This window comes from Silene latifolia, chromosome 10, assembly GCF_048544455.1.
Source record: "Silene latifolia isolate original U9 population chromosome 10, ASM4854445v1, whole genome shotgun sequence".
In the NCBI taxonomy this organism is placed as follows: domain Eukaryota; kingdom Viridiplantae; phylum Streptophyta; class Magnoliopsida; order Caryophyllales; family Caryophyllaceae; genus Silene; species Silene latifolia.
In genome coordinates, this window is record NC_133535.1 from 63,272,835 (window position 1) to 63,344,923 (window position 72,089).

A 72,089-nucleotide genomic window follows, 5' to 3' on the forward strand; every position below is an offset into this window, starting at 1 on the left:
CTGTTGTTTAGAGTTTTATTATTTATACAAACTTAATTCCTTGTAAAATACATATGGCACACCATATCTTTTATTTTTCCAATTCACAAAAATCTTTCCTAAATTGCTACTCATTGTATACGCCTAAAATATACTCCACATACAATTCTATTTCCTAATTCTTATCTTTTACCTTATTAAATCTATCACTTAAATACCTATACCTACCATAACTCCTATTCCTAATTAACACTTACCATAATTGCTTTCCACTTGTTAAACCTAGACCTAGACTACACCTATATCTACCCCTCCCTTGCGTGTAACCCGTCCAAACACCCCCACTTGCATACTTTTTATCCTCTCAAAATTTTACCATCATCACAAATCTCCTTCTTTACACAACCATCACCATCACCTCCTTTTTCAACTATCACCATCATCATGAATCCAACCCATGCAAAAACCACCCGATCATCAACCCGTCACCACCAAAACCGCCACTCTCAAAATCAAACATCACCTTTACCACCACATGATCCCAATTCTACTAACTTTCCTTCATCTCAACAAAACCCAACTACGCCCCTGTTTCATGGTCGGGACGAGTCGATGTCCGAAGGTAAAAGACGCCGTCTTTTCAAAGGAAAAAATAAGGTAGTTGTCGATGCATGTGAAGATGTGGAGGAACCCGAGGTTATAGTTCGGAATGGTGTTGCTCGTACCTTGCTTCGGGATGTTTCGAAAGCCGCGACCAAGGAAGGTTTAAATTGTGTTCGGCTTACTCATGACGAAAGCATCCTAGTTAATCGAGTTTTACGGTATTCGATTCATGGTGGAAGGTACTATCCGAAATCTTGGTTGGTTAATGTTCCCGCTCTTAAATTCTTTGTTGATTTTCTTGATTTTCAAGGGTGGAGTCACATTAGTCAGTTTTCGGGTCCTATTTATCCAGTTGAGGTGGTTCAATTCTTTGCTAGTGTATCAATTAAGAAAGGAGTCTTGCATGCGATTGTTAATGGGGTTGATGTGACGGTCTCTGTTTCGGATTTTTGCTCTGCTTTTTTGGTTCCCGATGACGGAATTGAAGTAAATCCGAGTCTTGAATGGTCTAATGTGGTGAGCGAAAAAGAGTTGTTAATTAAAAGGTATTTTGAGGAGGTTGGGACGGATAGAGGTAATATTGTGGTTCGTCCTCTCTCGGCAAAAATCAAGTTCCTCTTGAACTTTTTGTGGAACACAGTTGTGCCGAGGAGAGGAGGTCGTGATAAGGTGTCGAGTTATGAAGCTATCTTGGTCTATTCTTGGTTGGAGGGACAGAAAGTGAATTTGGGTAGTGTCGTGTTGCACCGTATAATCCAAACAAGTCTCACGGTAACAAAAGAGAAGTTGAACACCACAATCGACTTACCATATGGGATGTGGGTGTCTCGGTTGTTGGAGATAAAACGAGTGGTGGGACAAGATAGTTACGGTGTTAGTGCACGAGATTGTATGTGTGATAGGTTGATCAAGCTTATGGGTCTTGTTGTTGATGGACCCGAGTTACTTCTTGTTAAGGATGTTGAGAAAACCCCGGGTGATTCGGGTTTGGGAGCTATGGAGGCGAAATTGGAAGGTTTTATGAATGGCTTAATGGAGAAGTTTGAGGAGCATTCAACAAATTTGGCTACGGTATTGTCTCGGGTTGGACCGTCTCGGTCTTTAGATTCGGGTTTGGATGCTTCTCGGGTTTATTCTTGGATGGAGGCAGTGGATAAGAGATTAGTGGGTTTTGAAAGGGAATTGAAGGCAATTCGTGGGGAAGTGTTCCCACACGGTGATCGTCTTACTTTTCTTACAAGTCAAGGTGGAGCGTTGGTCATGCACGGGAAAGTTATGGCAAGTGATCAATCGCTTACATTGGAGGCCACGAAAGCTCTCTCCCTAAAAGTGCTTAACTTTGAAAGTAGTATTCAGACTCTTTCTCAGCTTGTGCGGAGTTCTTTCGATCGTCTTGATGCTTTAGAGCATCGTACTCGGTCCGACTATGTGAACCCGTACCGTACCTGCAACATTTGATCTCTCTCTGCCTTACCATATCTAGCCCTTACCTTATTTAGCTTTCTTTTTATTTTCTATTGGTGTGTTCAAACTTCTCATTCGGCCCATTTTGGCAATGCACTTGTGGTTATGGCCCAAGTGTTTCTTTAAACATGCATGTTGTTCGGCCCATCGGATTTATGCGTGTTTTCTTAAGTTTGTTTAATAATTAAACTTCTCGATGCTTTTAGTTATGTTTAATAATATTAATTTCTATGACGTTTTATCTCTTGTTTCGTCTTATATTATTCTAGTCATTTTTGATTTGTTCTTAGCTTTTCGATGATGTCAAGAGGGGGAAAGAACGTCTATAGTAAGCATCTACCTAAGCTTGCTCCTTGTCAAGACCAATTGTCTCTTAAAGTCCTTAAAGTTTCGGTTTTTGAAAAATCGTTTTGCTCTTGCGTTGATCTTTATTATTAAGATGACGGTATTATATTGAGGGGGAACTACATACTTAGTCACAATTTTAGGAGACTTGCCATCATCAAAAAGGGGGAATTTGTTGAATCATATAGCTTATATGTTTATGTTTTGATGATGTCAAGGTGTTTTATATTTTATATACTTGTTGCGTGTAATCGTTTGTCAAAGTATTTTAGAATCAACTTATTACAAACGAGCAACAAAGAAGATTGTGACAATTGCATGAAAAGTTCAAGCCTTCATTCAAAGATCAAGCGGTTTAAAGATTCATTCAAGAATTATGTGAAGACGAAGTCCGTCTAAAGATTAATCAAGCTTGGATGATGATGTAGCCTATACTCGAAGATCTCCTTGAATATTAGAATAGTATAGGTGATTATCTTGTATCGGTAATCAAGAACGAGTTTCTTGATTTGGTAAAGTTATAGCTTTGCAGCTATAACATTACTAGTAAAAGAGCTCAATGTTATAGCTCTCCTACTATAACATTGAGATGCTGAGTTTTATACACGACTTTTATTGTTTCGAAAATTGTTTTGAAAATTGTTTAAAGTTTATTTTAAATGTTTTAATAAAAGTATTTATATAATAAAGCCCGGTTTAGTGCGGAGTTTGGTTTTATGTTGGACGTTGACTAGTAGCTATTTTGGACAAACTTATGAGTTGGACCATGCTACTAATTAGGGTTTCAACATAACCTCTCTTAAAACGTAAATTCTAACCCATATGTTAAGACTAGGGTTTGCACGAGTCACGAGGCATATGAGCCGTGACATGTCGTGTTACCTAGGGTATGTTTGGTAAAGATTTTATTCTATATTAAAATCTTTACATATCTTATATATCCTACTTAATATATTTGTTTATGATAAAAGATATTCTTGTTTTAGGAAATCTTATCATAATCTTGGAATTTATAGTAAAGATAATATTTGAATAGATTATATTCTATCTCTTGGAATATTCTTTATTATCTTTTAAGGCTTTTAGGAAAGAGATAATAAGAAGATATGATTTGTTTACATATCTTATTATTTCGGCTATTAGGGTTTGTGCAAAAACTGTGTGGCCTACTCTTTTATTTCCTATAAATACTTTGCTATTTACAACATCTAAAATAGAGACCTTAAGCATAAAAATTGATTTTTATTTTACAAAGCAAACCGTGTGTTTTCAAACAGAAAAACCGATTTGTTATTTTGAAAGGTCGTGTGTTTTAAAAGTTCGCATACTTGTTCTTATTTTATCGTTATAAGATAATAGTGCTTAGTTGATTTCTTACTTGTTCATTAACGTGAACCATTGTTAGAATCATTAGTGTTTTCTTATTAGCGTAAGTTAGTCACTCGAGTATTTAACGGTACTCATTGAGTTACAGCTAGAGTTAGTTGTACGAGTTGGGTTAGTAAATTTGTAATCCGTAGAAAGGTACTAAATTTATTAATCGAGAATAGTGGACGTAGGTTTCGACTTGTGAAACTGAACCACTTCAAAAACCGTGTGTCTCTTCGTTCTTTCGTTTGTTTCGTTTATTCTGTTTACTTTCATTAGTTGATTAGTTAAAGTTTAATCAATAAGCTTTAAATAATCAATTACATACGCATAATCGAAAAAGCTTTAAAATGTTTTAAATCCTCAATTCACCCCCCCCCCCCCCTCTTGAGTATTTTGGATCAATAGACTCTTCAGATTTGAATGGACATACCTTGGGATGTCGATGACCATAATGGTTTAGTGTTGTAATTTGATATTAGTTGGCTCTTGAGAGTTCTTGAGTTGAAAGAAGACTTTGAGTTGGCGTGTTACTACCTTGTTTTGAAATGAGAACCTTGTGGAATATTTGAGGAACCTTTTCTGGGAATTTAGATCTTAGTATTCGGATCTTTGATTGAGATTTTGATTGAGAGTTTTACCATTTTGAGAACCCCATGGTTGACACTAGTTGGATACGAGTACAGCTTTGTTGGAACTTTGACCTTGATCTTGTGGAAGTTGTTTGTAGATGTTTGAGGAGTTGGAGTGATGAAATCACACTCGTAGTGGAGTGTCTTGTTTCATGGAATTGCTTAGGGTGAAGTAACATAAGTGATTTTAGGAAATCCTTGGGAGTGTCGTGGTTATGAGATTTGTCGTTAGGAAGTTTTCGGAACCGTTTAGGCTGATGTTGTTATTTGGGATTCGAGTACTTGGCGTTTCCTTCTTGTCTGATTCCCTACTTCTTTGTCCATATGTATTACCGTCCGTACCTCTCTTCCTCGCTTTATCGTGCTCCTCCTTTAAGTTTGACACTCGTAACTTGTGACTCTATCTTTGACCTCCTTGTTGGTTTGACTTCGAATCTTACCCCTAGGAAGTTCATCATAGCTCTTTTGATTAGTTAAGTTTGAACTCTCTTAACGTACTTTGTTTTTATACTATCTAAGTTACTTTACATTTGTTCAATTTCTAAATATTTCAAGCTACCAGTTTTGATTCGTTGTTAAAAGTTGATGTTACTTTTAAAAAACCTTACTTATTTTAAAGATTAGGAAATGAAAATTTGATTTAGTTCCCTATTCATTCCTTGAGTATAAACTCATTTATCATGATTTTAATTGCTAAACTCGAGATTTCTTTAAATTTTTACCCAATTTCTGTTAACTTTGATCTATTTATGACTTCTTTGCCAAAGTTTAATACTGTATTTACAGAAATTGACTCCTTTTTGAAAGTCAACAATGAATCTTTCGATTTCCATTTGACTTTTGCAAAAGAAAATTTCAGTGAATTACCATTTTCTTTCGATTTTGACGTTGACCGGATGTTAGAACTCGTTATTGGAAACGTTTGATAACTTGTTCTACGCTTGTTGGCGAATTGATTTTGTTTTAAATCTGTCTTTGACTTGGAAAGTTAGCGTTCTTAAGTGCACGACAAGAGCAATTTCGTTCCATGAATGAGACTTACACTTTTGAAAACTCTCCGTTAGTGTTTTCAAAAGTGTTTTGATTTTGATTTATACAAATGATTTGCCTTTCGACTTGGTTATGTCGGAAAATTTTAGTTAAACTTTTAAAGGTTTTAAAAATCTCGTATTTTTCCGCTTTGAATTAATAGTTCCTTTGATGCCCTATTTGAAAGAATTTTAATTCTTACGATAAGTAACCTTTTAAATGTTTTAGTTACCGATTCTAAAGTTCAGTTTTATTTTATAAAACCTTTCATTTCTACTTTCAAGTTTCGAGGACGAAACTTTTTAAAAGATGGGGTGATTGTAACACCCGCGAATTTCCCATTTTGACATTTAAAATTTATTAAACCGTTTAATCACTTTATTATATATTTTTGAATTATTCAATTTAATTAATTTTATGTCAAACACGATTTTTATGAACGTAATATATATAAAAGCTCATTTTTATAAAAATACGTATTATTAAATTATATTTTTGAGTCATAATTTATATAAGAATTTCTGTATACATATATTTGGTCGGACAGTAATAATAGTGACAGTAATAATAATAATCTCCGTCTTAATTTCCGTCTAAACCTTAGACCGTCGCATTTTATTTTGTACCTACTTTAGTCCGGACCAACCAAAAACCAACAACACATTCACCTACCCTCTTACGCTCTACTTTTAAAATATCTCTTCTATCATTATTATTATTATTATTATATATATATTATATTATGTACTATTATTATTACTTATATTATTGTTGTTGTTGTAAACCGTGACCCACCCCACCCTTATTCGTCTTCTTCTTCATTCACGCAGCAACAAAACAACAGCAGCAACCCAAAACATCTACCCCATTCCGTCATCCTCATCCCCCATTTCCTCCCTTATTTCTCAACCAAATCCCCTAATTCTTACACCATTAGCTTTCCCTTTCCATTCTTCATCTTTTGAGGTAAGAAAGGTTCCTGCTTTCTTCCAAAATTGCGACTGTCATCCTTCTTAAGGCTCTAATCTCGTACTAATTCCTTTCGTCTTCGTGTTTAAGGCAAGCTTTGACAACTCGAGATGATTTTGAATCGAAATCGTGCCCATTAAAGAAGTTAAAGGTAACGGTGATAGGTTACTCGACAAAGTGTCGATATTTCCCCCTTTAACTCGGTTTTTCACTCTTATTTACCATAAAGTTTTGTTCTTTATGCCTTTATCATGTATGTGGTTGAATGTGTGGATTGAGTGGTTATTTTACATGTTTATTTGGATATGTTCGTAGCTTGTTCCTTCTTAAGTGAACTCAGGTATGGAGGGTTGTTTCGAGTGCAGTTCCCGTCTCAAAAGATGGGTGATTTTGGTTGCTCTTCACGTTTTTTCTTGAGCATTATTATGGTAAATTTTGTGGTGGATATTCCTGTTTTAGTTGTGCTTATTTCCGTCTCAACTTTGCTTTAAATTCTGTCTTAATTTCGAGTTGTTTTGGACTGTTGGAACTCCGCTGCATAGCTGGGACAGGAGCTGCCCTGACCTCTGTTTTGGGGACGGGCCGGGCAGTACTCAGACCGGTCTTCATGCCATTCTCCCCCTCCCATGTCCTCTTATGTATGCTCTAGTTCTCCCGCTCTGAAAACTCGGTTTTGGACCAAGTATGCCTCTGTTTTGGTGACCCGTTATGGCATGTATCTTGGTCTGTTTTGGCGGGTCGGGTGGTTTCTTTGAAATCTGTTTTGGCTCTGTTTTGGTGGCCGTTTTGAGGAAAAAGCGTGGCTGGGAATGGTGGTTTAGGTGGCAGATGGTTGGGTTGTATTTTTTTTTTTTGGGCTGCCCAAACGGTCCATGAGCCGTGATTATGGGTGCTCATAGCGTAGGTTCGAGGTATATTCGAAATAATTGATTTCCGTCTCATTTTTTTTATAACGTAATTCGTTAATATTGTTCTTTCGCATAATTATTTGGTTGGGCTCATTTGATTTAGTTTATTGGGCTCATTTGATTTTAGTAAATGGGCTAGCTAAATTTGGTAATTTGGGCTAGTCATGTTTATAAACTGTTTTGGCGCTAAATTGGTTTATTTAAAATATGATTAAATAACCGTCTCGTATTTTATATAACGTAATTCGTTAAATATCGTTCATTTATATATTTTCTCACATTAATCATGAATGTGGAATTTATTACTTATTCAAGTCAAAATTTGATGAAACGCCTCACTTATCTATAATATGAATTTTTAATCCGTTCATTCTCATTTATGTATCGTATCTCAAATACGAGTGAATTATTCTACTTATTTAATTAAATTGAGTCATTTATAATCGGATGCTTGTTTTGCTTATTATCAATGATTCATCTCCGTTTGTTTACATTTTTATTCAAGTGACAAATATTGAAGAAATGGGTTACTTATTCATATTCATGATTATGATTTGGAATGAAATGTTTCACTCGGATTATCATCGGTTCATTACACGTAGTAGTCTCTTTCCAAGTTGATTCGTATCGCTTGGTTGAGTCGTATTCTGTGATAATGCCCTTATGCTATATTGGAGCTAGTGTCCTCCACAGTTAGTGTGATAACGTATATAAATCTCTTATAGGTTCACAGGGTATACTTAGTATTTTATCAGTTGATTAACGTTTATTAATAACGGTTGGCTTGTTAGAAGTTTGACGTTATTATCATACTGATGGCGGTGATCAACTGGTCCCTAAAAGTCACACCTAAAAGATGTGCTTGAGAGATGTGATTATATGAAAATATAATCACATTGTTGCCTTATATGACTAAAAGGTTAGTCCATGTATTTGACTAAAAGGTTAGTCAATGTGATGATTAGTCGATTATTTAATACAATTAAATAATATTAGCTGAGACAAATTAATTATTAATTCGTAAATTGAATATAAGCTGTTATATTTAATTAATGTATATAATGTTAGCTTAAACGAATTAAGATGTTAATTCGTAATTAAACATAAACGGTTATATTTAATTAGCAAATTATAAATATGCGATATTTATAGTTAAAGTATATATTATACGACATTGTCATAATAAATGATTGACAGACCGGTATTAATAAATCGACTACAAACTGTTGTGTGTGGACTTATTAAATACGTGTCGACATAAATGACAATTGATAAATATACACATATTATACATTAACAATAACCGAAAATAAGAAGATTTTCTTCTTATTTTTGGTTGTTGGTCACTTGATTTTAAGAAAATAAAAGAAGAAAAATATCTTCCTCCTTTTGCTCCCTTTGGACGGTTTTAAGAGGAGAGAGGAAGGATCATTTCTTTACTTGATTTTTGACCTAAAAAACCTCTCATCACAAAATCCTAAAATCATTAGAAATTAGGGTTCTTATTCTAGCAAAAGAAAGGCATTTCTCGGAGCATTTTGGGTGCAACGATTAGGAGAATATCGATCTCGATATTTGTTCTTAGGCCAAATTGCTATGACTGAAGGTTAATTCTAATCTCTATTTTTTTGTTTATACAATTCGTTTATGACTAGCAATTTCATATTTCATATTCTCGTTATGATCCGAATTTTCTTGATGAAATATACCGATATTTCCCACAAGTGGTATCAGAGCATAGGCCACGAAATTGTTTTCTATGATTTTCATAAATGGATTAAAACAAAAACAAAAAATTTGAAAAAAATTTCGGCCGAATGATTTTTTTTTTGCCGAGAGGATTTTTTTTGCTTTTGATGTTTTGTTTCCATTTTGATTTATTGATATTGTTGTTTTAATATGTTAAGATGATAATATGATAAATTTGTAGATGTTTTGATTTAATAAGAATTAAATTGAAATGTAAATGGAAATTGTTTTGACATGATGATGTTCATTTGTTTTGCTATATAGTTTTGGCATACATGATGTTAAATTATTGTTTAGAATCATGATTCATTAAGTTTAATAATGTTCAAATCAATTGTGATGAATCAAATATTCAGATAATCGATTTAATCATAATTTAGATATTCATTTTAAGAGGTTAAATTGAATCATCTAGTTTGGATCTATGTTTAAATTAAACATTGATGATTATGCCAATCTTATTATAGTAGCAACATTAAACAAATTTGTTCACATAAAAGTTTTTTTTTCGAGTATAGAAAAAAAAAACTGTTTTTTTTTTTCGGATTTTTGGGCTAAATGCCGAGAGCAGAAGAAAAAAAAACGGCTGGATGCCGAGTGCAAATAAAAAAAAATTGTTTTCGTTTTTTTTTTTTTTGTGTGTTTTTGGCCAATTATTATTATACATTATATCTATAATGTATGATTGTTTGTTGTGAAAAAATTCACAAATTGTAGATACCCAATTATTTTAAAGTGGTTTAAAATAATGTTAGATTAATTCATATTACAAGTTAATATGTATTAAAGATTGGAATTATTGTGAGAATTGAGAAATTGTCACATAATTTTGATCATTTTAAAATAGGTGGTTTGGATAAATTACTCTACATAATTAAGGAATTATGTCTTGAATGATTAATTTATTGTTGATGCATTTTATTTAGTTGTATGAATTGTTGAATGGTTTATTTACGTATTTTTGCAATCGGTTGTAATTTTGTATTACCTAGTGTGGCCTTAGTTGATTATGTTTTCGTAATGATGGAAACATAGTCTTGATGTAATTTTGAGATCTCGAATCTCCTTTGGTTTTCTTTAGTATTATGTTTTTGGAAATTAGAATGTAAATAGGTTTATTTTGTAATTTTTATTGTAATTTTGAGAAGACTAAAGATGGAGATTGGATTGCTCACTCCCGCTACATGGACCAAGATGGAACATCAAGACAAGCTTCTCGGGTCCTAGGAAGGATTCCAAAATTGTATTTATGTTCATTTTGGTAGATAGGCCACACTAGGACTTTATTTTTGTTTTACGTTTTTCCATTCTTATTGCTTTTCTTCGCATGATAGTTAGTGCATCATATTCCCGCCTAAACCAAACCACCTACTTATATGCATGAAAATTGACTCATATAGTTTGAATGTTAGTTATCATGGACATATAGATGTCACACTTTTTTAAGCCATCATCTTAGTTTATTCATTCTCGCATGCTAGATATTAGTTCACTTAAAATGAATTCAAATAAAGTTGATGGGATCTTCCTCTAAAACTAAAATTGAGACTAGTCTTTATAGGCCAAACAACTATGAATCCCTTCTTCGTCGGTAGGCATATAGGACCTTACTCTCCATGTGACCCCTTCTACGTTGGGTAAGTAGTTTGTGTTGATTTATTTTACCTCAACATTATAATCCGAAGAGTTTCTCGTGATTATGATGGACTATAGATAGAATTTACAGAAATTTATCAACCAAGAATTCTAAAAGTAGAATTAGCCAAGAGGTTGGCTTATCAATTTATAGATAATTGAGTCTTGGGATCATTTATATAATTCTTGAGGGAGGTCAATTGTATAAATGCTTGAGTCTTCGCATTATAACAATTTTTGCATTAGACTTAAATCATAACGATGAGTATGCTTATTATGTTTTTCTTCTTCTTTTCGCAGTGTAGAATTCGTTTTATATTGATAATACTGCTTACAACAAATGGCTGGAAACAATGATATCCCTATGCCAAGTGCCACACTTGCACGCGAGTCCTGGCTTAAAACTTTCATGGACCACATGAATCAGTCCACACGACTGAAGAATGACGGGTCCAACTTTGCGGACTGGGAGGCATCATTAAGGAATGCTGCCATTGCTGACGGTAAGCTCAAGTACTTAACTGAGCCAATACCGCCAAACCCAGGCCCCAATGCAAGAGCTAACGAGTCACTTGCTTATAGTGACTTCGTCATGGAAGCGGGTGCGATAAAGAACGTACTCATTTTTGCAATGAAAACCAATTTGCAAAGACGCTTCATTGCCCAACGTGCAAACAAGATTTTCACCACGCTCACTAATGAGTTCTCAAAAGCACCGAGAATCGTTACTTATAAGCATAACTGTCGCTTCTTTCATGCGAAACTCCAGAAGGGCCAACCGGTTAGCCCACACATTCTTAACATGATTGAGAATGTCGAGAAACTGGAGGCACTTGATTGCAAAATCAGTGAGAGCATAGTCATTGACCGTATGCTTCATTCACTTCATGATGGTTTTGCCCTCTTCAGGGCAAATTACTACATGAATGACATGAAGAAAAGTCCTCATTAGCTACACTCACTTCTCGTACAGACCGAGATGGATATGAAATTGAGTGGGAGCATAAAGCAAGATGTTCTCATGATTTCCAACAAGAATAAGGGTAAGGGCAAAGCTCACGGCGACCTAACTGTAGGAAAGCCAAAGTTTAAGAAGTCATGAAACGGTAAGAGTGGGCCTGGTGAGACTAGTGGCTCACAAGGCAAGGAAAAGAGCAAGGGCGGTAACGTTGAGTGCCACCATTGTCACAAGACTGGGCATTGGAGGAGGAACTGTCCCGTGTACCGTGAGGACATAAAAGCAGGCCGCGTCACTCCTGTTGGTATGTCATCTTATATTCATATGATTGAGATTAACCATGCAAGTTTCGAACTTGGGTACTTGATACTTGGTTGTGGTTCTCATCTCATGTAATCATTTGCGGGGCCTAAAAAACATCACACCACTCGCAAAGGGTGATGTGGACCTACGAGTGGGGAATGGAGCAAGAGTTGCTACGGTTTCAATGGGAACATACGTAATCCAAATTCCCCGAGTGGTTTTGAGTTATATTTATATAATCACACTATGTACCCAGTTTATCTAAGAATATTATTTCTGTTTCCGTACTTGATAAAGACGGTTTTTCATTTTCAATAAAGGACAATAGCTGTATTTTCTCTTTTAATGAAATGGTTTATGGCAAAGCAGTTTCCATGAATGGAATTTATATCTTAGATCAAACCACATAAATATTACATGTGAATAATAAGAAATTAAAGGTTGGTGACAAAGATCAAACTTATCTATGGCATTGTCGAATGGGACACATAAATTAAAAACGTGTAAAGAAACTCATTGATAATGGGACTATCTCCACATTTGATTTCTCATCATTTGGCACGTGTGAATCATGTCTTATCGGCAAAATGACTCGAATTTCCTTCAAAGGTGTTGGAATGCGCGCTAATGACCTATTAGGACTCATACATACTAATGTATGTGGACCTATGTCAATCACCGCAAGAGACGGCTATAGATATTTTATCACTTTCATGGATGATTTAAGTAGATACGGATATGTCTACTTAATGAAACATAAAAGTGAGTCTTTTGAAAAATTCAAGGAATACCAGAATAAGGTTGAGAACCAACTGGGAAGAAAGGTTAAAGCACTCCGTTCAGATCGTGGTGGCGAATATCTTTCAAATGAGTTTGATCAACACCTTAAAGACTGTGGAATAGTTTTGCAGTTAACTCCACCTGGAACACCTCAATTAAATGGTGTGTCCGAACGGAGAAATCGAACACTACTTGATATGGTTCGATCCATGATGAGTCACACGGTTGTACCTGATTCATTATGGGGTTTTGCTCTTTTGTCACCGCTCTTATACTTAACCAAGTCCGTCTAAAGTCACGACAAGACTCCGTATGAAATATGGAAGGGAACGGTCCCTAACTTGTCCTTTATTCGGGTTTGGGGATGCGAGGCTTATGTCAAGTGGAGACACGAGGATAAGCTCGGCCCGCGATCGGTCAAGACATACTTTATTGGTTATCTAAAAGGAATGTTTGGTCATTACTTCTATTCGCCTACCGAACATCGAGTTTTTGTTGCGGCTAGTGCAAAGTTCTTAGAGAAAGAATTTCTCGAGAACAAGTCAAGTAATAGAACCTTCGAGCTGTCGGAGATTCAAGAACCAACAACCGAGGAACAGATGGAGGAAGATGTTCCTTCAACTAATGATACGGTTAATATTCCTCAGGAACCTAGGAGGTCGGGTAGAGTCTCTAATCCTCCAGACAGATACATTGGTATGGTCGAGGAAAATGACGTTTTGCTCCTAGAGAGTAATGAACCCGCTACCTATAAAGGTGCCATGACCTGTTCCGACTCTAAGCTATGGCTTGAAGCCATGCAATCCGAGATGGACTCCATGTATGAGAATGACGTATGGGATCTTGTTGATTTACCTAACAAGGTACGACCTCTTCAGTGCAAATGGCTTTACAAAATAAAAGCATTATGTAGACGGGCAACCAGATGCCTATAAAGCACGACTAGTGGCAAAAGGTTTCACTCAAGTGCACGGATTTCATTATGATGAAATTTTTGCACCCGTAGTTATGCTGCGTTCCATTCGGATAATCTTAGCGATTGCCGCTTTTCATGACTATGAAATTTGGCAGATGAATGTGAAAACCGCCTTCTTAAACGGTTATTTGGAGGAGGAATTATACATGGTACAACCCGAAGGTTTCATAGATCCTGAAAATCCTAAGAAAGTATGCAAGCTTAAACGTTCCATTTATGGACTTAAGCAAGCTTCTCGGAGTTGAAATCATCGTTTCGACCAGGTGATAAAAGAGTATGGTTTCACTCGATCGGTCGAGGAACCATGCTTATATGTCAAGTCGAGTGGGAGCAAGATTGTTTTCTTGATATTGTATGTCGATGACATACTCTTGATTGGGAATGACATTCCTCTCTTATCTTCGGTAAAAGGATGGTTGAAGAACCATTTCCAGATGAAAGATCTGGGTGAGGCACAACGCATATTGGGAATCCGTATCTATCGAGATAGATCACGACGGATGTTATCACTGAGTCAGGAGTCTTATTTAGATAAGATTCTTGAAAGGTTCAGCATGACCAACTCCAAGAAGGGGAACCTTCCAATGACTTCTGGGATGCATTTGAGCAAGTCTTAGTCACCCAAGACACCGGAAGGGATTGAACACATCAGTCGTGTTCCTTATGCATCAGCCATAGGATCAATCATGTATACCATGATATGCACACGTCCAGACGTGGCATATGCATTGAGTATGACGAGTTGGTACCAAAACAATCCAGGTGAAACACACTGGATAGCTGTTAAAAACATCCTTAAGTATCTACGGAGAAGTAAGGATTGGGCATTGACTTATGGAGGAGATACTAAGCTATGTGCAATCGGTTACGCAGATGCTAGCTTCCAAACGGATCGAGATGATTCAAAATCTCATTCTGGATTCGTTTTTACTCTTAATGGTGCTGCGGTCAGCTAGAAAAGTTCCAAACAGGAAGTTGTAGCATTCTACTATCAATCCGAGTACTATGCCGCTTCGTAAGCGAAAAAGGAAGCTATATGGATGCGTCAATTCTTATAAGGACTAACCATAGTTCCTAGTTCGAATGACCCAATCACCATCTATTGTGACAATAGAGGTGCCATCTTCCAGGCCAAAGAGCCTAAGTCTAGCAACAAGTCTAGACATGTACATCGGAAGGCTCACCTGATCCGTGATTACGTGGAGCAAGAGGAGATAGTGATTGACAAGATTGCTTCGGATGACAACATCGCGGATTCTCTCACTAAACCATTGAAATATGATAAGCATGAAGGGCACGTTATTTTCATGGGAATTAAACGTGTTCCTGAGTTGTACTAGTTGCTAATGGATTCGATACATTATCTTTTTTCATATGCTATTTATAACTTCATCGTATTATTTCATATTTTGTTTTTCATGTGGATTGTACGACAACATTGAACGCCACAAAGTGAACTGAATTACATTATATTTGTTTTGGTCCGTAATCGCCTACATGAGCTGATAACTCTGGCTATTATTTTGTGAAGTTGATTGATGGTGGGTTCAACGAGCCATAAGTCAAACGGTTGGCTGATCGATCACAGATGCGAGTTATAACGATACCTCGTCGGACATTGTGACAACGTAATGGAGTCCTAAATGTTTAAAAACATTCGGTGCCAGGTCGTGGATTGGACGTCCATTGTGTTCCTAGAGTCGATTCTTTTGACTATCGACTGTCTCTTGAGATCAAGGCGCTTTTGGGTGACTTTGGTTTCTTTCTCATGGTCGACCGTAACAGAGGCTAAGCGATTTTTACTTTGGGTCATTTCATACTTGTGCTTGTATTTGCGGGATTCGAGTTGAAAAAATATCCAACCTTTATCGGGTTTAGTCATTTCTCAGGGCCACTCGAGGAGTTGTAACTGAAATGCATGGCCATGCTCGAATGATGATTCGTTTATCAGTTAAGTTACTCTCTAGTCGGGAAAACCACTCTTGATATTGATCACTTGTAAAATACGACCTTTGTGAATACGGATTTTGCAAATTGTTTTACATTGAGTGGGAGAAATTAAGGATATGAGAATCAGTTATCGCACATACACTTGTGAGGACAAGTGGGAGATTGTTGGAGCTAGTGTCCTCCATAGTTAGTGTGATAACGTATATAAATCTCTTATAAGTTCACAGGGTATACTTAGTATTTTATCAGTTGATTAACGTTTATTAATAGCGGTTGGCTTGCTAGAAGTTTGACGTTATTATCATACTGATGGCGGTGATCAACTGGTCCCTAAAAGTCACACCTAAAAGATGTGCTTGAGAGATGTGATTATATGAAAATATAATCACATTGATGCCTTATATGACTAAAAGGTTAGTCCATGTATTTGACTAAAAGGTTAGTCAATGTGATGATGAGTCAGTTATTTAATACAATTAAATAATATTAGCCGAGACGAATTAATTATTAATTCGTAAATTGAATATAAGCTGTTATATTTAATTAATGTATATAATGTTAGCTTAAACGAATTAAGACGTTAATTCATAATTAAACATAAACGGTTATATTTAATTAGCAAATTATAAATATGCGATATTTATAGTTAAAGTATATTTTATACGACATTGTCATAATAAATGATTGACAGACCGGTATTAAAAAATCGACTACAAACTGTTGTGTGTGGACTTATTAAATACGTGTCGACATAAATGACAATTGATAAATATACACATATTATACATTGACAATAACCGAAAATAAGAAGATTTTCTTCTTATTTTTGGTTGTTGGTCACTTGATTTTAGGAAAATAAAAGAAGAAAAATATCTTCCTCCTTTTGCTCCCTTTGAACGGTTTTAAGAGGAGAGAGGAAGGATCATTTCTTTACTTGATTTTTGACCTAAAAAACCTCTCATCACAAAACCCTAAAATCATTAGAAATTAGGGTTCTTATTCTAGCAAAAGAAAGGCATTTCTCGGAGTATTTTGGGTGCAACGATTAGGAGAATATCGATCTCGATATTTGTTCTTAGGCCAAATTGCTAGGACTGAAGATTAATTCTAATCTCTATTCTTTTGTTTATACAATTCGTTTATGACTAGCAATTTCATATTTCATAATTTCGTTATAATCCGAATTTTCTTGATGAAATATACCGATATTTCCCACATGCTATACATTTTGCTTGACTTATCTTTACGCCCCTTTCAGACTGTTCCGCCGATTGTGGGTTTAGCTCATATTTTCCGCCTCCTTCGGACTGTTCTGTCGATTGTGGGTTCTCGACTTCCGTTCTGTCGATCGCGTCTTGGATGCGGACTGTTCTGCCGCATGTCGAATCGGGGACCGTTCTGCCCCGAGAGTCTGGCCAGATTTAGACTAGGACTGAGTCTTGGGAGTACCATTATCGTCCTACCAGGGGAACTATATATTGATATATGAGTAGTAAAGGTCTTGCTTGGTTATAGATATTGGTATTTGTCTTTCTTGTGTTGTTTGTCTTGGTCCTATCGGATACTAGGGGTGAGCTATAAGCCCTCTAGTTGCGATATGATCGTCGGGATTGATGTTCCCCTCCGTTCTTATGGTGAGATGCAAGCCATAACTATGAATGTGACATTAGTAGGCACGTCCCGTACAATGTTTGCTAAGTGGTTTTCCAAGTAATGTGATAAGGCTAAAGTCGTATCACCTTAATCAAAGTAAACCTAAACTACTACTAACAAAATAGCTAGCGGTAAGTCAGGGTCGAATCCACAGGGAGGCGGTGATTATCTAGTTTGTTTATATTTAAATCTGTCTTAAAGTAACCAATTGTGGGGGTTTGTTTTGTTTGTATGCTAACCAACTAATTGCAAGTAAATAAAGGATGAATAACAATAATATTAAAAGGTCTAGGGATCGGGTTCACTAGGTCGTCGTCAAAGGGTAGAATTTAATTCATTGATTGAGCAATGTATATTGTTGAAAGTCATATGATCGGTCGATTCAATATTTCTTTTAGATCTAATTTAACATGCGGTCGCTATCATTAAATTATCTCTATTCAATTATCGTGGCCTATACTAGTCTTAACCCGGTCGGTGATAATCCTAGTTTATGCAAGACTAATTAATCAATTCTTATCAGTAATTAACTAATTGGAAGTAATACGATAATCAAACAACAATTAAGAGCAATTTAACAATCAATTCATAATAATCCCTTTTCTAACAACCTAGATCCCCTTTCACCCTAGATAAGAGATTTAGCTACGCATAACAGAAAGAAGAACTACAATAACATTAATAAGAAACATGATTGCAAGCATAAAAGATGAACAATGAAATAAATGACTAATAATAAAGGAAAGATTAAGAACAATACCGTAAATAGCTAGATCCGGAAGTAAGAACAATAAATAAACTAAACTAAATATTTGAGAGAGTTTTATAAGGTAGCTATATTAAACCTACTGAAAATAAGGCATAAAATAACTTAGGGTACGAGTTTTGGTATTTATAGCAATACATAACCGACTTAAGGAAAGTTGCGGGAATTATAAAACTGGAAGGTTCCTCGATCGAGTCGAGAGTGACTCGATCGAGGCACCAAAGTTCAAGAACACCCAACTCTCGACATTGCGAAATTTAGTTGATTAGGTTAGTTCCTCGATCGAGTCGCGAGTGACTCGATCGAGCATGAAGTTCCTCGATCGAGCCAAGGTTGACTCGATCGAGGCACCAATTTCCTGCTTCGCGCACTGAACTTCAAATGGCCGCCATTTCTTCGTTACTTGTCAGAAACAAGCGATTTTTGCGGCGTTGGAAAGCTAAGAGGATAGGCTTTCACCTCCAATTGGAATCACTTGAAAACCTGCTGTAGAACTCGAGATATGGCCCTTCAAAGTAGGCACTTGTAATAAGAAGCTCTTTTCTTCGTGTTTTCTTCTTAACTTCTCTTCCTTCATTCTTATGGATTCTCGTGTCATGCCTCGTGTATCCCTTCATGCCCACTTCGCGATGCCAATTTCATTCATTTGCTCCTCAAATGCATCATTCCTGCATTAAACATCAAAAGGCGGAAGTATCGACATTCTAACATAAAAGGCATGTAAATGATATAAACTAGCACGAAAACCGTATCAAAAGCAATTAAGGGGAGGCATAAATATGTATATAATTATGACTCATCAAACTCCCCCAAACCATCTCTTTGCTTGTCCTCAAGCAAAGCAATACACAATACAAAAGGCAATCATACAAATGACGAATAAACAACTCAGAGCTAATGTTTAATGCACATACAAATCCCAAGCTATCCATATCTGTAACAAAGTAATGACCAAAGTGTACCAATAAAAAAAATTCAAAGGTACGGGAAATAGAAAACGTAGCTCAAGTTTCAAGTCACCATACTATAGAAAAATGCCAAATACCTTTCGATCTTGCAAGACAAATTAGTCGGATTCTCGCGGATTCACTCATGCACTCATAAGTATGTAAGGGTGAGTTATGTGTGAAGATAGAAAGAAGTAGAAACACTCACTCGACTTATGAAACATGCATGCAATCTAATGTGATAGAGATTTCCCCAACTAATATGCAATCACCATATGTAGACAAAAGTACATGTATCAAGGACAATAAGGGCGGCAAATGGGTTAAAGGGATAGAAATGGTTTGTGCAAAGCACGTTATGGATATGTGGAGCTAAGACGGTAGTCGCAGCGCTAACCAAAACAAAAACCAAATCTTTGATAATAAATGAACCCAACTTAGAGAAATGATCTCAACTTTACAACATATGAGAGCTAATAAATTACTCTCCAATTATGCATTAGACTCTAACAACCATCCTTTTGATCCTTGACAAAACCAAATGAAGCAATCTCTTTTCTTTTCTTTTCTCTTTTTCTATTTTTTCGATTTTTTTCTTTCTTCTTTTTTTTTTTTTTTTTTTTTTTTTTTTTTTGCTTCATATTTTTCTTTTCCAACACAAGGATACAACACAATCGCTAAAAGTATTTTGCTTTACCCACATGACAACAATAAGTCCCAACCCAACCATAATAGCAAAATAATTATGATAAACAAGCAACTGCGACTGTCCCGAAAAGATAGGCAAATTCTTGGATTGTAGCTAATAGGATGTAATTTAAGATTGGCTACAAGGGTTCAAACGGGCTAATAAAAAGGCAATGTAAGGCTTATTTGAACGATAAGAATCGCCTATCCACATGTACTTAATCAAATGAAAGCAATAAAAGCATCAAGAAATCAATGTCACACTTTTGCAGTTTGATATTACATATTCCACAAGGAGAAACCACACTCAAGCCTAATTGACAATGAGACCAGTTTATTGATGTTTCTGGCCTTGGAAGCTCTATAGACCTCAGAATTTAAGTAGTTTACCAACGTAATTATGTCAAATCTAATCAATATAAGGCATGTCAATACGGTAAAGACTTGAATTATGAGCTTTGTTTTCATGGCTAACGAGTCAAAACAATGTACATGGACAACTATATGGGATTCAAATGCAAAAACAATGCAATTTAACATCATTGTTATTCAATTCACCAAGACTCGACCTAAAACAAAGGAAAAACATGTTTTTGTATTTTATAAAATTTTTAATTTTTATGGATTTTGTATATAAATGCACACAACATAAATAAAAAGCACACAACATAATAAAAGACCCTCCCCCAAACCTAAATGTCACAGTGTCCTCATTGTGTCGCCTACAACATAGCAATCACACACAAATCCAGCAACCTAAAGGACACAACTAACAAAAAGAATGGGAAATAACTAGATAATACAATAAAAGAAGGTACAAGGGAAGAGAATACCGGGTAAGAGCAAATAAATTCCCCCAAACCAGCTGCAAAACAGGGGAAAATAATCATCCGCGCAATTCCTATCATCGTCTGGCTATGAATAAACCCAAAACGTGGTGACTCGATCGAACTCCATGCCACTCGATCGAGGCACCTGTTGCCGTCCTCTTCCTTTCTTTATATATCAATTACCCGCAATTGGGAACAATCAAAACAGCTCAAAGCTCTTAAGAGTCGATCATAAATCTGCGCATGTGCTACACAAAAGCATAAGTAGCACCAAGATATAACAGGAGCATATAAAATCAATGTTAAAGAACGTCTCAGCATATCAAATATTTGATGACAATTATAGCAAAACCGCATCAAATTGTTAGTCCAACCAAAAGAGTATGGAGTATGAAAGCACAAAGTAGAAGTCATACGAGGTAATTTATCACTCACTACACCAGTAATCCTCATGAAATCATCGTCAACAATTACCTCTTGGTCAGGAGGTCTACCACTCTTAATATCAGAATCGGTGGCAAAAGAATATACTACCTCTACCAGGCTAGGAGTATTCATTGACTCATATGCCTTCTCATTCCCTTTGTTGATAAGCTCTATCCCATATACTTCAACTTCTAAAGCATCCAACTCGGCTTTCCAAATGGGAGATTCACCTGCACATGTCTCAAAAGATATCAAAGTATCTAAAGGGTCCATAGTAGGGGGCCCTTGTGTAGAGTATTCATCAATATCATCTTCAACATCAGAAATATCAAAATATGCATTCTGCACAAATGTAATAAAATGAACCTCACTAGACTCAAAATTAGAATCAAATTCAACAACTGAAGGGGAAGTATCTAAAGAAAGAGTCAACATATCGTCACATGAGTCCCATTTAACCTCAAGATCTTCGAATCGCGCATCCTCACTCTCTGGATCCCAAGACTCATCACAAAAGGGGTAATCTAAGAGGTCTGTCAAGTCTTCCTCATGTGACTCACTGTCTGTAAAATCGTCATAGAGGGATTCTAGATTATCATCAAAGAAGGGGTTATCAACTGAGCATATGGTCTCATCCTCTATGTTTCCCTCAATATCCTTTTCATTCTTTAAAACGGTTTCTATGGTCTCACCCACACCCTCATCCATGTATGACTGAAATAAAAAAGTGGGTTTAATGCATTCAATATCAAGCCATTCAAAGAAAGAAAGGACATCTTCAATATTCTTACCACCAAAATCTCCCATACCTATGGAGTCAATGTAGGCTTGGGTTTGTCTGTTCATACCTTTTATGATGGTAAGGCACATAGTAAGCATGGAATTTTGGCTTCGTAATTATGGGAACGAATCCAATCATTCCATCTATGCATGTAATCATGGAAGTTCTCATCTTCACCCCGTAGAAACTCGATGGAAAACATTAGAACGGTCTCAAGGAACCGATGTTCCCGAGACAAAAGACAAAATAAACAAAAACAAACAAGAAAATTGTTGCCTCCCCTGCAACGGCGCCAAATTTGATAAGGCTAAAGTCGTATCAACTTAATCAAAGTAAACCTAAACTACTACTAACAAAATAGCTAGCGGTAAGTCGTGTCGAATCCAATCCACGGGAGGCGGTGATTATCTAGTTTGTTTATATTTAAATCTATCTTAAAGTAACCAATTGTGGGGGTTTGTTTTGTTTGTATGCTAACCAACTAATTGCAAGTAAATAAAGGATGAATAACAATAATATTAAAAGGTCTAGGGATCGGGTTCACTAGGTCGTCGTCAAAGGGTAGAATTTAATTCATTGATTGAGCAATGTATATTGTTGAAAGTCATATGATCGGTCGATTCAATATTTCTTTTAGATCTAATTTAACATGCGGTCGCTATCATTAAATTATCTCTATTCAATTATCGTGGCCTATACTAGTCTTAACCCGGTCGGTGATAATCCTAGTTTATGCAAGACTAATTAATCAATTCTTATCGAGAATTAACTAATTGGAAGTAATACGATAATCAAACAACAATTAAGAGCAATTTAACAATCAATTCATAATAATCCCTTTTCTAACAACCTAGATCCCCTTTCACCCTAGATAAGAGATTTAGCTACGCATAACAGAAAGAAGAACTACAATAACATTAATAAGAAACATGATTGCAAGCATAAAAGATGAACAATGAAATAAATGACTAATAATAAAGGAAAGATTAAGAACAATACCGTAAATAGCTAGATCCGGAAGTAAGAACAATAAATAAACTAAACTAAATATTTGAGAGAGTTTTATAAGGTAGCTATATTAAACCTACTGAAAATAAGGCATAAAATAACTTAGGGTACGAGTTTTGGTATTTATAGCAATACATAACCGACTTAAGGAAAGTTGCGGGAATTATAAAACTGGAAGGTTCCTCGATCGAGTCGAGAGTGACTCGATCGAGGCACCAAAGTTCAAGAACACCCAACTCTCGACATTGCGAAATTTAGTTGATTAGGTTAGTTCCTCGATCGAGTCGCGAGTGACTCGATCGAGCATGAAGTTCCTCGATCGAGCCAAGGTTGACTCGATCGAGGCACCAATTTCCTGCTTCGCGCACTGAACTTCAAATGGCCGCCATTTCTTCGTTACTTGTCAGAAACAAGCGATTTTTGCGGCGTTGGAAAGCTAAGAGGATAGGCTTTCACCTCCAATTGGAATCACTTGAAAACCTGCTGTAGAACTCGAGATATGGCCCTTCAAAGTAGGCACTTGTAATAAGAAGCTCTTTTTTTCGTGTTTTCTTCTTAACTTCTCTTCCTTCATTCTTATGGATTCTCGTGTCATGCCTCGTGTATCCCTTCATGCCCACTTCGCGATGCCCATTTCATTCATTTGCTCCTCAAATGCATCATTCCTGCATTAAACATCAAAAGGCGGAAGTATCGACATTCTAACATAAAAGGCATGTAAATGATATAAACTAGCACGAAAACCGTATCAAAAGCAATTAAGGGGAGGCATAAATATGTATATAATTATGACTCATCATAATGGCTACAATTTTTATTCTTGTAAATTGCATTGGTTGATCCCTTACTTAACTGCTTCACATGATTCGAATTCTAATCTCATATATATGTTGTATCTTCTTGAAATGCATGCTTTTGTATAAATGACTGTATTCTTGTCTTTCATATTATTTAATTGTCTCACATGATTAGTTGAATCTCTATCATGATAATGTTGATCTATCTTGTTCCATCTCATTTAATTGCCAGGTTTAAATATAACTTGATATTCACATCTTTTGTAAGTATCTTACATGACTTACCTGTTTTAGTTCTTTGTTATGTTCGTTTCGACATTTTGTGGTTGGTAAAACCTTGAGTTACTCGCCACTGACTGTGGCGTTCATGTTTACATGAATGACAAGTATTAGTTGGTGCATCTATGGGGTGAAGACATGTGTGAGCAAGCGAGCACTTTGGCCTAGTAGTTGGTTTATTAGGACTGCTTAGATTTACCTTTTATTGTATTATCATTCGAGAGATATATTTTCCCTCATCTTGACTATCACGTTTGTATAATTTAAAATCTTTATTTCCGCACTCTTTATTTATGTTTTAGATTTCGGTGCACTCGCGCTTTAAATTTTAAAAGTTTTAAAAATTCCCTAAAATTCCACATTTTATTAGTTATTTTTTTTTTCCGCTTTATCGCGGGGTGTCACAACAAATATTGATGACTTCAAAAAAAAAAAACAAACAAATATTGATAAAATAGAAACGGTAGAAATAAAGAATGGCAAGGATACAAAAATTGTACAAAATTTAGAAAAGAAAAGAAATGAAATTGTGTATACAATTGGTGGTATAAATAAAGAATGGTAAGGATACAAAAATTGACGAATATCGACCGTCACAAATGAGAATTTGTGAATCTTTAATTAGCTAACTCATAACTTTTCATTGAACTATTTAAATGAAATTAGTTTTTTCTTTTTAAAAAAAATATTGATAATCCTAAATTAAGAATTCATGATCTATATAAGGATAAAGAAAAATATGAGAATTATTTTTGGTTATAACTTACAAATGATTAGAACAATGCTAGAATTTGATGATCCGTACAAAGTTCAAAGAATGTACTCCATTCATCCCATTTACATTTTCTCTCTTTTAATTTTGGGAACATTTAAGAAAAAGTGGTGAACTACCAACTTTACTCCTCAAATTAAATAAGAGTTGAAATATCAATTTCATAGTGACATTAATTAAATTTTATATTTGGAATTTAATTAATGTCACGGGCCTCACGGCATATGTATCACAAGCGAGAGAAATTTAATTTTTTTTAGCTACGATTGTGATAGTCGTATATACTAATGTAATTTATAAAGAATTTTTTTAGCTTTTGAATTTCATTGACTTTTATGTGTACACTATAGTTTTTGCTTTTAGAATTATATTTTTGAGCTTTGTAACTTCATATTATTATTACTTTGTTCATTTAGTCACATGAAATATTTTTAGAAAAATTTAGGATAAAAATATAATTTCTTTGTAATGGTCATCATATATTATAGGCTTGATAGCCCCTTTTGTTGAATACAAAAGTCATAATCCCAATTGCACATATTACATGATACAAAATAATTTTATGTACATTTTATTTATAATTAATTATAGCAATGTCCTAAAAACTAAACCCGTGCAATTTTACACGGGTATAAAATTAGTTTTAAAATATTTTTATACTAGATTTAATGCCTGTGCGATGCACTTGCCACTTGTAATTTTCTGTCTCTTGAACTACTGTTGAACGCGAAGTTATAAACTAACTACTACAAATGCCAACTCCCATCCTTTACAAAGAGGCCTGATGCGAACTCCAATTTTAAATTAACTAAATTACTAAGCTTTATTAATACCTTTCTAATTCACTAAAAGCACTTGAATAGTTAAGATTAATTGTACGTAAAAATAATTAGTACAATTCTAGAATGACCAATTTAGGATTAATTTAGTAAATTAGTCATTCTTGTCTGGTTGGTATTTAAAATGCTCAACCCAAACCTTACCATATTAAATCTCGTGTCATGTTTGTAATATAAATGGGTCAGTAACCTCAATCCATATTCATTGACTTCGAGTCTTTTATATCGTATTTTCAATTCGGGTTATGCCATTGTTTGCGGCTCTAAATTAGTATACGTCCTCTGTCCCAATGAATAAAACTTACACTTACTTTTTTTTTGAGGGGAAAATAAAACAAATGTAAACTATTGACTGAGACAGAGGAAGTATATCACAATATCACCCTACATCTTTTTGTCTCAAGCTTGTTATTTCAACTAACGATCATACCAAGAAGTAAAATTATTTTTCAAAAGTAGAATATGGTACACTGTTCATAATTCTAAAGCTCATATTATATCTCATGTCAATATTATGATACTCATCTCATGTAAGTTGTAACTTCATTCCGAGCTTTATTCCATTGTTTTTTCTATATGAGATCATGTTAAGTTTCATTGTTATAGACTTATAGGGATACCAACCTATTTTTTATCTTATCAATTTGCATTAATTTATTTCCTTAGAGTAGTGTTTAAACTTTGGACTTTCTGTAATCGCTCGTAAAAAAGATAGCGCGTTTAAAACACATTCCGTCCATCTGAAATTTACGTTTATTAATAACAAATTGGAGTGGAATAAACGAAGTAGTTTGATATTGTTAGCGTACTTACGTATTTCCTATTTATTTACTTATTGGAACTTATTTGCAAGTCTCATGTTCCCCCTCGTTATTACTCCATATTGATTTACGATATTCCATCATTATACCCAAAGGCTTGGCCTCAAACGTTTCAGAGGTGCTCGTCCTTTTTGGAGAATGAAAATTTCGATATTTTTAGTCGTAATTTTTGAACATTTGTCGAGTATATCTTATGGTATTCTGGTTCACCCTACTTCTTTGAATTTTTTCCTCTCAAGTGTAAATTCTAGTAGTTTTGCCATTAGAAGTTTGGTAGCTTGTCCGCAGCTGGATGATTTGACAATGAGAAACAAATGTTGGGAACAAACCCAAAATATGAGTCTTACGTGTAAAACCCGCACACTATTTTTTTTGTAGTAGAGCAGTCTTCTTATCAAGGACTCAAGGTCTTGTTATCAAGTATGGAGGCAATGGAACTGATGGAGCATATGTCAAAGTACATAAATATGTAGTTGTCTACTTAATTCAAAGACCTAAAATTCTTTCTCAATTCATATTCCCATCTTAGATTATTACTCCGTATATACATTAGTGTCACACTATACATTAGTGTCACACACACTGCCTTTTAATGCATAGAGTATAATGATCTTGGTGAGAAGTAATCCTACCAATTTTGTCTCATTTACTTACTCTTCTTTAACATATGAGACATAAAATCATATTTATTGTATTATAAAAGTCAAGATGACAATAGCATCAAACCGAGAAATCTCAATGGAATGATGTTATCAAATAAATGTCAATGTCTAACCAAGAAAGTATCAAATTAAACTCCCACAAACACAATGAATCGCATCAGAAGTGTGGAACTATATACATCGTCCTTTGTGAATTATTACTTGGTTACCAAGGCATATCATACAATTATTTACCATTGTGGGAGGCTGGAAGCGTAATTAGTTTGTGCCCCAGTATAAATTTCTAAATTATAGTAGTAGTATCTTTCACTACTCCGTATCTTGAAAATCCAAAATCCAAAACTAAAGTTAGATGCCAAAACAACTGAAAAAAAACAAAAGGCAGTGTGCGATGGTCTTTGAAGAGGCTTAATCGACAAACAATTAACAATATATATGTTTGCTAATTAATAGGTAGAAAATTGCTTACATATAAGTATGAAATTAGAGATAATATCCTACTTGATGAACAATTATCAGAACACAATATTCAGTTGTATCGACAACTTTGTTACCCATTCGTACCACCTAAAAAAAAAATGAAGAATGTCAATATTCATACACATTATATATCTAATTTAACCATAATCATGGATCAGAATTATCATTGGAAGCTGGATCAGTTCTTTCCTTTACAAATTTTCTAACAGTAAACAGAATAAATCAAACCAACCTATAAAGTTAGTTTGATGCGTGTTTATTTGCCTCTATTACATATCGCATTCCATCAAGCAGCGCAATTTCTGAGGAATACGTGGTTGTCGATATAGGGTTCCTGTGAAATAAAGCAAACATGATCAGCAAAGTTCACGAATCACGATGATATATAAAACAATCAATGTAAACTATAATAATAATAATAATAATAATAATAATAATAATAATAATAATAATAATAATAATAATAATAATAATAATGATAATGACAATATAAAAAATCGACTTTATAAAATCTCTAATTTTATAGACTTGCAATTATTGTAGGTTTGTTTTCTATTTATACTACCGGTCGAATACTCGGTGGGGAAGATAGATTTTTATCTAAATTGATAGATGCTCACTACTTTATTATTATTATTATTATTATTATATTATTATTATTATTATAATATTTAATGGGAGTAGTATTTTATTTGTTCATAAACTTTATCTTATTGTTTTATTTGATTTTTTTAATCTATTTTTATAAGGAGAATTATATTTTTGTTCGAGGTAGTTCGCAAAAGTTGGAGACTCTACAATCGCTCAAAAAAAGCTTCCTTTATTAATAAAAATAGATAGATAGATATATCCTATATGGGTTTTAAGCTGGTTTGGATGTAAAGTGAGGCCACGTTACTAATTCATACTCCAAACTTCCAAAGGCTTCTTTCTCGCATCTCTCTCCCTCTCTCGTCTCTATTCATAAAAAAAATGGATATCTATATACCAGCTCAACCATAGTATATTCAAAATTTTAAGGTTTATGCCCACTTAGTTTTCAATCAGGTGAGTTTCTCATGCCCTTTAATTTTATTTTTAAGTGTTTTTTTTTTTTTTAATTTAACAAATTCTAAAGATGCAGTTATAAATTTCTTCTGCCTTGTTCAGATTCAATCTTTTCACTCAGCTACCTGTTATTTATCATCGTCTTGGAGTTGTATTGTTAGCCTAATTTATCAGTTTAATGTTTTCAGAGCTCACTATTTCTGATTTGTTTGTAGGGTTGGGAGTTGGGACACTTCTTAGTTAATGTTACATGTGTTTAATGGTAATGGATACTGAGTACTTTTTTTTTCCACATTCTGTGCCCTTTTGATCCACCGTAGTTTAAGTTTTCGCACCAATTCTTGGCTAGTACGTGCATATCCGTCTCGTACTTAAAACAAGTCAAATAGGATAGATGAGACAAAGACAGAATGAGTAGGGAATAGCAAAAGCAAATAAGTTTTTTGTATCTGTTCCTAACTTCCTATAAAATTGGGATGGAGGGAGTATTTGATTTTCGGTGATGCTGTTTTTTCTAGCTTATGATTCATGTAATGAATGCTAAAGCTGAAACTAAGCTCTTTGTCTTTTCAGGATAATTTTACTGGTTAGTGTATTTTTTAACTATGGACATAAGCGGTGGTAATTCGTTACCATCTGGGCCGGATGGGGTGAAGCGTAAAGTATCATATTTCTATGATCCAGAAGTCGGAAACTATTACTATGGACAAGGTCATCCTATGAAGCCACATAGAATTCGTATGACACACGCCCTCTTGGCTCACTACGGGCTGCTTCAACATATGCAAGTGTTTAAGCCTGTCCCTGCTAGAGATAGAGATCTTTGTAGGTTCCATGCCGATGATTATGTGGCCTTCCTTAGGAGCATTACCCCAGAAACACAACAGGATCAGCTGAGGCAATTGAAGAGATTTAATGTCGGAGAAGACTGCCCTGTGTTCGATGGCCTTTACTCTTTTTGTCAAACTTACGCTGGAGGCTCAGTTGGTGGTGCTGTGAAATTGAATCATGGGTATTGTGACATTGCTATCAATTGGGCTGGTGGCTTGCACCACGCAAAAAAGTGTGAGGCATCTGGTTTCTGCTACGTGAACGACATTGTATTGGCAATTTTGGAACTTCTTAAGACGCACCAGGTGAGAGCTCTTGACGGTAGTTAGCCTGTTCCACATGCATTTCATGGCATCTGTTCCTTTAATTGGCTTTTATAAATACTACATTAACAATGATATCACCCCTATTCCTCAAGGTTCCCTTCAATTGCTCATGTGCTTTTAAAAATATATGCTTCAATGTACGTTGCTAATTGAGTTTCTTGAAGTACTATGCATTTTTATCTAGTTTAATGCTACCATTGTGTATGTCACGCTTAGGAATTCATCTACTAGATGAATTCGTGCAGTATCAGATGACAAATTGTTATTCCCCCATTCTTAAAGCTATGTGCCAGAAATAAAAAATATGTGAGGGAAACATGTAGCCGTGTGGGTTATTTCTTACGTAAAGTGGAAATGAAGTGAAGTGACTTGTTTGAATGTCGCACAAAACAGATGTAGTGAACTTAAATGAATTTGAGATTTCCCTCTTTTTTTTCTTGGAGAATTTCTTGTTGATTTTACACATGGTATCTGTGTTGTTTCAAGTTGCAAATGATTTTCATGTGACGGAAGTTATACAAAGAGTCTTGGCAAGCTGGTGACAACCTAATATGATTGAAACTCCATGCAGCAAATCGTAGATTTCACTTGTAATTTCCAACGGTCTCAAAAGGATATACTTGCCTAGTTTATGGACTGTCATGCCTTGCAGCTCTATCTTATGGCACTCGGGGATATTCTTGTAATTAAAATTTTCTTTAATTGCGTAGCTCAGTGCTAGGCTGCTTCTGCTATAGTACGTTGATCTGATGTTTTTGTTATTAGTGTCTTTGTATGAGCTAGTATTTGGCATGTGATATACTAGTATATCGATCTTTTCTTGTAAAAAACATTTTATTTTGTTTTCTCCACAAACCATGCTATAACACTCACTCAGTTCCCTTTATTTAACAGATTTTTGACACTGTATTTTTGTAAATATATTATGTAATGAGATCATACAATAGCATTGTGATTTCAAATCTGTTGAGTTTTGGAATCTTATGTCGTTTGCATATATAACTGTCAGCCTTCAAAATTTCATTATTTGACATTGCAGCGAGTCTTATATGTGGATATTGATATCCATCATGGTGATGGTGTGGAAGAGGCCTTTTATACTACAGATAGGGTCATGACAGTATCTTTCCACAAGTTTGGGGATTACTTTCCTGGTACAGGAGACATCAGAGATGTTGGGTATGGAAAGGGGAAATACTATTCTCTCAATGTGCCACTAGATGATGGGATTGATGACGACAGCTATCAGTCCTTATTCAAGCCTATCATGGGAAAAGTGATGGAGGTTTTTAAGCCTGGAGCTGTGGTTCTGCAATGTGGTGCTGATTCACTGTCAGGTGATAGATTGGGGTGTTTCAACCTCTCCATCAGAGGTCATGCAGAGTGTGTCAAGTATATGAGGTCCTTCAATGTCCCACTATTGTTGGTCGGTGGCGGTGGATACACCATAAGAAATGTGGCACGCTGCTGGTGTTATGAGGTATGCTCTCTTTTATTTTGTTTGTTTGTTTGGTGAGGAGTCTGAGGACTAAGTATGATGTGGCCCGTGGGTGAACAACTATCAGGAAAGTGAATGAAATTCCTCCATTCCCTTGGTATGGGAAAATGGAAATGTAGAGAAATGACCGAGACACCCAAAAATGAAAACCTAAAGAATTCACATCAATTCATGGGGATAGAGGGAGTAGTACATAATTAATTTTAGCCTTTTAGGCATATAGTTGAAGATAATTATCAAATCCTTTTGTGCTGAAGTTCAAAGTTTAAAGCTTGCTTATACTAGGCATGAAGTGCGCAAAACGAATAGATTTACATCCATATCATAATTTTTTTTTTTCTTTTTGCTTAAATACATCAAACTGTCATGTTGTGTTTGAGATTCTAACATGACGACATTAATACAATTAAATATCATGCAATGCCGCTAATGGTTTTGCGATTGTAAGAGGTTGGATGTATGCAACCTTAGTAAATACACAGTGACAGCTTCCAAACGCTCATAAAGAAAATTTTGTCAGCAATTGCATCAACCAATTGCTTTTTACCAGCACACTCAGCGTGAGCCATCTTGTATTTTCAATTATATCGTAAATACAAAGAATACAAAGTCCTTGGGTCCACTTAAAATAACCAATGACACCAATTATATTGTTGCACCCTGTAACATGGTGTTTTCGGATGTACGTAATTAACGACTAGGTTTACTTTTGGAGGTATGTCCTTTTAGTCTAAACAATGATGTACTGGCGTGATTGCAGACTGGGGTTGCTCTAGGTATGGAGCTTGATGATAGTATGCCGCAACACGAGTATTTTGAGTACTTTGGTCCTGACTATACTCTTCACGTTGCTCCAAGTAACATGGAAAACAAGAATTCACGACCAATGTTGGAAGAAATTAGATCAAAGCTTCTAGATTATCTCTCAAAACTACAGCATGCTCCAAGCGTTGCGTTTATGGACCGTCCACCTGAAACTGAGCTTCAGGAGGTTTGTGTCTTTAACCTGTTCTGTGGTGCATTGTTACTCTCTTTTAATATTTGTGCATGCATCTCTTGAATAAATGTTTCGTGGAGGGATCGTTCTCTCTCCGTCATAAAACAGTTACTATATTTAAGACAGAGAAATGCTTGTTACAATGGGAGAAAGTTTGTGTATATTTTACCACCTTGCGCTGCTTGGAGCTGGAGCCTCTATTGAGGCACTACTGTAGTACTGATGATGGTGATGATAAATAGAGCTCTTTTGTCGAAAAAGACAGCAACTTGAATCTATCAAGCTGTAATCCATCAATACCCGCTGCAAGTTTGGTTATGTTATTGTATAAGGTCTCATTGCACGCACGCAACAGTGACAACACTACAATGACATTATATCCATAGACTTTAGAGATGTCTAGACACTAAATAGAAAGAGCTGCTGGTTCTGGTTCCTTGATGTTAAAGCAGCATTGATGAAGTCTTGATTTTATGAGCTTAATTATATGGCACTTTCATGTTTCTGCTTCTTATGTGCAGGAAGATGAAGATCAGCAAGATCCAGATCAAAGATGGGATCCGGACTCTGAAATGGAGGTTGATGAAGACCGGTGAGTGTATCTGTTTACCGTATGACTCTCTAGTCTTCCTGTGAAATTGATTTTCCATTTTTCTTATGGTTACTTGCTTATTTGACGCAGTCCGATTTCTATCCGGGGCCGAGTAAAGAGAGAGATCATGGAGCCTGACCTTAAAGATCCTGTAAGCTTTTAGCTGTGCAGACATTTCTCTTGCTATATAAAGTTTGAATTCACATTCTACGTAGATGTGGGAGATTTGCCACACTATTTGGCTTGGAGTAAAACGAAATAACTTGAATTTGTCTAATTGACACAGCCTCATCTCTGTATTGTAAAGATGTAGACTGTTAAACTTCTCAGCAAGGGTCTATTTAGAGGTGGGAGGTGGGTCAATTGGGTGGGGTCATTTTGGGTCGGCCAGTCATTTTAATTCGGTCACGTCGGGTCAATTTCAAATGTCAAGTTGTCGGGTATTTTCGGGTGCGGTTCGTTTTCGGGTGTGGGTCATTTGGGTCTGGTTATATTCGGGTGTTCGGGTCTGGTTAAAGTACTAATTTGACTAACAAAGAGTATTTTACAAAATTAATTGTTTATTCCGGAGCAATGAAACCACTGAACCCTTTATTTTTATATACCCCCTCCATTTTCCTATTTTATTTCCATTTGTTTTTTGGAGGTCAAAGTTTACAAACTTCGACAGTAAATAAGTTGGAGAATAAAAAATATTTTAATTTGTAAAACTAAAACATTTACACTTATTATCAAGAAAAATTTCGAGATAAAAAAGTAAGATATAGATGTTGAGAAAAAGGGTCAAAGTTGCGTCTTGAAGACCGCCGTAAATCAAATGGGAAGGAAAAAAATGGAGTATAATATCAATATGACTTAATAATACTAGTAATTCGGATCATTTTGGGTCACTTATGGATAATTTTGGATGCAATTACATGTCAAGTGGTTTTGGGTCGGGTCACCTCGGGCTGGATCAACATTGGGTCAACCAAGGTTTCGGTCAGGTCTAGGTCTGGGTCGTCCAGGTCAATAATTTTGGATTTGGGTCATACTCATGTCAGGTGGTCAGCCTTATCAGGTCGGGGCAGCTTTGCTAGATCTAGGTCTATCATGTAGCCTTCCTGATTACAAGGGTGGTGAGGCTGTGTACATTGGATACCACCTCAATCTGTTTACCTGTTAGGGTGCAAACTCATGTCCCACATCGGTAGGATAAAGATGGAAGATCATCTTTATAAGTATCTACTAAATATAATAGTACGAGGCCTTTTGGGAAGGAGCCCAAGAGTAAATCCGTGAAGGCTTGGCCCAAAGCGGACAATATCGTACTATTATGGACAGTGGACACCAGTGCAGCAGAGGCCCAACACGGGATATTCACGCTTCCGCACAACAAGTGGTATCAGAGCCCAAGGTTCGACTTAGACATGAGGATGCATGAGTAGGTCCAAGACTTGAAGTTGTACACCGTAAGGCATGGAATTCCTAGCTCGGGGTGAGTCTTTGAGCAAGCCCGGTCCAGGTCCAGGGTTAAATGGATGAAAGGCGTCATAGGTCTTGTGGGACAAAGACCATTTGCGTACTAGAACTGTTGATCAGGTGGACCCTTATTAGATTGGGTGCCACAGGTATGGTGGGTCCTTTCCAGGAGACCGTTTGTGTTCTAGGACTTCTGAAGTGCCGGACCCGGTCCAGGGTATGGGTATATTGGGTATGGGTATATTGGATGCAGAGGATGTTCGATATGCATGTGTAGCAAATTGCCAAGAAGGGTACATGGACATGCAGGCTCAGGAGCATGTGGGACATGACTCGTGGTAGCATGGTGTGTCGGCTAAGGGGAGGTTATCAAGACTTGTGATGTTTCGGGTGTCTAGAAGTTGGGGCTGTAAGTGTGGGAAAATTCTCCATAGAGGTCAAGGCCCGAGTCAAAGATGATGGTCCTTGGTTTGAGGGGAGGATTGTTAGGGTGCAAACTCATGTCCCACATCGTTAGGATAAAGATGGAAGATCATCTTTATAAGTATCTACTAAATATAATAGTACGAGGCCTTTTGGGAAGGAGTCCAAGAGTAAATCCGTGAGGGTTTGGCCCAAAGCGGACAATATCGTACTATTATGGACAGTGGACACTAGTGCAGCAAAGGCCCAACACGGGATATTTACGCTTCCGCACAACAATACCTATAAGGTATAGGGGGATCTTTCTGGAGAGTGGAGGCAATGTGGTATGTTGATGCTTTTACATGGAGTCTGACCTGTTAACTGATGTGAATATGATGTACTTGGTTTCTATCGTACGCCTAAAGTTTTGTTTGGATGGATGGTTTGGAGGGTTAGACTTATCTCCCTCTTCCCCTCACCGGTGATAAGGGCTCAACTTTTGCTACGGAGGTATTTTAATTTGTAAAGACTATTTACCTGTTCTCTATTAAAAAAAAAAAAAAATTGACCGCAAAAACATGCTGGAAAATAACTTATGTTTTTGTTGGGAAAAATTGCTCATAATAATCTCAACTTTGGTTGGTCCGCCATAAATAATTCCAACTTACAATCTTCTCAAAATAATCCCAAGTTGTCGTCGTTCCGGTTGAAGCACCCTACATAATATGATGGATATGTCTGGTTTCGGTTGTAGTTTTTATAGTTGTGATTTGTTTTAGGCAAGGATTTATGTGCGTGATGTATAAGGAGGATGATAACTTTAGCCATTGACACAGCGTATTGTATTCAGCAATTGATCAATCAAACGGATGTATAAGGAGGATGATAACTTTAGCCATTGACACAGCGTATTGTATTCAGCAATTGATCAATCAAACGGTTTATTACTCCGTAGTTGGTTGCTTTAAATGCAGCATCAACAAATCATGTTTTTTGTCATTTTCATCTACTTTTAGATGTTTGGAGCTTTTGATTTCTCCTTTCTTCGTCTTAAATTGAAACTGACTTTTTAATGTAGAATTGTGAGAGTTGGGGACATATTTGGGTGCGTTTTCTTTTATTTTAAATCATTTGAAGTTTAAAGTGCATGACATGTTTATTACTCCCTCCTATTCACTATATTCTTCCCTATTTCTTTATTCGAATTATTCGGGTTTTCTTCCCTATTTCCCTTTTTGGGTTGATTTGTGTGGTCCAAATTAAATTGCATGTGGGGCAGTGTGTTTTGTGTGGTCCAAATTCACTTTCTTATTTCTTGTGCAAAAAGGAAAGGGGAAGAATATAGTGAATAGGAGGGAGTAAAAAATTGCTTTTGTACGAGGATGTAAACCCATAATTTTCCTTTAGCTTTTTGGTTCTCTCTATCTCTAGCAACTTGGTGACTGAATTTTTTTGTAAACATGTGTATTTTAATTTAATGTGTGTTAACTGTAGCCTCGGTAGCATGTAGTCTAAGTCTAACTAGCCCACAATATATTTTTTCAGGAGGATGTGAAAGAACCCGTGGAACATGCTAGAGACATGGATATTTCTTTCATCACAGGGAATACCACTTTGAAGGTAAAACCAACGTTCAGTATATTAAGATTACCCTCTTCTTAACCAAGCTTTCAAAATTGAGATTATCTTTTTTCCCCTTATTTACAGGCTCCAAACGTAGGAGTAGATCATCCAGACACTTCCGTGAAAATGGAGCACGGCAATTCGAGCAAGCTTCCTGATCAAGCAGCTGATATGAACTCGTGATGAAGTTTGACCCATTTCTTCTAACCTTGTTTTAGGTTTCTTCTGCAATGTAAATTTGTAGGGCTTCCATGGTCGTATTTCCAAGTGAAATGTAGTCGTGACTGCAGAATTTTGTAGCGGGTGCGTTGTCCTAGTGAATATCTTAACTTATTGTAAGCTTATAACTCTTCCAGATATCTCAGGGATCATATTGAACCCTCAGGATGATAGTTCTCTCAGTTTTGGTCCTAGCGTCCTAGTTTAAACATTGCAGCGTGTGTACCACATTGCTGAAACGGGTGATGGTCTCTGCTGTTCTGTAGCACACGATTTCATACGATACCTGCATGAAGATCAGTGTTTTATAGGAGCTAGAGGAACAAGGCGAGTAGTGTCAATATGCGTCTTGGCACAAATCCTTTTTTGATTAGGTATTTTTTTTTTAGAAAATTTAACAAGAATCATCCAACCCATAGGCGGTCTTCTCGTATTAATCCCAACTTTAGTTTAACCTACAATAAACCATACTTTAGATTTACTATTCTCAAAATAGACTAAGGTAACCGGATACTTGTTTTACAGGTTAGTTTCCAAATTTCTGTATTTTCTTAATAATCTATAATACTTCCTATTCACTATTTTCTTTCCTATTTCCTTAAATGGATTATGCAGGTTTTCTTCTCCTTTCTTATTCAGCTACTCTTGCTTGTGACGGGCTAATCCCGTCACAAGCTTGTGACCTCTCACAAAAAGGGAGAGGGACAAGGTGGGGCACCCCTCATGTGCTTCCCACTCACCTCTCAATGGGCATTTTGTGAGAGGAAATGGTATCCGTCACAAGCTTGTGACGGATATCGCCGTCACAAATGAGAATTTGTGTTTCTTATTTTGAAAACTCTCTCTTGTTTTATTCATCCCTCTCTCCTATCACCAAACCCCACCCAACTCTTTTACCCATATTTTATTACTTTCCTTAATGTTTTGGCCCCATAATTCCTATTTAACTCTTAATTATTCATACCTCTCTCCTATCACCAAACTCCACCAAACACGTTTAGGGTTCGTTTGGTTCAATACTTAGGAATGGAAATGGATTGGAATGAGAAACCATAGAAGTACGAGGTTCCAATTCCATACCTTACAAATCATGTTTGGTTTATTAGAAAAATAAACACAAAAGAATGGATCCATAGGAATGAGGTGGGTATGAGATTTTAAGGGGTTGGGGTGGAATTAGAATCCATCAGGATTCTAACTCCATTCCAAAATGCCTCAACCAATACTGGAAATCTGGAATGAGTAGAATCCATTCTATTCCATTCCAAATCTCCCAACCAAACACCCCCTTACTCTTATTTTATTCGCCGCCTTAATTCCCGTGCCCACAAACAAAGGGAAGGAAATAGAGACTAGGAGGGAGTACATTAATAATACATTAATTAATACCTCTATTAATTCATAATTCACTTGTCTATCCCTATCATTAGAAGTATTACTACTTATTATCCATCACTCCACCACACCTGACAGTTTGACACCCACCACCACCACCACCCGCCCCCATCCAACCACTCAAACTCGCGCGGAATTGACCTCCCTCGTAGAAGCACCATCAATTTGCCAGAAACGTTGTCTGGAATCAAAACTCACCCGCATAAACACCTTCAATCTCGATTCCAAATCACTTTGATTTCGCTTGCTATTGATAGATGAACCATCTTAACCAAAACCTTAAGGTGATGGTGATGGTTGAGGCCCAACTATTATAAATATTGCTATTACGCTCCCTCACTCAAATGCCCGTTGGGTTTGAAGAGTGGTTAGTTGTGCACCGGCTCCCCCGTACCGTGTGCTGGGTTTCCACTTCGAGTTTTTGAGGAGTTTTGAGGTTACCAGGATTTTAACCCGTGACCTTCGGTCACACTGGCTCTGATACCATGATAGATGAACCATCTTAACCAAAACCTTAAGGTGATGGTTGAGGCCCAACTATTATAAATATTCCTATTAGTTTGATTAAAGGGAGTGGTGGTTGTAGTTGAAGTGAGCGATGATTATGATGGTGTTTATGGTTTGGTAAATTTGTTTTTCTATATTCTAGGGTTTCAGTTTTGTGAATTTTGTTGATTTTAATGGTTTATATCTAGTTTATTTGTGTTATATTGAGTAGAGCATTATTTTAGACCAAGCTTTTATAATGCAAAATGAGGGAAATAAATAAAAGAGAAGGAAGCTAATATGAGAAATTGATAAGTGAAAAGGAAGGAAGAATGGAGGAAAAATGGAAGGTTTGATAATGAAGGATAAAGAATTGAAGAATAAGATTGATTAAATAAGACAGTGGACTCTAAAATGACACTTAATCGAAAATTTAAGGTAAAAAAAATGTCAAGTTTAGTATGAGATAAGGGGGTCGTTGTTAGGTTTATTGTGGGTTAAACCGAGATTGGGATTAATATGAGAAGACTGCCTATAGGTTGGATTATTCTTGTTAAATTTCCCAATTTTGGTAAATAAAGGTGGATGTTCCGTTACTGTTCCTAACACCCCCTATTTGATGTGTACTGTCAGTTAGAAAATGCCAGCTCAAGATAACAACTCAACAACAACTTGATAACTACTCATCAACAACCTGGAAATTCAGTTACACGATTTATGCGGCGGGAAAAGCTGTTACATCGAGTTCCAGTGTATAAATAGAGTAGTCATTACATTTCTTCATTAGCTTTTGTCATTTGTATAATTTCACTTATCTCTCTATAATCTTTCTCTAGAATTTTCTCTGTATTCGTTCCACAACGTTTCATCAGTAAAATAACTAATTCGATTTCCCTCTCAATTTAGGGATTCTTATTGTATTTTAGGGTTTCTCGAATAATTCCCAATCTCTTATATCAGCGGTCTCAGAGATCCTTCCTAGATTCTCTTGATCGAAAATGGTGCCACGAAACTCGAAAAACTGATAATTCTGTTGACGAAACCTTGCAATCAATGGAGGACAAGGTGAAGAATTTGGGCGAAGCAATGATTAACATTGAAGCGAATTTGGGGGGATTTGTAAGAATTCACAATCAAGACAAGGTGGAAATGAATGTAACAATTCAATTGCAGCAAGAAGAGTTGAATGACAAGATTGATCGTATGAACACAAGAATTGAGCATGTTCTGGGTTAATTGGTCGTAAATGTGGAAAAAGATTTTGGAAGTTCTAATCAATCTTAATCAATTTGGCGCTCGAACTTCTGGTAATTTTGTAAACCCTAATTATAATTTCAGTCGATTTTCGCATATTGAATTTTCAAATTTCAATGGTGATAATGTACTTGGTTGGATTTACAAATGTGATCAGTTTTTTAAGATTGATTATACTTCTGAGAAGATCAAAGTAAAAATGGTTTCAATGCATTTAGAGGGCAAATCTTTACTTTGGCACCAATCTTTGAAGAAAATTAAAGGATATGAGATTGACCTAGATGGATTGAATATAAAGCTGCTGTAGTTGCCAGATTAGGGGACTAATGCATTTGATGATCCTATGGCTGAAATAATGAATCTAAGGCAAAAGGGAATAGTTGAACAATATCAGGCATTGTTGTCAGAATCTCGATTCGATCCTATGATTCTACGATTTTACGATCTAAAAATGTTTGACCGATCCTGGTTCTTACGATTCTATTATGGTTGTAGAATCTTACGATCCTAATCATCTGAAAATTTCTTGAGGTAGAATCATAATACGATCCTACGATCTGATTTAATAGTAAAAAAAATTTATATATATTTTATATAATGACATCGTAAAACTCAAATTTCGGGTAAGTGGTAGAAACATGTTCATATAATAATAATATTAAAATCGTTAATTATCAATATTTTATGGATAAATATTAATAAATAAGTATTTTGATCTTCAATGATATGTTTTTACTAAATAAAACACTGTAATTGGTGAGTTTGTAGAATCTTACGATTCTATGATCCGATTCTACCGATTCGATCCTACCCTCCCCATCGATCCAAAGTAGGATCCCGATCCTGACAACATTGGTATCAGGAGCAATTTGACGAATTGCTTAACATAACTGACTTTACTGAAAAACAAGCTCTGAGTTTTTTTTCTAAAAGGATTAGATTCTGATATTCAGAGCACTTTTAGAATGCACAAACCCAAATCATTTGTGGATGCCTTTGCTCTTGCCAAATTGAATGAGGCTACCCTTTCTTCATATTTCAAGAAATCTAAACCAATTTTGGAAAAACCCATATCTAAACCTTTTGTTAATAATCAATACTCAAGCAAATCATTTTAGGGTTCATCGGTCTCAACCCAAAGGCCTACTGCAATAAAGAAAATGACTTCTGCTAGGCCAAGTGAGAAAGAAGTGGCATAAAGGAGGGAAAAGAATATGTGTTTTACTTGTAATGAGAGATGGTCAGTGATAAGTACTCCGTCTAATGTTCTTCTCATTTCTCTATTATATGTGAGTAGTATTTTAATGAAATGGGAAGAACATTAGTTTTTGGAGGGAGTAGTATTTTAGTGTCATTTTAACCCCGTCTTATCTCTTTACTTACATCGATTTTGTGTGCTTTTATCGAATTATAGCTCATTTTATTACATTATAATTAAGAAGAATTAGTTTTTTATAGTTATAGCGAATAACGTTTATTGGCCTAGTATTTGGTATTGCTTTGTTTTTGTTTTAATTATTGTAATTTTATAGGGATTGATTTGTGTATAAAAGAAAGACCAAGTGAGGTGAGAAGGATTAAGACCGAGTCAATTTGAAGGGAATGGTGATGAATCATAGAAAGAAAAGTCAAATTGCCAACAATTTGCCAAAATGACATCCCCTGCTCCTTTTTTTTTTTGATGGGAACATCCTGAGGGCGACTTATATTAGTAAAGAATCAGCGATAACAGCAATGTTCGCAATCGGAGGTAGAACATCCGACCACATATTACGACCTACAACTCTAGGAAATAAATGACCTAACGCATGAGCTACGCTATTATTGACACGATTTGTATAAGACCAAATAACCGAATGAAAAGACGACAACAAAGACCAAATATCATCTAAGACTAGGTAAAAAATACTCCGCCCCTTCTTCTTCTTCTCCAGAGCATCTATCACTTGTTTGCAATCGCTTTCAATGACGACATGAGTGTGTCCTCTTCGTGCAGCCTCCGTAATACCTTCGAGCACCGCAACCGCCTCAGCAACATGTGGCTCCCACACCTCCTTCCATACCCTTGACACACCCCACTTCACAGCACCCGCCCCATCCCTGCAAACTGCCCCGACACCCACCCCATCCTCCTCCTTCACCCCGGCATCTACATTCACCTTAACATACCCCGCTTGAGCAGCCTTCCACCTCGTAGGTCCATTCTCCCCCATTCCCGACAGCTCGACCTCCCCTTGCCCACGCATCCCTTCGCCACCTCCACCAATCTCCTCCATCACATCACGTACCCGGCCTATCACCCGCACATGGTCAGCCACCTCCCCTTCAAACACCACCTTATTCCTATGTTCCCATAAGGCCCAACACCCTACCATGAACCTCCCTTGCTCCACACACCCGAGCTCTCTCCATCGTGCTTCAACCCAATCCCTAGCCCCTCCTCCACACTCCTCCACTTCACCTTCCAAATTCAAACCAGCCCACACCCGTTGTGCAGACCTACAGTCACGAAATAAATGGATACTCGTTTCACAATTAAAAGAGCAAAAAGTACAAGAAGGGAACTCACCTCCTACTCGAGACACAATGTTCGCCTTTGTTGGTAAAGCCTCTCCACACAGTTGCCAGAAGAAAAGCTTAACGCGGGGCCAAACCGGAACCTTCCAGAGTCTTGTCCACAGCCATTTTTCCCGTTCCCAATCCGAAGTCACCCCTACGTCCAACTCCTCCCCAGCGAGCATCCGGTATGCGGACTTAACCGTAAAATCCTCATCCCTCTCCATACTCCAATACCATTCGTCCTGTGGCCTATTCGAACTAAGTCAGATCCCCAAAATTCTATCCCGCTCAAAAGGAAGAAATAGCTGATCAAGCCTCGTAAGATTCCAGCCCATCCCTTCTTCATCAAGTAAATCGGCCACTGTCATATTTTCATTCCCACTGGAACAAGGGGAAATTACACGACCCGTTTGATTTGCTGGAATCCACGCATCTTTCCAAATACCAGTCGAGAGACCATTCCCAATTCGCCTTCGCAATCCTCGTTCCACCACACTCCTAGCTTCAAAAATACCCCTCCATGTGTAGCTTGAATTACTCCCCAAACCAGCCGATAAGATATCTCCGTTTGGAAAATACTTGGCTCGTAAAAGTCGAGCAATTAGACTATCCAGAATGGTTATAATTCTCCAAACTTGCTTTCCTAGGAGCGCCAAGTTGAAAAGGCGAAAGTCCATGAACCCCAATCCTCCTCTCCACTTCGGTTGACACATCTTCCTCCAAGCCACCTACGCGATCCCCTTCCTCCCATCCCCATGACCCCACCAGAAACGAGACACCATAGAGCGAAGATCGTCACAAAAACTTGCGGGAATTTTAAACACACTCATCACATAGGTAGGGAGTGAATTGGCCACTGCCTTTAAAAGGACCTCCTTACCCGCCCTAGACAATATTTTCCCGCGCCAGCCTTGGATTCTCTTACTCAATTTGTCTCGAATAATGTCCGTTAACCGTTTCTTCGACCTTCCTACGATAGTGGGCAAGCCTAAGTATCGGTCCTGCTCTTCCACTTTGATCATTCCCAACTTCGTCACAATATCAGTCCTCCTCGCTCTACTAACCCCCCGACTAAAAGACACTGTGGTTTTATCCAAGTTGACAAGCTGTCCGGACGCATGCTCGTAGGCACGCAAAATTGAGCCCATCACTTCAGCTTCAGCGAAACTAGCTCTAGTAAAGAAAATACTATCATCCGCAAAAAAGAGATGCGAGATAACCGGTGCCGACTGTGCTATTCGGATTCCATGAAGGGAATTGTTCTCAATGGCTCTTCGGGTCACATTAGAAAGGGCTTCAGCGCATAGAATGAATAAATATAGTGACAACGTGTCGCCTTGTCGTAATCCTCTAGACGGTCGGAACTCACTGGATGGTCTCCCATTTATAAGTACCGAGAACTGGACTGTAGTGACACAATCCATAACCCTGTCAACCCAATCTCCATTAAACTCCATAGTCTCCAAAACCGCCCGTAAGAAACTCCATTCAACCCGATCATACGCCTTGGCCATATCAAGTTTAATAGCCATGTATCCCTCTGTCGGTCTGTAATTTTTCATAAAATGAAACATCTCAAAAGCGGTCAACACATTGTCCGAAATCACCCTCCCTGGCGTAAATGCGCTTTGATTTTCGGACACAATATTACCAAGAAAGCCCTTCAGTCTATTAGGCAAGACTTTCGAAATTAATTTATATACCACATTACATAAACTAATAGGTCGAAAATCCCGAATTTTGTCAGGCGCCTTTTTCTTCGGTATAAGAACAATATTCGTTTTATTGAGCTCTCTAGCTGACCGCTCACCGCGAAGGATAGCAAGCACCGTGCGAACCACATCCGGGCCAATAATATTCCAATAAGATTGAAAAAATAAGCCGTTCATACCATCCGGTCCGGGAGCTTTAAGAGGATGCATTTGATGTAAGGCCTCGATCACCTCTTCTTCCCCATAATCACGAGCCAGCTCATCGTTCATCTCTCCAGAGACCCGGTTTTCGAGGCCAGTCAAAACAGCCGCAAATTTCGAGGGGTTAGACGTCGTGAAAAGCTCTTGAAAATATGAATTTGCAACATTTGATGTCGCTTCATCACCTACTCGCTCCACGCCATTATCATCAATGAGCTTGTTAATGAAATTTTTCCGCTTTCGTTCACTAGCACACATATGGAAAAATTTAGTATTTCGGTCACCGTCTTTCAGCCACAAAGCTCGTGATCGCTGCCTCCAATAGAGCTCTTCCTGCTTCGTCAACTCAGCTACTTCAGCCACCAATTTTCTCCTTCTCGCCACCTCAGCTGTCCCTCTCCCACCCTTATTAATAAAAGCAATTTGTTTCCTCTTCTGCTCAATTAATTTCCGTATTTTATGAATGCCTGTCTTCTTCCACTTCTGCAATTCCCCTGCGCACGAGCTAAGGACATTTACCAAATTTCCGCAGCCTCCCTCCACTCCTCTTCTCACCGCGTCCTCACACCCCTCTTCCCCAATCCACATTTGTTCGAACCTGAAACAGCGGCCGCCCATTCCTTCATTCACCCTTGAATTTAGAGCTAGCATGATCAGTGCATGATCCGACCATTCCCGCTCCATGTAGGTAAGCTTGGCGTAAGGAAATAGCTCGATCCATCCCCATGTGCACATAGACCTATCAAGCATACATTGTCTATTAGCATCCCCGACTTGCCCGTTATCGAAAGAGAAATTATAACCGGCCCAAGGCACATCCCTCAGCCCACAATCATCAACCGCAGCTCGGAAATTATTCATTTGCCACTGAGGCCGGCTACCACCCTTCATCTCTGTCGAAAAGAGAATCACATTGAAATTCCCAATACAAACCCAAGGTAACGTTGATTGCCTAGCCAAGACTCGTAACAACTCCCATGATAAATGCCGGCCAGCCACCGACGTCCAACCTTAAAAACCCGTCACCCTCCACTCCCCTTCAGCAGACCGTACCCGAAAATCCATATAGTGGACAGACGCGGATATAAACCAGCAATCCACGTCCTTCTTCCACCAAAACGCCAAGCCTCCAGATCGCCCTACACTATCAACTTCCATACCATAGTATCCATCTAATCGTTCCCTAATCAACTTCATTTCACGGCCACTAAGCTTTGTTTCACATAAGAACACAAAGGCCGGGGCTTCCCTCCGTAAAAGGGCACGGAGGGCACGAACTGTGTCGGGGTTGCCCAAGCCTCGACAGTTTAAGCTTAGAATATTCATTGGGCCCGGCGGGGTTGATTACCCTCAACCTCCGCCTCAGGTATTATGACGCCCCCGTCCATAGAACTCTTCGCCTTCTTAGCCAAACCCGTACCTCCCACCTCCTCTCTCCCTCGTTTTCCTAGCTCCACACTCCCAGCAGCCCACTTCCCTACCACCTCAGTATTACCTCTTCTCTTTACCCTCGTCCATATGCTCAACCCATTCCCTCCTCTCCCCCTACCACGTTCATCATTCTCCTGCCCAGCCGCAAGTCTTCCTTCCCCCTCTTTAACATCCTCTTCAACCTCCATGGTCTATCTCGCAATAGCACCCACACCCCCTACCCCTATGACTTCTCCACGCACCTCTCCACCCCCTGTAACAGTCTCCTGTATGATACTCAGCTCTCCCCTCCCTTCTCCCTTCCCACCTTTGCTACCCTCACCTCCATCCACCTCCCCTCTCTGCCCTTTCTCCTCCACAGCTTGCTCCACACGGTTTCCCGCTTTCTTGCTTCGAAAATCAATGGCAATAGTTTGTAGTTTTTGTACCACCCGCCCTTTTCGTATAATAGTTATAATAATGCTTTTACATTACTTTATTGAATTAACTCCATTTTAAGCGAAATTTTTTATTAAATCTATAATTCTACAGCTTATTTTATATAAAATATACGTTTTCGTCGGATAAATAATAATAATAATAATAATAATAATAATAATAATAATAATAGTAAATTTCCGTCTCAAATTATAATAGGTTTAAGACGAATTTCCGTCTAGCAAGACCGTCACATTTTCACATGTGAGACTAATTTATTTCCGATCTATCCCGTATCGACAACACATCGCTCACTTTTGTACCTAAATAAAATATCGTGTTGTCCCTCACTTATATCCCGCGGACCAATCCCCTCTCACATTTTTGTTGTTGTTGTTGACCAATCCAAAACACCCCTCTGACTCCCCTTCCTTTTTCCTTTAACCCGGTGAACAACAAAATAGAAACAACGCAGTAGCAGCTCTAAACGTAGCACTGTAGCAACACCCTTTTCGCGAGCTTAAAACTCAGCTTTTCCGCTCATTTCTTCACCTCTTCCTCTGATTTTTGTACCTCTCTCATCCCCTTTCCTTCCTCCTTCATTCTAGGTGAGAAAGTCGAGGTCTTGTAAAGTTTTCGTTTTTGACCCGTTTAGTAAATGCCACGGTTCAGCTGAAAAATCGACCCCTTTTCTTGTGCTAGGTGAAGGGCTTGAAGATTCAGACGGAAACTCTTACATTGTTGACGACACTCTTGAATATTAGAGGCAAATAAGGTAACAGTGATGGGATTACTCGACATTATGTCGAAATCTATATGTGCTTAAGTGTGTTTTACCCTTTTATAACATAAAGTTTGTGTCTTGATTGAGTTCATGTGGTGTCCTTTGAGACGGTTTTATTCGAGTTTTACTCATCCATTTTGAGAAAAGTTGGTACCTTTGGATTCTTGGTGGAGTGGGGAATCATGTTGGGCAATTTGTTTGGAGGAATACTATCATTTTCGTGCTTAAAATTTCATTTTAAGACGGACACAAAACTGAATTTAAAACCGTGGATATAGGCTGCATTGGGTCAGTTTTGGACGTGATTTTTAGGTTGAAATGGTTGTTGGTTCGAGTCAATTTGGTTGCTCATGTCTTGTGTGCATATACATGAATGAATATAGTCTTTTGTCTGGATGAATTCCGCCTTGTAACATGCTTAAAAACTTGTCTTAAGACGGCCTCATGAATTTGTTAGAAAAACCAAGTATAAACAAGTTGATGATGGGTGATTTTCTTGGACTGTTTTTGAGTCGATTTCACGGATGATTTGTGCCATTTATTTATTTTTCGTCTTATGTGAATATCCATGTATGTAATGGGTTGGTTGTATGTAAGAAATTATATTCTTTTCATGCTTAAAATTTCGTCTTAAGACGGTCACAAATGAGCTTCTTTACTCGTGAAAATGGCTTTTGTCGGGCAGTGTCATCAGACCAGCATTTGGATAAGTTTGGTAATGTAACTGAGCAAATCCAATCATTCACATAAAGTTTGGATTCCTAGCTACTTATATTGTTTGCGTCGATGCACTATATATGTTATGTTTTTGGCCAGTTTGAACCATTCCTGTTTCTTCCATCATTGATTTCATAAGTAAAAAGAAAATCTTAGTATCTATTTCAATTTCAATATAATTGCTATGTGTTATATTTAGAATTTAGAGCATTGACATTTGACAGAGACATTTCTAGTCTGTCTTTGAACCTGTCAATTTTTAGCATTTAGGTTAGTTCTCTAGTGTATTCCTCTCAGTGTATCTTGTCTTTTTAGCATTATTGTATTAGACTAGTAACTTGTCTGTTCTGTCGAGTTGTGCATGGTGCGTATTCCTTCTCTGTTTCGTCAGCACTGCTGCTGCATTTTTTTATCTTTGGGCTGTTGTTGCTGTGTTGTGCAGGAGCTACGGCCAATCTGTGCAGGCCGTGGCTGGGCATTGCCGGGGTGCGGCCAGGCCGTGACTGGGCAGGGTATGGTCACGGCAAGGTCGTAGCCTCGGTTGGGTTAATTTTTATCCGTGAAATATTTTTTGTTCGGGTTTAATTAAATTGAATTTCTTCACATGTTTTATGCATCTTAAATTCCTTATTTACCATTTATTTACATATTTCTCACATGAGTCATAAATGTGGAACTTATTGTTTATTCATGTCATAACTATATGAAATATCTTCATTTATCTATTATATGAGCTTTAATCAATTTATTCTCATTTATTTATCGTATTTCAAATACGAGCGATTTATTCCACTTGATTAATTGATGAGTCGTATTCTTGTGAAAATGTCATAATGCTATGCCTTCTTGCTTGACTAATTTACACCTCTCTCGTTGGCCGTTCTGCCGAGGGTTGGTTATTATACTCCTTCGACACCTCTCTCGTTGGCCGTTCTGCCGAGGGTTGGTTATTATACTCTTTCGACACCTCTCTCGTTGGCCGTTCTGCCGAGGGATGGTTATTATACTCTTTTGGTTATTATACTCTTTTGACACCTCTCTCGTTGGCCGTTCTGCCGAGAGTTGGTTACTATGCTTTCTCGACACCTCTCTCGTTGGCCGTTCTGCAGAGAGTTGGATATCTTATTTTATTTCTACCGCTCACGTTGGCCGTTCTGCCGAGAGTTAGGTACTCGACTTCCGTTCTGTCGATCGAGTCTTGGGTGCGAACCGTTCAACAGTATGTCGAGTCTGGCCAGGTTACACTAGGACCTACCAGGGGAAAGTGAGTCTAAGGGTAGCTAGTAAAGGTCTTGCATAGTCGGATAGTTTCATATGACATACTTCCGTAATTAATTGCATTTCATTTCTTTACCTTCTTATTTAATTGAGTATGTCCATAAATTGCCTAGTTATTATCCTATTGTGTCTCCTCTTATTAATCCATTATATATATAATCTCGTGTTCTCTCATGTTTCTAGTTATTTACATTTTAATTAACATGCTTGCCTATCTGAGTTCTTTGCTATGTTTGTATCGATTTAATGTGGCTGGGAGGATCCTTGAGTTACTCCCCACTGAATGTGGCGTTCATGTTTACATGAATGACAGGTACTAGTCGACATTTATATGGGGTGAAGACATGTGTGAGCTAGCGAGTACCTCGACCCTTGGATCATGTTATTTTTACCCTTTTATGACGCGTAGACTTATGTCCTAAATATGTTATTCGTGGGATATCTTTTCCCCGTTTACTAAACTTGGATTGTGAACATCTAAATTTACCCATTTGTACTTGTTTACCTATGTTATGGATACCTCGTGTTAAACTTCGATAAAACTTTAAAAAAAAAAAAATTCAAAATTTTCATGTTTTTCCGCTGCAAGTTATTAAGTTGTATCTTCCGCTTTAACGCGGGGTGTCACAGTTGGTATCAGAGCCTTTGTAGCTCCCGACGCACACACGTTGATGTGACCATAATTAGCGCACATTTAGTCCCCTAATTGAGCCTATTTTGCATACTATTATAGCATTTCATGGCCATTTTATCCGTCAAAACCTTCCTATTTGCTTTTCTATCGCATTTCATATGTTTTGTAGAAAAGGAGAGAATAAGGCGGAAATTCCCGTCTTTTCGTGCATATTTGGAAGCTTATTGATGATATTAGATGGACTAGTATGAAGAGGAGGCAAGAATGATGTCCAAGTATGTAGGAATAAAGAGTTTATAGAAGACTCATAAGGGTTAAAAGCAAGGATGACGAGAAGGAAGGCATTGCATGAAGAAATCGCTCGGAAACCGAACCAAGGGTTGCTCATTTGGCTCTGAAAGTATGCTAGATGGAACGGCATCGAAAAATCAAGTGATCTAGGCTTTTGAATCACTCCAATAGGAGTCCGGATGAGAAAATAACGTCCGTTTTACAATCCGAGCTCAAACAAAGAAGCTGTTCGGGAATCCGCGCGTCCCGAGAGAGAATCCGCTCGTCTCCTACAATCCGCTCGGATTGTCCACAATCCGCCCGTCTTCTGGCTAGGAAAAACAAGAAAATTCACTGTAAGAGAATCCGCCCGGATTCCCTACAATCCGCTCGGATTCCCCCTCACCAATCCGAGCGTCTTGCCCAAGGATCCGCTCGGATTCTTCAGCCCAAATCCGGCCGTCCCGACTCTAATCCGCTCGGATTCCTTTCCAGAGATTTTCGTGTTCTTCAAGCTCAAAGAAAGACGCCCTTCTCTCCAAAAATACCGGAGTCTCCTTGCTCAAATCTAAAAAGTGTAATTACTTATTTAGCCCTTAGTTAACCCTAATGCATCCCACCTAATTTCTACTATAAATACCCCATTTGTAAATAATCAAAGGGGGCTCTCTTTTATGTTCTTTTTAGCCAGAAAATCCTTCTTTAGATTAGATTAGGAGTAGATTAGAATAGATTACTCTTTAATCTTTCCACAAATTACACATTAATCTCTCCTTAATTATTGTTCAAGTTATTATTCAAGTTTATTATTGGGTAATTGAAGATTATTGGGTTATTATTGGGAGATTGACAACCTTCCATCAATCAATCAAGTTTCTTCTATTATTCTTTGCTTTATTATTTGGATCATCTCAAGTTGGTATAATTCTTTTACCCTTTTACTCTTTATTGTTTATTTCTTCATTCTATTATCATGTTTATACTTGTTGTGATGATTGACACCATTAATGACATGTTTCCCATGATAATGAGTGAGTAGTTTCTTTAGCTAGGATTAGTGGGTAATTAGGGGAAACCAACATGGGATTGATTCATGCTTAATTTAATATGTTTTCATAATCAAATTGCTTGCTTGTTGTGATGTCAACTTTATGCACATGTTGTGTTTGATGAAATGCTAAGCCTATGAATCCTTGCATTTACAACCATCTCTTATCTATTCAACTTGACTTGTAAGATATAAACCAACTCGAGTCTTGTTAGACCATGCATTAAAGTTGATTAGGAGGAAAGTAAGTCGACTTGTAGGTGTTGTACAATCTAATCGATTCGGCTCCGGGATCCAACTCTTCCTAAGAACCGTAAGATATAACCCAACTCGGTTTCTCCACAACATTAATTGCTTGCAACCTTGTGAACATGTTTGTATGATCAACACCGTGAATCCCCCATGACCCCATGATATCCTAGCACTTTTAATCAATTGTTTACATCTTTCCTTTCATTGCTTGTTTTACTTTATTGCTTGCATTAGTCTAGACACAACTACGAACCCAACCAAATTGTGACACTAGCATAAATTGAGATAGATGGACTTAGAACCCAAAGCACACCGTCCCATGGATCGACCTCGACTTACCGCTAACTAGATGTTTGTTGAGTATTATAAATATGTTTGATTGAGAGCCACGACGACACTCCCATCAAAATGGCGCCGTTGCCGGGGATGGTGCTATGTGATTAAGTTCTTACTTGTTTGTCTATTTTAATTGTGCTTTCACCTTGAGGAACTTGTTCCTCAAGGATCGTTTTTACCGTTTTCTTGTAGTTTCCATGTTTGTAGTTGTATCTTTATCTTGACCATGATGATGCAAGACTTGACATATGGAGTATGTGGTGGATCTTTTGAGTATGACTATGGGTATGGGGAGTTTGAGGAGCAAGTCAACACAAACCTACCTTATTATTTGTACAACGAAAATCCTAACCACTACCCCAATTTTTCCCACCAAAATCACCACACCCAATATCAACAACAACCACCCACCCAATACCCATTTCACAATGAACTTCAATTGCCACAATACAACCACTTTCACACTTACCCACAACAAGAAGATGAACCCATTGAAAATGTGATTCTCCAAATGATGGGAGATCAACAAAACTTCTTCAAACAAATGCTAGAAGAGAGCCAAAAACAAGATAATGTTCTTAAAGGCATTGTTATCCAAAGAGAGGAATTGGAAATTCAAATTGCCCAATTAAAAGAGTCCCAACCAAACACTCCCCACCACTCCTTGGACATTGACCATGAATGTGAGTTTGAAGGAGTTACCTTTGATGAGAAGTGGGAAGAGCCAACCTCTTTGGGCTCTTGTGAGTATGAAAGTGTGGTATTTGATGATGAAGACATGAGGTTGAGTAAGCCAAATACTCTTAGCCTTTGTGAGTATGAGGGTGTGTCATTTGAAGTAGATGTTGAGGTGTTGGAGAATGAGTTGGTGAAGAAGAGTGAAGCCCCCATTTATGATTCTTATGGAGATAGCGATGATGACGGGCCTAAGGGATGGACTTGTAATATCACCTTGCTTGAGGAGCCTATCCTTGAGACATTTGAGATATCCTATCATGAAGGTAAATGTCCATTCCCTTTCTCCCATGAAGACTACTTGACACCTACCATGGAGCCAATGATTATTGAAGAGGACATGGTGGACCTTCTTCAAAAGGTCAAGGCATCATACAAGAGCTACTTGGTAGCAAAGCTAAAAGAGAAACTTGCACGTGAAGCTACTTGTGGAAATTTGGCATCCACAATGCCAACCCCTAAGGTTTCCGGTCATCAATGTTATGAGAATTCTCCTTCTACCTTGGAAGGATTGATAAATTCAAATGCTATCATCATCACAAAAATTGAAGAAGAAGGTGGTGAGTGGAAGTCTCCAAACAACCATGAACCATACTTCCTACCTTATGTTGACAAGAATCATGGGCTTATTGGTTTGAAGCATCGAAAGTATACAAGTGCCAAGAAGAGGAAGAAAGCAAGAATGAATGACAAATTTCCTTGGCCAAGCTTCGTCTTGAAGTTAAGCAAACCATACTTATGCTTATTTGGAGCTTGTTCACAAGCTTTTGATCTTCTATTAAGAGCCTTGAGCTCTATGGACAAGAACCTCTATAATTTGAACTAGTTTGGTGGAGTCCTATCTCAAACCACCATTTGTAAGATACCCTTTCCCTTAACTTTGCATTACATTTAGCTTGCATTTGTATTATATTTCATATTTCATTTACATTAGTTAGTTCATATAGTATAGTTGCATTGTATATACCTCACATGATTCATGTAGATAGTTGCATATAGACTAGAATTCATGCATAGTCACTAATGACCAATCCTATTCTTTTCTACACTAGAAATAGTGTTTAAATCGGTTTGGGGAGGTTTGATCATAAGTGACTTAAGCATTTATCATGCATCATATAGTATAATTTAGATTGCATTCACTTGTTATATATGTCATATAGAATTGCATTTAGTTAGAGCATGCATTCATACCATATCATTGCATTTGTACTTTATTTCAAAAAATCAAAAATCCAAAAACATGTACTTTCTTTTTTCATTCCTACTCCTACATGTACATTGAGGACAATGTCCAAAATAAAGTGGGGGATGGGAATTTATATTCCAAAAATGCATAAAAATTGAAAAATTTCGAAAAACCATAAAAATATGTTCTTTAATTTCATTAAAACAAAAACCATAAAAATTTGAAAAATTGAAAAATCCAAAAACAAGTTCATTTCCTTTGTAGTGTAGACTTGTATATATTGTTTTGTATATATTGTGTTTGTTCATCCTTTTTCACAATTGATTGACTACGCCACATCCGAGACATGAGGATATTGAAGACCGCATGGTATGATCTTTCCAATCTCCTTTTTCCTCTTTATGTTAATGACTATGTGGCTTTATTTTGATTGATGCGGTATAACAATGTGAATTTAGGACTTGCATTTAGTTTATTTGGCATATTAGTTGGTAGAATCATTTGCATTAGGATGTACAAATGTTAGTTGCATCATGACATATAGTTGCATGGTTAGAAAAATTCTGTGAAACCGTTTACTTGGGAAGCTTGACAAGTGTATATAGGCCCTAGTAGATGCTTTTTGTTCTTAAGACTTTGCTTGTTAGAATACTTGTAAAACACCCTAGGATGTGTCATGCTAGTATCCTTTGACCCATGGATTAAGGCCTAGTCAAGAGTACCTTGTGGTGTGATAACTCCTTGGCTACCGTTTATTCCAAGGTGACCCTTGAAACCATGCATTCATCTATCATTCATCCATGTTCTACCACACTTTTATCATCAAAGGGAATGGGCACAAAAAGAAATTAATTTGAGTTCAATGAAATGAAAGGTGAAAGAAAGTTTGCAAAAAAAAAAAAAATGCATCAAATGAAAAGAGGAGCAAAAATAGAACTCCTAAGCTTCAAATACAAGGCACCCTCGTTACTAATTGGGGTGACTTTGAAAATGTTCAAAAAGAAATGCAAAAAGTTGTCAAGTATCGAAATGCCAAAAAAAAAATCAAAAAGAAATGGCAAAGAAAGTGTTCTCAAAAAGTTATATGCCACAAGAAATTGGGGGAAAAAACAATGAAAGCAAACTCCCAAAAATGAAACTCAAATACTATCGATCCCTTTTTCCATCTTATCCATTTTTGTGCATGGTAGAGAGGGGACGACCCTTCTTCTTGTCTAGGCAAGAGGGGGAATTCCGCGATCCTCCAGTGTTTCTAACACCATAAGGAGTCTACTCTTGACAAAAGCATTTAACGATTGAGGACAAAGGTACCCTAGCTTGACACATTTTGGAGGTGATTTATTGGTATCCTTCTAGGCTTAGTAGTTTGAACAAATTGCATCTATGAAGGATTGTGTACCCTTGAATTGCTTCCCTTGTAGATGATTTCCGCCACTTAGATGAGGAAAGTGGCTATTCTTTTTGTAGATGCATCCATTACTTGATTTTGTGTGCTTAATGCTTGGATGTGTCGCCATTTTGGCAAGACCCACCTTGCCTTGCAAGAAGGCATCCTACCTCATGGTTGTCTTGTTGTGAGTTGAAGGGGCGGAGTGAGACCCGCTAATTGTCTCATATCGGCTATGTTATTAGGTTAGTTTAAATAAAGGTCTAGTTTTAGTCACCTCTTTACTCGGGACGAGTAAAGGTTCGGTTTGGGGATATTTGATGTGACCATAATTAGCGCACATTTAGTCCCCTAATTGAGCCTATTTTGCATACTATTATAGCATTTCATGGCCATTTTATCCGTCAAAACCTTCCTATTTGCTTTTCTATCGCATTTCATATGTTTTGTAGAAAAGGAGAGAATAAGGCGGAAATTCCCGTCTTTTCGTGCATATTTGGAAGCTTATTGATGATATTAGATGGACTAGTATGAAGAGGAGGCAAGAATGATGTCCAAGTATGTAGGAATAAAGAGTTTATAGAAGACTCATAAGGGTTAAAAGCAAGGATGACGAGAAGGAAGGCATTGCATGAAGAAATCGCTCGGAAACCGAACCAAGGGTTGCTCATTTGGCTCTGAAAGTATGCTAGATGGAACGGCATCGAAAAATCAAGTGATCTAGGCTTTTGAATCACTCCAATAGGAGTCCGGATGAGAAAATAACGTCCGTTTTACAATCCGAGCTCAAACAAAGAAGCTGTTCGGGAATCCGCGCGTCCCGAGAGAGAATCCGCTCGTCTCCTACAATCCGCTCGGATTGTCCACAATCCGCCCGTCTTCTGGCTAGGAAAAACAAGAAAATTCACTGTAAGAGAATCCGCCCGGATTCCCTACAATCCGCTCGGATTCCCCCTCACCAATCCGAGCGTCTTGCCCAAGGATCCGCTCGGATTCTTCAGCCCAAATCCGGCCGTCCCGACTCTAATCCGCTCGGATTCCTTTCCAGAGATTTTCGTGTTCTTCAAGCTCAAAGAAAGACGCCCTTCTCTCCAAAAATACCGGAGTCTCCTTGCTCAAATCTAAAAAGTGTAATTACTTATTTAGCCCTTAGTTAACCCTAATGCATCCCACCTAATTTCTACTATAAATACCCCATTTGTAAATAATCAAAGGGGGCTCTCTTTTATGTTCTTTTTAGCTAGAAAATCCTTCTTTAGATTAGATTAGGAGTAGATTAGAATAGATTACTCTTTAATCTTTCCACAAATTACACATTAATCTCTCCTTAATTATTGTTCAAGTTATTATTCAAGTTTATTATTGGGTAATTGAAGATTATTGGGTTATTATTGGGAGATTGACAACCTTCCATCAATCAATCAAGTTTCTTCTATTATTCTTTGCTTTATTATTTGGATCATCTCAAGTTGGTATAATTCTTTTACCCTTTTACTCTTTATTGTTTATTTCTTCATTCTATTATCATGTTTATACTTGTTGTGATGATTGACACCATTAATGACATGTTTCCCATGATAATGAGTGAGTAGTTTCTTTAGCTAGGATTAGTGGGTAATTAGGGGAAAACCAACATGGGATTGATTCATGCTTAATTTAATATGTTTTCATAATCAAATTGCTTGCTTGTTGTGATGTCAACTTTATGCACATGTTGTGTTTGATGAAATGCTAAGCCTATGAATCCTTGCATTTACAACCATCTCTTATCTATTCAACTTGACTTGTAAGATATAAACCAACTCGAGTCTTGTTAGACCATGCATTAAAGTTGATTAGGAGGAAAGTAAGTCGACTTGTAGGTGTTGTACAATCTAATCGATTCGGCTCCGGGATCCAACTCTTCCTAAGAACCGTAAGATATAACCCAACTCGGTTTCTCCACAACATTAATTGCTTGCAACCTTGTGAACATGTTTGTATGATCAACACCGTGAATCCCCCATGACCCCATGATATCCTAGCACTTTTAATCAATTGTTTACATCTTTCCTTTCATTGCTTGTTTTACTTTATTGCTTGCATTAGTCTAGACACAACTACGAACCCAACCAAATTGTGACACTAGCATAAATTGAGATAGATGGACTTAGAACCCAAAGCACACCGTCCCATGGATCGACCTCGACTTACCGCTAACTAGATGTTTGTTGAGTATTATAAATATGTTTGATTGAGAGCCACGACGACACTCCCATCACACGTGTACCCCAAATTTAAACTTGAACTTGACCTTAAAATAATGAATGAGAGATGGGTAGAACTAAGGACCTAAGTTGGTAGTCTTCTTGTGCATGCTATTTGTTAAGTACTAACTTGTTTTATTTTCTTTGGTGCTTTAAGAAGTTATAAGATGGTGCGACCAAATAATGTGGAGAATACTATCTTGCAAGCCCTTACTCAAATTCTTCAAAATCAACAAAATGTCAATGTTCAAGCCAATCCCGCTCCACAAGTGGTAGATCGTCAAGGAAGTTTTGCTTGGATTGCAAGTCAACTAGCAAGAAACAAGGCTAGGACCTATGGTGGTGAAGTGGATCCTATTGAGCTTTCTGAGTGGTTCTGTGACATGGAAAAGAATTTCTCTCTTTATGATGTCCAAGATCGAGACAAAGTGAAGCTTGCCTCTCATTTCCTTGTGAGGGAGGCCGATAGGTGGTGGACTATAACTGGACCTTCCGTCACTCAAGACCCCACCTGTGATTGGAGCCGCTTCAAGTCTCTTGTGGAAACTCGTTTCTACCCTAAGGAACTCAAGCAACAAAAATTGAAGGAGTTCATTGAATTCAAGCAAGGAGGACTATCTGTTCAAGCTTTCACCGACAAGTTCAATGATCTCGCTCATTATGCTTCAAGATTCGTGAAAGATGAAGATGAGCGTGTCTACTTCTACCGGAGCAAGTTGAATCCCAAGTTGGAAAGTATGGTGAGAAGAGACTCCACGACCTTTGTGGCGGTCTATGATGATGCTCTTTGGGCCGAGAATTCCTTGAAGGCTATTGAAGATGATGCTAAGCCTCGTCCCTCCTCTAATTCTTATCATCCTAACGTCCATGGCAAGAGACCCTTTGTGCCCCCGTCTTCGACGAACATTGCTAACAAGAAGAGATCCTTACCAAGAGATCAAGAGTCAAGAGTACAAGAGCCGAGTGGACAAGTCTCCCAACCAAGCTATGACACCAATTTTGAGAAGTCCTGCAAGTGCTTCGGTTGTAAGGAAGCCCTACACCCCGGAGTTGGATGTTATGGTAGACCCTTAACTTGCTACCGTTGTAAGAAGCCCGGACATTGCTTCCATGATTGCCCCGAAAGGAAAGCTTCTACTACTTCTAATCCCACTCAAGCTCCAAAAGCTAAGCCAAGAGGAACCATTTATGTTATGAGTCGAGCCGAAGCTGCCGCTCATCCCGATATCATTACGGGTGTGTTTCTCCATTTTTGATCAACTTTGCCTTATTCTTCGCCTCTTGGTGCTTATCCTTCTTCTAAACTCTCTTTCGTTATGCTTTGGAAGCCACTCTTATACCTTCTCAACTTGCCCTTTATTTCTTGCTTACCCTCCTTGACCATAAGCTCTTTCGTTCATGCCTCTGTTACTCTTTTCGTTGTCCTTTCCCATTGAGTTCGAGTCTAGTGACCTATAAAAACTCTATGTCCTTTCGCCTTTTGTTGACCTTAATTACCGTGACTTTTTACCCTTAAAAGTTCGTCATAGCTTTTTTGTTAGTTAAGTTTGGTTTCTCTTAGCGTACTTTATATTTATGATGTCTAAGTTACCTTTCATTTCATACAATTTCTAAACATTTCAAGCTACCATTTTTGATTCGTTGTTAAAAATTTATGTTACTTTTAGAAAACTTTACCTATTTTAAAGGTTTGAAAATAAAAATTTGATTTAGTTCCCTATTTGTTCTTTGAGTATAAACTTCTTTATCATGGTTTTAATTGCTAAACCCGAGTTACTTTTAGTTTTGCTCAATTTCTAACTAACTTTGATCTATTTATGATTTTTTTTTTGTCAAAGTTTGAATTAAATTTTCAAAGACTTGACTCCTTTTTGAGTTTAAAAAAAAGAGGGAAACTTTTATTTTTATTTTGACTTTTGTAAAAGAAAATTTGAGTGAATTACCTTTTTCTTTTGGTTTTAACGTTGATGGAATGTTAGAACTCTTTATTAGAGACGTTTAATAACTTGTTCTACGCTTGTCGGCGAATGATTTTTGTTTTAAACTTGTCTTTGAATTGGAAAGTTAGCGTTCTTGTGTGCACGACAAGAGCAATTTCGTTTTCATGAAAGAGACTTATACTTTTGAAAACTCTTCATAAATATTTTTGAAAGTATTTTGACTTTGGAATTCTGCAAATGTTTTGGTTTTTGGCCATATCTTGGATTTGGAATGTGATGTTCTTGAATGCGCAACGAGAACACTCCCGTTCCTTGATGAGAATCTGGTACTGTTGGAAAACTCTACTTGAAACTTTTGGAGGAATTTTAATTCTTACAATGAGTAACCTTTTAATGTTTTAGTTGCCGATTTCAAAAAGTCTAGCTTTACTTTTATAATCTTTCATTTATATCTTCAAGTTTCGAGGACGAAACTTTCTAAAAGATGGGGTGATTGTAACACCCGCCCTTTTCGTATAATAGTTATAATAATGCTTTTACATTACTTTATTTAATTAACTCCATTTTAAGCGAAATTATTTATTCAATCTATAATTCTACAGCTTATTTTATATAAAATATACGTTTTCGTCGGATAGAATAATAATAATAATTATAATAATAATAATAATAATAATAATAATAATAGTAAATTTCCGTCTCAAATTATAATAGGTTTAAGACGAATTTCCGTCGAGCAAGACCGTCACATTTTCACATGTGAGACTAATTTATTTCCGATCTATCCCGTATCGACAACACATCGCTCACTTTTGTACCTAAATAAAATATCGTGTTGTCCCTCACTTATATCCCGCGGACCAATCCCCTCTCACTTTTGTACCTAAATAAAATATCGTGTTGTTGTTGTTTGGAGGAATACTATCATTTTCGTGCTTAAAATTTCATTTTAAGACGGACACAAAACTGAATATAAAACCGTGGATATAGGCTGCATTGGGTCAGTTTTGGACGTGATTTTTAGGTTGAAATGGTTGTTGGTTCGAGTCAATTTGGTTGCTCATGTCTTGTGTGCATATACATGAATGAATATAGTCTTTTGTCTAGATGAATTCCGCCTTGTAACATGCTTAAAAACTTGTCTTAAGACGGCCTCATGAATTTGTTAGAAAAACCAAGTATAAACAAGTTGATGATGGGTGATTTTCTTGGACTGTTTTTGAGTCGATTTCACGGATGATTTGTGCCATTTATTTATTTTTCGTCTCATGTGAATATCCATGTATGTAATGGGTTGGTTGTATGTAAGAAATTCTATTCTTTTCATGCTTAAAATTTCGTCTTAAGACGGTCACAAATGAGCTTCTTTACTCGTGAAAATGGCTTTTGTCGGGCAGTGTCATCAGACCTGCATTTGGATAAGTTTGGTAATGTAACTGAGCAAATCCAATCATTCACATAAGTTTGGATTCCTAGCTACTTATATTGTTTGCGTCGATGCACTATATATGTTATGTTTTTGGCCAGTTTGAACCATTCCTGTTTCTTCCATCATTGAATTCATAAGTATAAAGAAAATCTTAGTATCTATTTCAATTTCAATATAATTGCTATGTGTTATATTTAGAATTTAGAGCATTGACATTTGACAGAGACATTTCTAGTCTGTCTTTGAACCTGTCAATTTTAAGCATTTAGGTTAGTTCTCTAGTGTATTCCTCTCAGTATATCTTGTCTTTTTAGCATTATTGTATTAGACTAGTAACTTGTCTGTTCTGTCGAGTTGTGCGTGGTGCGTATTCCTTCTCTGTTTGGTTAGCACTGCTGCTGCATTTTTTTTATCTTTGGGCTGTTGTTGCTGTGTTGTGCAGGAGCAACGGCCAATCTGTGCAAGCCGTGGCTGGGCATTGCCGGGGTGCGGCCAGGCCGCGGCTGAGCAGGGTATGGTCACGGCAAGGTCGTAGCCTCGGTTGGGTTAATTTTTATCCGTGAAATATTTTTTGTTCGGGTTTAATTAAATTGAATTTCTTCACATGTTTTATGCATCTTAAATTCCTTATTTGCCATTTATTTACATATTTCTCACATGATTCATAAATGTGGAACTTATTGTTTATTCATGTCATAACTATATGAAATATCTTCATTTATCTATTATATGAGCTTTAATCAATTTATTCTCATTTATTTATCGTATTTCAAATACGAGCGATTTATTCCACTTGATTAATTGATGAGTCGTATTCTTGTGAAAATGTCATAATGCTATGCCTTCTTGCTTGACTAATTTACACCTCTCTCGTTGGCCGTTCTGCCGAGGGTTGGTTATTATACTCCTTCGACACCTCTCTCGTTGGCCGTTCTGCCGAGGGTTGGTTATTATACTCTTTCGACACCTCTCTCGTTGGCCGTTCTGCCGAGGGTTGGTTATTATACTCTTTTGGTTATTATACTCTTTTGACACCTCTCTCGTTGGCCGTTCTGCCGAGAGTTGGTTACTATGCTTTCTCGACACCTCTCTCGTTGGCCGTTCTGCCGAGAATTGGATATCTTATTTTATTTCTGCCGCTCTCGTTGGCCGCTCTACCGAGAGTTAGGTACTCGACTTCCGTTACGTCGATCGAGTCTTGGGTGCGAACCGTTCAACAGTATGTCGAGTCTGGCCAGGTTACACTAGGACCTACCAGGGGAAAGTGAGTCTAAGGGTAGCTAGTAAAGGTCTTGCATAGTCGGATAGTTGCATATGACATACTTCCGTAATTAATTGCTTTTCATTTCTTTACCTTCTTATTTAATTGAGTATGTCCATAAATTGCCTAGTTATTGTCCTATTGTGTCTCCTCTTATTAATCCATTATATATATAATCTCGTGTTCTCTCATGTTTCAAGTTAGTTACATTTTAATTAACATGCTTGCCTATCTGAGTTCTTTGCTATGTTTGTATCGATTTAATGTGGCTGGGAGGATCCTTGAGTTACTCCCCACTGACTGTGGCGTTCATGTTTACATGAATGACAGGTACTAGTCGACGTTTATATGGGGTGAAGACATGTGTGAGCTAGCGAGTACCTCGACCCTTGGATCATGTTATTTTTACCCTTTTATGACGCGTAGACTTATGTCCTAAATATGTTATTCGTGGGATATCTTTTCCCCGTTTACTAAACTTGTATTGTAAACATCTAAATTTACCCATTTGTACCTTTTTACCTATGTTATGGATACCTCGTGTTAAACTTCGATAAAACCTTAAAAAAAAAAAAAATTCAAAATTTTCATGTTTTTCCGCTGAAAGTTATTAAGTTGTATCTTCCGCTTTAACGCGGGGTGTCACAGTTGGTATCAGAGCCTTTGTAGCTCCCGACGCACACACGTGTACCCCAAATTTAAACTTGAACTTGACCTTAAAATAATGAATGAGAGATGGGTAGAACTAAGGACCTAAGTTGGTAGTCTTCTTGTGCATGCTATTTGTTAAGTACTAATTTGTTTTATTTTCTTTGGTGCTTTAAGAAGTTATAAGATGGTGCGACCAAATAATGTGAAGAATACTATCTTGCAAGCCCTTACTCAAATTCTTCAAAATCAACAAAATGTCAATGTTCAAGCCAATCCCGCTCCACAAGTGGTAGATCGTCAAGGAAGTTTTGCTTGGATTGCAAGTCAACTAGCAAGAAACAAGGCTAGGACCTATGGTGGTGAAGTGGATCCTATTGAGCTTTCTGAGTGGTTCTGTGACATGGAAAAGAATTTCTCTCTTTATGATGTCCAAGATCGAGACAAAGTGAAGCTTGCCTCTCATTTCCTTGTGAGGGAGGCCGATAGGTGGTGGACTATAACTGGACCTTCCGTCACTCAAGACCCCACCTGTGATTGGAGCCGCTTCAAGTCTCTTGTGGAAACTCGTTTCTACCCTAAGGAACTCAAGCAACAAAAATTGAAGGAGTTCATTGAATTCAAGCAAGGAGGACTATCTGTTCAAGCTTTCACCGACAAGTTCAATGATCTCGCTCATTATGCTTCAAGATTCGTGAAAGATGAAGATGAGCGTGTCTACTTCTACCGGAGCAAGTTGAATCCCAAGTTGGAAAGTATGGTGAGAAGAGACTCCACGACCTTTGTGGCGGTCTATGATGATGCTCTTTGGGCCGAGAATTCCTTGAAGGCTATTGAAGATGATGCTAAGCCTCGTCCCTCCTCTAATTCTTATCATCCTAACGTCCATGGCAAGAGACCCTTTGTGCCCCCGTCTTCGACGAACATTGCTAACAAGAAGAGATCCTTACCAAGAGATCAAGAGTCAAGAGTACAAGAGCCGAGTGGACAAGTCTCCCAACCAAGCTATGACACCAATTTTGAGAAGTCCTGCAAGTGCTTCGGTTGTAAGGAAGCCCTACACCCCGGAGTTGGATGTTATGGTAGACCCTTAACTTGCTACCGTTGTAAGAAGCCCGGACATTGCTTCCATGATTGCCCCGAAAGGAAAGCTTCTACTACTTCTAATCCCACTCAAGCTCCAAAAGCTAAGCCAAGAGGAACCATTTATGTTATGAGTCGAGCCGAAGCTGCCGCTCATCCCGATATCATTACGGGTGTGTTTCTCCATTCTTGATCAACTTTGCCTTATTCTTCGCCTCTTGGTGCTTATCCTTCTTCTAAACTCTCTTTCGTTATGCTTTGGAAGCCACTCTTATACCTTCTCAACTTGCCCTTTATTTCTTGCTTACCCTCCTTGACCATAAGCTCTTTCGTTCATGCCTCTGTTACTCTTTTCGTTGTCCTTTCCCATTGAGTTCGAGTCTAGTGACCTATAAAAACTCTATGTCCTTTCGCCTTTTGTTGACCTTAATTACCGTGACTTTTTACCCTTAAAAGTTCGTCATAGCTCTTTTGTTAGTTAAGTTTGGTTTCTCTTAGCGTACTTTATATTTATGATGTCTAAGTTACCTTTCATTTCATACAATTTCTAAACATTTCAAGCTACCATTTTTGATTCGTTGTTAAAAATTTATGTTACTTTTAGAAAACTTTACCTATTTTAAAGGTTTGAAAATAAAAATTTGATTTAGTTCCCTATTTGTTCTTTGAGTATAAACTTCTTTATCATGGTTTTAATTGCTAAACCCGAGTTACTTTTAGTTTTGCTCAATTTCTAACTAACTTTGATCTATTTATGATTTTTTTTTTGTCAAAGTTTGAATTAAATTTTCAAAGACTTGACTCCTTTTTGAGTTTAAAAAAAAGAGGGAAACTTTTATTTTTATTTTGACTTTTGTAAAAGAAAATTTGAGTGAATTACCTTTTTCTTTTGGTTTTAACGTTGATGGAATGTTAGAACTCGTTATTAGAGACGTTTAATAACTTGTTCTACGCTTGTCGGCGAATGATTTTTGTTTTAAACTTGTCTTTGAATTGGAAAGTTAGCGTTCTTGTGTGCACGACAAGAGCAATTTCGTTTTCATGAAAGAGACTTATACTTTTGAAAACTCTTCATAAATATTTTTGAAAGTATTTTGACTTTGGAATTCTGCAAATGTTTTGGTTTTTGGCCATATCTTGGATTTGGAATGTGATGTTCTTGAATGCGCAACGAGAACACTCCCGTTCCTTGATGAGAATCTGGTACTGTTGGAAAACTCTACTTGAAACTTTTGGAGGAATTTTAATTCTTACAATGAGTAACCTTTTAATGTTTTAGTTGCCGATTTCAAAAAGTCTAGCTTTACTTTTATAATCTTTCATTTATATCTTCAAGTTTCGAGGACGAAACTTTCTAAAAGATGGGGTGATTGTAACACCCGCCCTTTTCGTATAATAGTTATAATAATGCTTTTACATTACTTTATTTAATTAACTCCATTTTAAGCGAAATTATTTATTCAATCTATAATTCTACAGCTTATTTTATATAAAATATACGTTTTCGTCGGATAGAATAATAATAATAATAATAATAATAATAATAATAATAATAGTAAATTTCCGTCTCAAATTATAATAGGTTTAAGACGAATTTCCGTCTAGCAAGACCGTCACATTTTCACATGTGAGACTAATTTATTTCCGATCTATCCCGTATCGACAACACATCGCTCACTTTTGTACCTAAATAAAATATCGTGTTGTCCCTCACTTATATCCCGCGGACCAATCCCCTCTCACTTTTGTACCTAAATAAAATATCGTGTTGTTGTTGTTTGGAGGAATACTATCATTTTCGTGCTTAAAATTTCATTTTAAGACGGACACAAAACTGAATATAAAACCGTGGATATAGGCTGCATTGGGTCAGTTTTGGACGTGATTTTTAGGTTGAAATGGTTGTTGGTTCGAGTCAATTTGGTTGCTCATGTCTTGTGTGCATATACATGAATGAATATAGTCTTTTGTCTAGATGAATTCCGCCTTGTAACATGCTTAAAAACTTGTCTTAAGACGGCCTCATGAATTTGTTAGAAAAACCAAGTATAAACAAGTTGATGATGGGTGATTTTCTTGGACTGTTTTTGAGTCGATTTCACGGATGATTTGTGCCATTTATTTATTTTTCGTCTCATGTGAATATCCATGTATGTAATGGGTTGGTTGTATGTAAGAAATTCTATTCTTTTCATGCTTAAAATTTCGTCTTAAGACGGTCACAAATGAGCTTCTTTACTCGTGAAAATGGCTTTTGTCGGGCAGTGTCATCAGACCTGCATTTGGATAAGTTTGGTAATGTAACTGAGCAAATCCAATCATTCACATAAGTTTGGATTCCTAGCTACTTATATTGTTTGCGTCGATGCACTATATATGTTATGTTTTTGGCCAGTTTGAACCATTCCCTGTTTCTTCCATCATTGAATTCATAAGTATAAAGAAAATCTTAGTATCTATTTCAATTTCAATATAATTGCTATGTGTTATATTTAGAATTTAGAGCATTGACATTTGACAGAGACATTTCTAGTCCGTCTTTGAACCCGTCAATTTTAAGCATTTAGGTTAGTTCTCTAGTGTATTCCTCTCAAAGATATCTTGTCTTTTTAGCATTATTGTATTAGACTAGTAACTTGTCCTTCATTTGTGCGTGGTGCGTATTCCTTCTCTGTTTGGTTAGCACTGCTTTGCTTGCTTTTTTTTTTATCTTTGGGCTGTTGTTGCTGTGTTGTGCAGGAGCAACGGCCGATCTGTGCAAGCCGTGGCTGGGCATTGCCGGGGTGCGGCCAGGCCGCGGCTGAGCAGGGTATGGTCACGGCAAGGTCGTAGCCTCGGTTGGGTTAATTTTTATCCGTGAAATATTTTTTGTTCGGGTTTAATTAAATTGAATTTCTTCACATGTTTTATGCATCTTAAATTCCTTATTTGCCATTTATTTACATATTTCTCACATGATTCATAAATGTGGAACTTATTGTTTATTCATGTCATAACTATATGAAATATCTTCATTTATCTATTATATGAGCTTTAATCAATTTATTCTCATTTATTTATCGTATTTCAAATACGAGCGATTTATTCCACTTGATTAATTGATGAGTCGTATTCTTGTGAAAATGTCATAATGCTATGCCTTCTTGCTTGACTAATTTACACCTCTCTCGTTGGCCGTTCTGCCGAGGGTTGGTTATTATACTCCTTCGACACCTCTCTCGTTGGCCGTTCTGCCGAGGGTTGGTTATTATACTCTTTCGACACCTCTCTCGTTGGCCGTTCTGCCGAGGGTTGGTTATTATACTCTTTTGGTTATTATACTCTTTTGACACCTCTCTCGTTGGCCGTTCTGCCGAGAGTTGGTTACTATGCTTTCTCGACACCTCTCTCGTTGGCCGTTCTGCCGAGAATTGGATATCTTATTTTATTTCTGCCGCTCTCGTTGGCCGCTCTACCGAGAGTTAGGTACTCGACTTCCGTTCTGTCGATCGAGTCTTGGGTGCGAACCGTTCAACAGTATGTCGAGTCTGGCCAGGTTACACTAGGACCTACCAGGGGAAAGTGAGTCTAAGGGTAGCTAGTAAAGGTCTTGCATAGTCGGATAGTTGCATATGACATACTTCCGTAATTAATTGCTTTTCATTTCTTTACCTTCTTATTTAATTGAGTATGTCCATAAATTGCCTAGTTATTGTCCTATTGTGTCTCCTCTTATTAATCCATTATATATATAATCTCGTGTTCTCTCATGTTTCAAGTTAGTTACATTTTAATTAACATGCTTGCCTATCTGAGTTCTTTGCTATGTTTGTATCGATTTAATGTGGCTGGGAGGATCCTTGAGTTACTCCCCACTGACTGTGGCGTTCATGTTTACATGAATGACAGGTACTAGTCGACGTTTATATGGGGTGAAGACATGTGTGAGCTAGCGAGTACCTCGACCCTTGGATCATGTTATTTTTACCCTTTTATGACGCGTAGACTTATGTCCTAAATATGTTATTCGTGGGATATCTTTTCCCCGTTTACTAAACTTGTATTGTAAACATCTAAATTTACCCATTTGTACCTTTTTACCTATGTTATGGATACCTCGTGTTAAACTTCGATAAAACCTTAAAAAAAAAAAAAAATTCAAAATTTTCATGTTTTTCCGCTGAAAGTTATTAAGTTGTATCTTCCGCTTTAACGCGGGGTGTCACAGTTGGTATCAGAGCCTTTGTAGCTCCCGACGCACACACGTGTACCCCAAATTTAAACTTGAACTTGACCTTAAAATAATGAATGAGAGATGGGTAGAACTAAGGACCTAAGTTGGTAGTCTTCTTGTGCATGCTATTTGTTAAGTACTAACTTGTTTTATTTTCTTTGGTGCTTTAAGAAGTTATAAGATGGTGCGACCAAATAATGTGAAGAATACTATCTTGCAAGCCCTTACTCAAATTCTTCAAAATCAACAAAATGTCAATGTTCAAGCCAATCCCGCTCCACAAGTGGTAGATCGTCAAGGAAGTTTTGCTTGGATTGCAAGTCAACTAGCAAGAAACAAGGCTAGGACCTATGGTGGTGAAGTGGATCCTATTGAGCTTTCTGAGTGGTTCTGTGACATGGAAAAGAATTTCTCTCTTTATGATGTCCAAGATCGAGACAAAGTGAAGCTTGCCTCTCATTTCCTTGTGAGGGAGGCCGATAGGTGGTGGACTATAACTGGACCTTCCGTCACTCAAGACCCCACCTGTGATTGGAGCCACTTCAAGTCTCTTATGGAAAATCGTTTCTACCCTAAGGAACTCAAGCAACAAAAATTGAAGGAGTTCATTGAATTCAAGCAAGGAGGACTCTCTGTTCAAGCTTTCACCGACAAGTTCAATGATCTCGCTCATTATGCTTCAAGATTCGTGAAAGATGAAGATGAGCGTGTCTACTTCTACCGGAGCAAGTTGAATCCCAAGTTGGAAAGTATGGTGAGAAGAGACTCCACGACCTTTGTGGCGGTCTATGATGATGCTCTTTGGGCCGAGAATTCCTTGAAGGCTATTGAAGATGATGCTAAGCCTCGTCCCTCCTCTAATTCTTATCATCCTAACGTCCATGGCAAGAGACCCTTTGTGCCCCCGTCTTCGACGAACATTGCTAACAAGAAGAGATCCTTACCAAGAGATCAAGAGTCAAGAGTACAAGAGCCGAGTGGACAAGTCTCCCAACCAAGCTATGACACCAATTTTGAGAAGTCCCGCAAGTGCTTCGGTTGTAAGGAAGCCCTACACCCCGGAGTTGGATGTTATGGTAGACCCTTAACTTGCTACCGTTGTAAGAAGCCCAGACATTGCTTCCATGATTGCCCCGAAAGGAAAGCTTCTACTACTTCTAATCCCACTCAAGCTCCAAAAGCTAAGCCAAGAGGAACCATTTATGTTATGAGTCGAGCCGAAGCTGCCGCTCATCCCGATATCATTACGGGTGTGTTTCTCCATTCTTGATCAACTTTGCCTTATTCTTCGCCTCTTGGTGCTTATCCTTCTTCTAAACTCTCTTTCGTTACACTTTGGAAGCCACTCTTATACCTTCTCAACTTGCCCTTTATTTCTTGCTTACCCTCCTTGACCATAAGCTCTTTCGTTCATGCCTCTGTTACTCTTTTCGTTGTCCTTTCCCATTGAGTTCGAGTCTAGTGACCTATAAAAACTCTATGTCCTTTCGCCTTTTGTTGACCTTAATGACCGTGACTTTTTACCCTTAAAAGTTCGTCATAGCTCTTTTGTTAGTTAAGTTTGGTTTCTCTTAGCGTACTTTATATTTATGATGTCTAAGTTAGCTTTCATTTCATACAATTTCTAAACATTTCAAGCTACCATTTTTGATTCGTTGTTAAAAATTTATGTTACTTTTAGAAAACTTTACCTATTTTAAAGGTTTGAAAATAAAAATTTGATTTAGTTCTCTATTTGTTCTTTGAGTATAAACTTCTTTATCATGGTTTTAATTGCTAAACCCGAGTTACTTTTAGTTTTGCTCAATTTCTAACTAACTTTGATCTATTTATGATTTTTTTTTTTCAAAGTTTGAATTAAATTTTCAAAGACTTGACTCCTTTTTGAGTTTAAAAAAAAGAGGGAAACTTTTATTTTTATTTTGACTTTTGTAAAAGAAAATTTGAGTGAATTACTTTTTTCTTTTGGTTTTAACGTTGATGGAATGTTAGAACTCGTTATTAGAGACGTTTAATAACTTGTTCTACGCTTGTCGGCGAATGATTTTTGTTTTAAACTTGTCTTTGACTTGGAAAGTTAGCGTTCTTGTGTGCACGACAAGAGCAATTTCGTTTTCATGAAAGAGACTTATACTTTTGAAAACTCTTCATAAATATTTTTGAAAGTATTTTGACTTTGGACTTCTGCAAATGTTTTGGTTTTTGGCCATATCTTGGATTTGGAATGTGATGTTCTTGAATGCGCAACGAGAACACTCCCGTTCCTTGATGAGAATCTGGTACTGTTGGAAAACTCTACTTGAAACTTTTGGAGGAATTTTAATTCTTACAATGAGTAACCTTTTAATGTTTTAGTTGCCGATTTAAAAAAGTCTAGTTTTACTTTTATAATCTTTCATTTATATCTTCAAGTTTCGAGGACGAAATTTTTTAAAAGATGGGGTGATTGTAACACCCGCCCTTTTCGTATAATAGTTATAATAATGCTTTTACATTACTTTATTGAATTAACTCCATTTTAAGCGAAATTTTTTATTAAATCTATAATTCTACAGCTTATTTTATATAAAATATACGTTTTCGTCGGATAGAATAATAATAATAATAATAATAATAGTAAATTTCCGTCTCAGATTATAATAGGTTTAAGACGGATTTCCGTCTAGCAAGACCGTCACATTTTCACATGTGAGACTAATTTATTTCCGATCTATCCCGTATCGACAACACATCGCTCACTTTTGTACCTAAATAAAATATCGTGTTGTCCCTCACTTATATCCCGCGGACCAATCCCCTCTCACATTTTTGTTGTTGTTGTTGACCAATCCAAAACACCCCTCTGACTCCCCTTCCTTTTCCCTTTAACCTGGTGAACAACAAAATAGAAACAACGCAGTAGCAGCTCTAAACGTAGCACTGTAGCAGCACCCTTTTCGCGAGCTTAAAACTCAGATTTCCCGCTCATTTCTTCACCTCTTCCTCTGATTTTTGTATCTCTCTCATCCCCTTTCCTTCCTCCTTCATTCTAGGTGAGAAAGTTGAGGTCTTGTAAAGTTTTCGTTTTTGACTCGTTTAGTAAATGCCACGGTTCAGCTGAAAAATCGACCCCTTTTCTTGTGCTAGGTGAAGGGCTTGAAGATTCAGACGGAAACTCTTACATTGTTGAAGACACTCTTGAAGATTAGAGGCAAATAAGGTAACGGTGATGGGATTACTCGACATTATGTCGAAATCTATATGTGCTTAAGTGTGTTTTACCCTTTTATAACATAAAGTTTGTGTCTTGATTGAGTTCATGTGGTGTCCTTTGAGACGGTTTTATTCGAGTTTTACTCATCCATTTTGAGAAAAGTTGGTACCTTTGGATTCTTGGCGGAGTGGGGAATCATGTTGGGCAATTTGTTTGGAGGAATACTATCATTTTCGTGCTTAAAATTTCATTTTAAGACGGACACAAAACTGAATATAAAACCGTGGATATAGGCTGCATTGGGTCAGTTTTGGACGTGATTTTTAGGTTGAAATGGTTGTTGGTTCAAGTCAATTTGGTTGCTCATCTCTTGGGTGAATATACATGAATGGATATAGTCTTTTGTCTGGATGAATTCCGCCTTGTAACATGCTTAAAAACTTGTCTTAAGACGGCCTCATGAATTTGTTAGAAAAACCAAGTATAAACAAGTTGATGATGGGTGATTTTCTTGGACTGTTTTTGAGTCGATTTCACGGATGATTTGCGCCATTTATTTATTTTTCGTCTCATGTGAATATCCATGTATGTAATGGGTTGGTTGTATGTAAGAAATTCTATTCTTTTCATGCTTAAAATTTCGTCTTAAGATGGTCACAAATGAGCTTCTTTACTCGTGCAAATGGCTTTTGTCGGGCAGTGTCATCAGACCTGCATTTGGATAAGTTTGGTAATGTAACTGAGCAAATCCAATCATTCACATAAGCTTGGATTCCTAGATACTTATATTGTTTGCGTCGATGCACTATATATGTTATGTTTTTGGCCAGTTTGAACCATTCCTGTTTCTTCCATCATTGATTTCATAAGTATAAAGAAAATGTTAGTATCTATTTCAATTTTAATACAATTGCTATGTGTTATATTTAGAATTTAGAGCATTGATATTTGATAGAGACATTTCTAGTCTGTCTTTGAACCTGTCAATTTTAAGCATTTAGGTTAGTTCTCTAGTGTATTCCTCTTAGTGTATCTTGTCTTTTTAGCATTATTGTATTAGACTAGTAACTTGTCTGTTCTATCGAGTTGTGCATGGTGCGTATTCCTTCTCTGTTTCGTCAGCACTGCTGCTGCATTTTTTTTTATCTTTGGGCTATTGTTGCTGTGTTGTGCAGGAGCTACGGCCAATCTGTGCAGGCCGTGGCTAGGCAGGGTATGGTCACGGCAAGGTCGTAGCCTCGGTTGGGTTAATTTTTATCCGTGAAATATTTTTTGTTCGGGTTTAATTAAATTGAATTTCTTCACATGTTTTATGCATCTTAAATTCCTTATTTGCCATTTATTTACATATTTCTCACATGAGTCATAAATGTGGAACTTATTGTTTATTCATGTCATAACTATATGAAATATCTTCATTTATCTATTATATGAGCTTTAATCAATTTATTCTCATTTATTTATCGTATTTCAAATACGAGCGATTTATTCCACATGATTAATTGATGAGTCGTATTCTTGTGAAAATGTCATAATGCTATGCCTTCTTGCTTGACTAATTTACACCTCTCTCGTTGGCCGTTCTGCCGAGGGTTG

The 72,089-nt window shown here is 37.2% G+C and overlaps 3 protein-coding genes across 4 annotated transcripts; 1 reads left to right on the plus strand and 2 right to left on the minus strand.

The window, feature by feature from the left end:
* Positions 1-28,186: 28,186 nt before the first annotated feature.
* Positions 28,187-36,577, plus strand: LOC141605656 (histone deacetylase 19-like). 2 transcript variants are annotated; one of them, XM_074424533.1, is made up of 9 exons: positions 28,288-28,443; positions 28,659-28,705; positions 29,017-29,579; positions 30,640-31,080; positions 31,859-32,089; positions 32,617-32,687; positions 32,778-32,838; positions 36,099-36,173; positions 36,261-36,577. In XM_074424533.1, exons 3-9 carry the CDS (start codon positions 29,049-29,051, stop codon positions 36,357-36,359), a joined length of 1,509 nt encoding a protein of 502 aa, XP_074280634.1. In that variant the 5' UTR covers positions 28,288-28,443; positions 28,659-28,705; positions 29,017-29,048; the 3' UTR covers positions 36,360-36,577. The 2 variants fall into 2 exon arrangements, with proteins under 2 accessions (XP_074280633.1, XP_074280634.1); XM_074424532.1 differs by lacking the exon at positions 28,659-28,705 and having other exon boundaries at positions 28,187-28,443.
* Positions 36,578-41,233: 4,656 nt separating this feature from the next.
* Positions 41,234-42,313, minus strand: LOC141607671 (uncharacterized). Its single transcript, XM_074427025.1, has one exon. The coding sequence runs from the start codon at positions 42,311-42,313 to the stop codon at positions 41,234-41,236; it is 1,080 nt and encodes a 359-aa protein (XP_074283126.1).
* Positions 42,314-42,352: 39 nt separating this feature from the next.
* LOC141607672 (putative mitochondrial protein AtMg00310) lies at positions 42,353-42,802 on the minus strand. The gene has a single exon (XM_074427026.1). It carries the CDS (start codon positions 42,800-42,802, stop codon positions 42,353-42,355), a length of 450 nt encoding a protein of 149 aa, XP_074283127.1.
* Positions 42,803-72,089: the final 29,287 nt, after the last annotated feature.

What these genes read in the sequence shown, in the direction of transcription:
- LOC141605656 (XM_074424532.1), top strand. Translation starts at nt 29,049, where the DNA reads ATGGACATAAGCGGTGGTAATTCGTTACCATCTGGGCCGGATGGGGTG. An exon ending in AACTTCTTAAGACGCACCAG is followed by an intron (nt 29,580 to 30,639) that starts GTGAGAGCTCTT and finishes TTGACATTGCAG; the next exon opens with CGAGTCTTATATGTGGATAT. An exon ending in CTGAAACTGAGCTTCAGGAG is followed by an intron (nt 32,090 to 32,616) that starts GTTTGTGTCTTT and finishes TCTTATGTGCAG; the next exon opens with GAAGATGAAGATCAGCAAGA.
- LOC141607672 (XM_074427026.1), bottom strand. Translation starts at nt 42,802, where the DNA reads ATGTGTCAACCGAAGTGGAGAGGAGGATTGGGGTTCATGGACTTTCGC.
- LOC141607671 (XM_074427025.1), bottom strand. Translation starts at nt 42,313, where the DNA reads ATGGAGAGGGATGAGGATTTTACGGTTAAGTCCGCATACCGGATGCTC.